The following is a 72,089-nucleotide window of genomic DNA, read 5'->3' on the forward strand; positions in this document are numbered from 1 at the left end:
CCCATCTTGCACCCCTGAGATAGCAGTCGAATCATCTGTTGTTGAGAGGAGATAGGATGTGAGGGGGCCTATATATCCTGTGGTCTGGATGTAGCCAGGAGCAGTTTGGCAAAGGTAAGCAAGCAAGTGTTCCTGCCATGCTGTAAGATCATGTATCCATTCTTTAAATTTAGGGGCCCTGCCCCTACCCCACCTGCATGCCAACCTACGTTTAGCTAGCAGAAGGCCTAGGGCGAAGAACTTCTTATAAACAGTGTCAACATTATGCGTGTAGCCTAGTGGAGCAATGTCTGGTGAGGCTTGCAGAGGAGTATCTATCATTTTTGACATACCCGCAAACTAGGCATGGGCGGAAAATCCGTTCCGCTCGCGGATTTTGCGGATTTTCGGGAAATCCGCAATCCGCGAGATTTGCGAATCTCCCGCAAAATCCGCAAATCCGCGAGCAGCGGATTTTGCTCGCACTGCTCGCACTGTTCGCGTGAGTTCGCGTGAGTTCGCGCCCCGCGAATAAGTGCAAAATTGCAGAAATACGATCTTAGCAAAACTGAAAGTAACTACTTACCAGGTTCAAAAGTTCAGGCTCATCATTAGTAGCCATTTCCTGTAGTGCTTCCTGAGGGGCCCCTCCAGAGTTCAGTTGCCAGTTGCAACTATTATGTGACCCTGCTCTGAACCTCAGAATAGTTACACATATGCCACAAAGGTCCTGAATTACAGCTAAGGGAGACAAGCAGGAGCCAGGCTGGAAGTTAAAATCCATTAATCAGCCCCTAATTCATTATTGTCAGTTGGGGCAGGGCAGGTGTTGTAACTAATTTTGCAACAATGAAAGCACTTAGCAAGTGCAAAAGATCACTAATCAGGGCGCACTAAGGAAGCAGGTGCCAGCTAAAAAAATATTCTGTGACACATTAATCAGCCCCAAATTAATTCAGGTCACTTGAGGCAGGGAAGGTGTGCTTTGCTTTGCCGAAAATAATGTACACTGGACAACCAGAGGGTGTGGTGATGAAACAGAGGGTGGCATGGGTGGGCCAGAGGGTGGCATGAGTAGTCAGAGAGTGGCAGTGGTGACAGAGAGTGGCAGTGATGAAGAAGAGTGTCCCAAACAGGCTGGACACGTAGAAACAACAAGTTCGCGAAACTTGCGACCCGACAGGTAAGTTCGCAATTTGCGAAAGTGTACAAAACCCTCGCGAACTGGCAGAAACACGGGCGAACACAAAAAAAAAAAAACGCAAATTCGCGGATTTTGCGGATTGCGAATCCGCAAATCCGCAAAATTCGCGAACGCGAGATCCGCAAAATTCGCTCATGCTTACCGCAAACACTTGTAGCCAGTACTGTTGGATGGTCGTGCATTGCCAGGCTAGATAGAGAAAGTCAGCTCCCTCGCCCCTACACCTGGCACATCTATCATCCTCCCTGAGCTTGTATTTGTTGAGCTTGGCCAAGGTATAGTGTAGCCTGTGTAGGAATTAATAATGAATAAGTCTCAACCGGCTGTTGGCCGTTATAGCCTCTGTCTGCTTGCAGCAGAATTCCCACTGTTCGTCTGTTGGTTGGTTCTCTAGGCCGTCGTCCCACTCATGACGGCCTTCAGAGCCTAGAATATAGGTGCATTTTGTGCAGGACGGTAAATGAGCAAGGTGACATATCGAGGAGGTGCTGTCTGTAGCAGGGCATAAAGTGGGGGCAGTGTGGGCGGCTCCAGGGGGAATGCAGGCATGGTGGCTTTAACACTCTGTCTAAGTCTTACGTACATGAATATATCCATTGTTGTGGGTGTGTTTGCGCCAAAGAACTGTTCTCTAGACCGGAATGTTCCACCTGTATACATGTCCCCCCACGTAGTAAAGTGTAATTTCTCTAACATGGAACAACACTGTCTTTGGTACTTGACTTGAAGAGAAGGGTGGTACACCAGGGGCATGTTAGGAGAGTGTAGCATGGGCACTTCAAGTATGGTGGTGATTTTCTTCCAGGCTGTGATGGTGTAAGCCACTGTGGTGGGGTCGTGCTCCCGTTGTGAACAGGAAACCCGAAAGAGGAGTGGGGGCCATATATCCTTCTTCCACCGCTAAGTGAGGCATAAAGGGGGTGGGTGTGACCAGTATGTGGCCAGGTGGGCCTGGGCACAGTAATAATAAAGTTCAAAGTTAGAGACTTCATATCCCCCCATGAGAAGGGCAAAACCAGGGTATCGAAGCTAAGTCGGGCGTGTTTGCCTCCCCAAACTAGACGTATCATTTGCGTTTTGAGCGCACTAAAGAAATGCTTTCCAGGATGGTATGGTATGTTAGTGAAGAGATAAAGGAACTTTGGCAGTAGTACCATTTTCACTAAGGAGATCCTCCAAGCCAAGGAGACGGGCAACGATAACCATCTTGTGATCGACTAAGTAGCTTTGTCTAGTATGACTCCATAATTGGCCCGAATTCTTTTCTTCTCTATTTCTGGTAACTTTGATACCCAAATATTTAATTTCCTCAGTCTGGCTCGTAAGGAGGTAGTCTAGGGGTACGTAGCTGTGGAGGCAGTGAGTGTGAAAACTGCAGACTTGGCCCAGTTGACGCTGATACCTGAAATGGCTCCAAATTTTGTGACCTCACGTAAAACGGGATTTAGGTTTTCCTGTGGGTTCTTGATATAGAGAGTTACATCATCCGCATAAAGCGAGATTATGAGTTGCCTGGATGGGAAGATCAGCATCTTTGTTTGTGGTGCTGCCTGATTTTTGCTGCAAGAGGCTCTATAGCCAATGCAAAAAGGATGGGGGATAGCGGGCAGCCTTGGCGCATACCCCTGGTGATGCCAAAACTGGGGGAGCGTGCTCCGTTGAGGAGGGCCGTGGCTGTGGGCTGCTGATACAGCAGTTCTACCCACCCTGGAAACACTGGAGGCATTGCAATGGTGCGTAAGGTACCTAGGAGGTAGTCTCACTCGACTGAATCGAACGCCTTAGTGGCATCGAGGAAAACGGCTACTGCGGAACTGTCGGGGTCAATGTCTTGTAGTACTGTAAGGAGGGTCCGGAGGTTATGGGACGTCGCTCTGTTGGGGACTAATCCGGACTGATCCAGTAGGACCAGCCTTTCCATTAACAGATTCAATCTGTTGGAGAGGACTTTCGCTAAAATGTTGGTGTAGCAATTAATAAGGGAAAGGGGGTGATAGGATTTACATTGGGTAGGAGGTTTGAGGAGGGATGTGATCAGGGCCTCTCTCATGGTAGGAGGGAGACGTCCTTCCTTCCGGGCTTCATAGAAGACTGCCTTAAGTATGGGGGCCAGTTGTACCTGAACTGTCTTGTAAAATTCAATGGGGAGTTCGTCCGAACTCGGCGCACGTCCTGATTTCATTTGCATAATTGCTGTGGTGATTTTGTCTAGCTCTAGTTCGGGGCTGAGGAACTCTCGCTGGGTATCGCCTAGCCATGTGAAGGCTGTGTCCTCGAAGTATATGGGGAGGTGAAGCGGCATTCCCCTATGTGTTGTGTAAAGAGATTTATAATATGTCATGAAGGTACGGAGCTGTCCGGAGGTATGTCGGTGGACTTCACCCTCAGAGTCGTGGATTTCCATGACACAATTGGAAAATCTAGGCTGTCTGACCAGATTCGCCAGGACTTTCCCTGGGCGATCACCCTCACCGTATACGTGGGAAGAATTGTATTTGCCACGGAATTTACATTCACGTTCAGCAGTGGTGGCATAGTCCGTGAGCTTTGTCCCATAATTGAGTACTGGTCGTGTCCCACTCCCCCCCCCAAAGGCCCTGTCGCTTATTTGGCTTTCCAGTGTTTTTATGTCTTTTTCCAACCGGTTCAGCTCATTACGAATATCTTTTAAAATGCCCCCGCAATTTGCAATACAGGAGCCTCGGACTGTCACTTTGAAGGCCTCCCAGACTGTGGTAAGGCTAGGATCAGCATTGCTCTCAAAGTAGTCTTGAATTTCCAATTCGAGTTCAGTCCGGAAAACTGTGTCTAAGAGGTGTAGTGGGTTGAGCCGCCATCTGATGTAGGGGGATGGATTTACAGGGAATTTCAGCACCATTGCCACTGGGGAGGGATTGGAGAATGTCTTAGCCATGTGAGGGACTTTATCTATCCAGCGGGTCATACCAATGGACACAAACCAATAGTCTAGGCGAGACCAGGAGGAGTGGACTGCTGAGTAATGTGTACCTTCCTTGACTGTTGGGTGCATGTGTCACCACGCATCAATGAGACAGTTTCAATGAGACAGTTCTCTGCTACAATGTCTGCATGACTGAATAATGTAGTGTAGTAGCGTTGGATTTTTCCATTGTTGGGAATATGGCTGTATTGAAGTCTCTACCCCAGAGGAGATAGGTAAAGCCTACGGAAAGTATTTTGCCCCAGAGGGAGTTGAGAAATATAGGGCCGTCCACATTGGGCCCATAGCAGTAGACAATGGTGATATTGTGAGAGGCCAGGCATCCCCACATCAAACAGTGACTGCCCTGAGGGTCTGTGGAAGTACCACTTAATGTAACGGGAGTAGTACGCTTAATAAGGATTGCAACTCCCCGTGAGTGGGTGGAATAGGATGAAAAACAGCGGTGGGAGGCCCATCTAGTGGCAAAATTGGGAGCTGTGGACGGGTCGAGATGGGTCTCCTAAAGGAGGGCGATCTAGACATGGTGCCTCTACAGGTGTCTTAAAATGTGTTGCTTTTTAAGCGGGTTATGTAAGCCCCAGATATTCCAGGTCATACAATGTATGTTAGACTGCATATTGATGGTGTCAGATATGGAATCTAATAATGGGGCCTAAGTTACAGTACGGTTCTGAGCACTGTGAATTACGGTCTAGTATACCTGTGGCATAAAGAACAGCAAGGCAAACAACCCTCCCCCCACCCACTCCGACTTCCCCAACTTGTCGGGCATTTGTTCTCACTCAATCACAACTGTGAAAACTAAAAAAAAAGAAAAGAAAAAAGTGAAGTGTTTTGGTAGTAAAGGGGTACTACCGTGTGGGTGCAGCTAGGGGCCTGGGACGTGCCTGTGCCCTCCCATGATCTCACCCGTCTGCCGCCGCGCCCTAGCTGGGCCGACTACGGTAACGGGGGGAGGGCAGGCGGCCGGGCAATACAGTTCAGTTAGTCATTGTCTGTTTTATTTGAAAAGGATATATTGGTGGCTGGAGTCAGTAAAGAGCGCAGCTTCCGGCGTCTGAGGCTGAGTGCAGAATGCTGCCCTCTGGGAAAACTGGATCAGTCTTATGTCGACAATGGGGACATGGATCTGGAGCGGTGTCTGTTGGAGGTCACGGCAGGAGAAGACGCCCGGCAGATTTTAAGATAATCTTCTGCCGGTTGTGGGTTCAGGAACACATGTTGCTTCCCCAGATGTGTGATATGGAGTCGTGCTGGGTAAAGCATTGCGTTGGGTATGCTCAGGGTTAACAATTTCTTCTTGACGTTAGTGAATTTGTGTCTTGCATCTTCTACATTTTGCGTAAAGTCCGGGTAGAATGACAGGGTTGTATTTTCATACTCTACTTCTCCCTTGCGAGGCGAAGTACTGTACCCCTGTCCCGGTAGTTGAGGAATCGGACTATTACCGGTCGTGGAGGGGCCCCCAGAGGGGGGCGGATACCCATAACCTGAGAGCTCTTTCCACCACCAGGTGTCTGGAGAAGGCGTCAGTCTCAATACAGGAGCCTCGGACTATCACTTTGAAGGCCTTCCAGACTGTGGTAAGGCTAGGATCAGCATTGCTCTCAAAGTAGTCTTGAATTTCCAATTCGAGTTCAGTCCGGAAAACTGTGTCTAAGAGGTGTAGTGGGTTGAGCCGCCATTTGATGTAGGGGGATGGATTTACAGGGAATTTCAGCACCATTGCCACTGGGGAGGGATTGGAGAATGTCTAAGCCATGTGAGTGACTTTATCTATCCAGCCGGTCATACCAATGGACACAAACCAATAGTCTAGGCGAGACCAGGAGGAGTGGACTGCTGAGTAATGTGTACCTTCCTTGACTGTTGGGTGCATGTGTCACCACGCATCAATGAGACAGTTTCAATGAGACAGTTCTCTGCTACAATGTCTGCATGACTGAATAATGTAGTGTAGTAGCGTTGGATTTTTCCATTGCTGGGAATATGGCTGTATTGAAGTCTCTACCCCAGAGGAGATAGGTAAAGCCTACGGAAAGTATTTTGCCCCAGAGGGAGTTGAGAAAAATAGGGTCGTCCACATTGGGCCCATAGCAGTAGACAATGGTGATATTGTGAGAGGCCAGGCATCCCCACATCAAACAGTGACTGCCCTGAGGGTCTGTGGAAGTACCACTTAATGTAACGGGAGTAGTACGCTTAATAAGGATTGCAACTCCCCGTGAGTAGGTGGAATAGGATGAAAAACAGCGGTGGGAGGCCCATCTAGTGGCAAAATTGGGAGCTGTGGACGGGTCGAGATGGGTCTCCTAAAGGAGGGCGATCTAGACATGGTGCCTCTCCAGGTGTCTTAAAATGTGTTGCTTTTTAAGCGGGTTATGTAAGCCCCAGATATTCCAGGTCATACAATGTATGCTAGACTGCATATTGATGGTGTCAGATATGGAATCTAATAACGGGGCCTAAGTTACAGTACGGTTCTGAGCACTGTGAAGTACGGTCTAGTATACCTGTAGCATAAAGAACAGCAAGGCAAACAACCCTCCCCCCACCCACTCCGACTTCCCCAACTTGTCAGGCATTTGTTCTCACTCAATCACAACTGTGAAAACTAAAAAAAAGAAAAGAAAAAAGTGAAGTGTTATGGTAGTAAAGGGGTACTACCGTGTGGGTGCAGCTAGGGGCCTGGGACGTGCCTGTGCCCTCCCATGATCTCACCCGTCTGCCGCCGCGCCCTAGCTGGGCCGACTACGGTAACGGGGGGAGGGCAGGCGGCCGGGCAATACAGTTCAGTTAGTCATTGTCTGTTTTATTTGAAAAGGATATATTGGTGGCTGGAGTCAGTAAAGAGCGCAGCTTCCGGCGTCTGAGGCTGAGTGCAGAATGCTGCCCTCTGGGAAAACTGGATCAGTCTTATGTCGACAATGGGGACATGGATCTGGAGCGGTGTCTGTTGGAGGTCACGGCAGGAGAAGACGCCCGGCAGATTTTAAGATAATCTTCTGCCGGTTGTGGGTTCAGGAACACATGTTGCTTCCCCAGATGTGTGATATGGAGTTGTGCTGGGTAAAGCATTGCTTTGGGTATGTTCAGGGTTAACAATTTCTTCTTGACGTTGGTGAATTTGTGTCTTGCATCTTCTACATTTTGCGTAAAGTCCGGGTAGAATGACAGGGTTGTATTTTCATACTCTACTTCTCCCTTGCGAGGCGAAGTACTGTACCCCTGTCCCGGTAGTTGAGGAATCGGACTATTACCGGTCGTGGAGGGGCCCCCGGAGGGGGGCGGATACCCATAACCTGAGAGCTCTTTCCACCACCAGGTGTCTGGAGAAGGCATCAGTCCCAAATTAGTCGGTGAGCAAGGTCTCAATTAAGTCCTCCATACATCTTCGTTCTTCTCCGCTATGACTTTGACCAACATGTCTATCTGCGAAATGTGTTTCTTTCCACTCGTGGCACCATCTTCTAGTTCGGAGATTCTGTTTTCTACTTCCTCACGATGGTCATGCTGCTCGAGCTTATGTACTACAGAGTCCATTCGCGTGTTCATGGCATAAATTTTTGCGTCAATAGAAGTGAGGTAGTTTTTTTATCTTCATCAGCAGTGCGTTCATGTCTTCCTCTTGGCATTCGGTTGGTTCGGTTGTTAGGTGCTCGTCGGTTTGTGACTGAGGCGTTTTGCGTGCTTTAAAGGGAATTTTTGTTTGCTTCCCTTCCGTTCTACCCATCATGTAGGCAGAGGTGAGGGGCAGTGTCCCAAGCTGGAGTCTCTGGAGGTGTGAAATCCAGCAGGTGGGGAACAACCAGGTATCGCTGCGGCAATTGTAAACAGGAGATCAGCCACAGTGCAGCGTGTAGCAGCGTGGATGGGTGGTCGTGATGAGAACTGGGGGGGGGGGGGCGCACATATAGCAGTGCTATTTTGGGGGAGCCACTGGGTCCACAACAGTCCGTGTCTCCCGGGTGGTAGCTGGTGGAGTGGCTCTCCCGTATCCAGGGCGCAGCTCGGGCAAAGCCTGTGCAGGGTCGGCACGAATGGTGGCGTGGAGGGGTTCCTCTGCCCCAGTGGTATTGCGTAGCGGTTTGAAACTGGATCCCCGGTCCAATATCTAGGCCGTTATGACTGTGAAGAGTGCCCACGGCCCAGCGGGTCTTTACAATTCAATTTGTTAGGTTCTCCGGTTGTAGAATCCCAACTGTGGGGGAGTCGGGGTGTTGCGAGCTGGCTTTGAAGTTCGTCCTGATGGGTAAGAGGTGGCAGCAAGTGCAGGGGGGAACGTTACATGCGTGGTTCACCTTCTTGAGGCAGGCTGTCGTCTCAGGTCTGGCTGGCCAGATCAGTCAGGCAATTCGGGCATTTCCACCCGCAAACCTCCTCCGACTCCTCACCTCATGTGTTGCAGGTCGGACCTTCGTGTGAGGGTCTCTTCCACTGATAACGAGGCGGCGGCAAGCTCTGGATTACTGCTGGGCATAGGCACACCAGCCACGTGGTTAGGCCGCTCCGTGGAAAGGGGCTGGTCAATCGCAAACAAGCCGCTCAGACCGGGTGAATTAGTCACCAGCTGAGGTATATTTGCCAGCTCCTCACAGCTCAGCAGGAGTCCCTGAGCGCAGTGCACCCGGTCTGGGCTCGGTGTGCGCGCCAAGGAGACATAAGATGGCGGCACCGCTTCCTTTGCGCTGTTACGGAGCTGCGAGCTCAAGTGAGGGAGAATACCGGGCTAACGCTCCAGACGTTGCAGCAGGCAGAGCCGGCCGGAATCTACACCCGCAGTTCACAGCCCCCTGGTGGCGCCGAGTGTCCAGAAGGGGCTGCAACGGAACCTCAGGCAACAAGGTTTTCAATTCAGCCGGTATGGTCAGGGGATGGATGACTCAGGATGGTATTATTGTGTTTTGAAGTGCCCATCCGGCAAGAGCCTCACTGGTGTGTGGCCATCTTGGTTGCGCGCCACCTAGCACCTCCCCGTATCAGTATACTTAAGACCAAAATGAAGGATCTTTGGTCTGAGTTGAACTTAAGACCAAAACATAGGTTTAACTGAGGCAAAAGTCTTACATTACTACTCGTAAATGCCCTTTGTGAATACTGAAAGTCCTAAAGTTAGACGTTTGTCTCAGTTTACATTTGTGAATCGGGCCCATAGAGTAAGAATTTGAGGAAGGAATCAAATTGAAGTAATGGTGATTATTAGTAAGTGTTCCCAGCATTTTCTTGATTGTATTTTAAATAATGCACACATTTTGGAAAGAAAACAGTCTTTCCAGTCATCAACTATCACAGGAAAGAACTGAAAACACAAAAGTCAAGAAGTCTCTGGAATTTGTGGCAGCAGTTTTTTTTTCTGGCAAATAATAGCTCTCATGTGGGCTAATAGAAATCTGTGACATCCTGAGGTCTAAATATCTGCTTTGTACATGCACCCAGGTAGACGACGGCGACAATATCAGCAAGCGCTGGTAAAGCCAATAGGTCTAGCTTGAAAATGAAAATAAAAGCCATTAGCTTTGATGAGCCTCGTTATCAGAGATACCACTACTGAGACACACATCCTTGGTGTAGCAGGCTGCAGTACCTTAGAGGGTTCTTAGAGGTTCCTGGAACAAGACACATTTTTTTTCCGTTAAAGGCTTCAACTTATTTTGTCAGAAACAAATATTTTCTGAGCAAGCTCCCTGGAGTCAAAGACAGACCATTTTCAGAAGCAGGGTACGGTAAATGTGGCAATAATTCACAATAACTTTACTAGGTAATACCAGACACTTGTTTGTAGAAACAAGAAAGTAAGGAATGGAAAGAAAGTTAGATAACATAACACATGGAATGAGGACGTGTGGTAGAACAACTTGTCCACTGCCATCTGCTTGAAGAAAATTGGCACAACATTGTACAAAAAGAAAATATATCTCAGATGCCGGTAATCAAAAGATACAACTCAGATAATCAAAACACTATAAGTAATAAACCAATCCTTTCCAAAACAGGTTGTGTTATCTTACTATGTTATTAGAGGTCGCAGAAGTCAGAACAAGTTTCCTCAGTGGGTTTGCAGTACCTTAGGTCATTAAATGAGGCACTTGGAGTCAGAATTGAATATTTCTCTTAGAAGGCTGCAGCAGGTGAGGTCATTACTAGAGGTCCCCAGTGTCAGAAACAAATTGTTTCTCTAGTCGGATACAGTACCTTAGGTCAGAGGTTCTTAACCACCTACTCATTACTCATAACGACAATGGGGTCAGTAAACAATGTTAGCAGATTAATAAACCCCATATAAATAAAAAGAATATATAAATAAAATTGAAAAATTTCAATTGATCTGTAAATGTGAAGAAAATTGAAACTGGAGTAAAAAAAACGAATTTGGTATGCTTGGTTTGATTCATGTGAGCATTACAAACAGAATCTGCTGTGGATGAAGGTTGGCCTTATTTGACACACTGATATGCGCTGACAAAAAGAAAGTAAACATTTAGAAGCAAAAAAGACAAAATGCCATATATACGAATCTAGCACATTACTGCATCTTTCAGAAAAGAAAAGCTTCAACTAATCCATTAAAATGTTGTTTTTGCATATTTTTCAGCTTGTGATTTAAAATATTACATAATTGGCAAATGTGTTTGATCTATATTTGTTTTTGTGTTTTGACAAATTGTTTTCAGGTTCAAATAGTACAAACTACTTAGGTCGTGGTCCTCAATTTCCAGTAGTGATTCAGTGCAGGTTCACCGAATTCTAAAAGTTAAGAACTTCTGTCCTTTGCTGTTACAAGAGGTCCCTGGAATCATTCATATGTCTTTCCAGTAATCAGGTTGCAGTACCTTTCTTTGGTTACTCCAGGTATGAAACGTGTTTCTAATGAGCCACTAGAAACATCCCCGTGGGCACACCTTTCACCCCTCAGTATGAAATGAGGGTTCTTGATAACGTTTATGAGGTTGTTTTTACCATTGTTTTATTCACGTTATTAGTTCATATTTTCATTTGATTTTTGATTACAAACTGCCCTTCATCAGGGAACAATATTGTCTCTCGTTGTTCCAGAAGCGCTATCTCCCCGCCGTACGTGTCTGTTGTAAGCGCTTACAACGGACACGTACAGCGGGGAGATAGCGCTTCTGGAACAACGAGAGACAATGTTGTTCCCTGATGAAGGGCAGTTTGTAATGCCCGAAATGCATTGGATATAGAATAATGTCATATTTCACAAGTGAATACTATGGATTATAAATGAGTGGAAGAAAGAAACATTGATTTAAAATCAAATGAAAATATGAACTAATAACATGTGAATAAAACATGGTAAAAACAACCTCATAAACGTTATCAAGAACCCTCATTTCATACTGAGGGGTGAAAGGTGTGCCCACGGGGATGTTTCTAGTGGCTCATTAGAAACACGTTTCATTTTCAGTATAAAGCGCCTCAGGACATCAGACGCCACCTGTGGAGCACCCAAAACTTCGACAAAGTTCGTACAAGTGGAACTATCTCACACAAGTAGTGCGCTTGCCTCAACTAGTTTACGTTACTCCAGGTATCACATGTGTCCACCACTGCCCCATTAATATCAGGATGCTATGAATAGAGAAGAGTGATCTGGAAGATATTATTTTTATTTTGTGGCTTTGGTGTGCAAGCACCTTTGTTTCTATGCCAGCAAAAAGATAGAACAAGCACAGGCAAAGCCAATATGTTTTGCCTAGTCAAGAGCTATTGGCTTTGCCAATGTATGTTAGCCATGTTGTACAACAGCGTGGCGTGGAGTAGAGCAGAGTGGTGTGGCATGGTGTAGAGTGGAGAGGCATAGAATGAAGAGGCTCAGAGTGGTGGGCCATAAAATGGAGTGGTGTAGAATGGAGTGAAGTACAGTGGAGTGGCATAGAGTAGAGTTATGTAAGGGGCAGTGGTGTAGCGTGGAGTGGCGCAGAGTTGAGTAAAGTGGACGAGCATGGTGTAGAGTGCTGTGGAGTGGCGTAGAGTGGAGTTGAATGGTGTTGAGTAAAGTGGCACAGAGTGAAGTGGGGCAGAGTGAAGTGTATGTAGAGTGAAATGGCCTACAGTATAGTGTAATGGAGTACAGTAGCATTGTGTAGAGTGGCATAGATTGTCACTGTGTGGTGTGCCGTGGAGTGGGATACAGTAGAGTGCTGTGGCATGGAGTGGAGAGGCATAGAATGGAATGCCACAGATTAGAGTGGCGTACAGTGGAGTGACATAGAGTAGAGCGGTGTGGAGTAGGGTTGACTGGCATGCAGTGTAGTAGCATACAGTTGTGCTGAGTAGAGTGGCATGGAGTACAGTGGCATAGAATAGAGCGGTGCAGAGTAGAAAAGAGCGGGGTAACAGTCAGTGGCATAGAGTAGAGTGGTACAGAGTAGAATGCACACTTGTAGAGTGCAGTGGTGTAGAGTGCAGTGGAGTAGAGTACAGTACAGTGGTGCAGCGTCAAGTGCAGTGGCATAGAGTACAGTGGCTGAGTTATGGCGCAAAGACTTATTTGAACTGATTGTCTCTGAAATATGTTGGCTTGCAAAGAAGTTCACAGAGTCCAAAACAGTGTGGTAAGCATTGTCCCAAGGTTGAAGTGGAGAGGTGGTAAGTCAGTCAAGGCTCTCAATGCATCATTAAAACTGTTGAACAGGAAGGTGGATACATTGTTGAACACAGCTAGTCTATCATGTATGCCTCATGGGTGCATCAAAAGTGATTGTTTTTTCGTTGTGGATGTGGTACATTTGTCAAAGGAAGTCAATGTAATATTTTTGGATAATTTGCTGACCTGGCTAGGCCAACTAACACAGTGCAGAGGTGACAGGCAGCAGGGGAACTATGCTGGCCTGGGGTGGGTGAAGTTGCAGTGGTAAGGGGGTGGAGGCGGTCCTCACCTGTCAACCACCCACGCAGGAGCAGTTGATGCAAGCTAGCAAAGGCCATTGGGGGACATGGAATGTGAGTGTGGGGGATGCCTGAGGTAAGTATACTAAGAGCAGCTGGGTCTCCAGCACAAGAGCTCCCAAGGCAGGAGAGCTCCTAGTATGGCGGAGGCAAGGTGGGGTCCTCTCATAAAGATGGACCCATGCTTTTGAGTGGGGGTTTTAAGGCGAATGATCACAGCACCAGTTATGATCTCACTCTGAACAGTTATGCTTTATTGGTTGCACAGGAACACACTAGTTATGGTTAGGTGACTCCCTTGTACTAGAGTCTCTGTTAACCTCTTAAGCGCTGCTGACGGCCAACGGTCGTCACAAGCGCTACCTCCCCAGTGCTGCGCACGACCATTGGACGTCCATTCAGCACTAGTTCCAATGGACAGCGCAGCACTGGGGAGGGATATTTGTGAAGCAGCTACGGTGTTAAGGCTGGGTCTCGCCTGTAAACAAGTTATAAATAATGTGGTTACTGTGCAAATTTTGATGTCAGAAAATGTGTTTGTGTATATGTGCAATAAATATGGCCGGAGGGGGGGTCTTACAACCCATAACCCAAGGAGCTGGACTCAGGCCATTTCACTGATATTGGTATGTGGGGTGGAAGGGGGGGGGTAATCCTTCACATTCTGTGGCTTCCTGGCTATATTTAGTGAGTTTCTGGAACTGTGAGGCGTTTCTTTAGTGTGCAGTACCTCCTGTTGGTTGTGAGGCCTTTTAGAAGCAATCACCATAGGCATTTTAACCTACCAAATCTATATTTGTAAATTAGTATGTGGCATTTAGTGTGTCATAAATTGCTAGACCTTTATAGAAGAAAATGCACTGACTGGGTCAGGAAGTGTGATTTGTTGCATTTCTGAGTCTCAACACACCTCCCATGAGTAAGCGTTTGAATGCTCATTAGATTAAAAGTGGTATACTTGTCTCCCAGTTAAGGGGTATGAAGAGAAGAACTGCTTCCCAGGACATCAGAGGTGAAAGACCACAGTTGTGACAACTGTGGACCAGAGCTTTCTGTCTGCCTTGAGACGTGTGACCTCAATTCCTGACAAAATAGAGTGAGAAGTAGAGGTGGACGTTAAACTCCGCTTCCCCGGTAGAGTTCAGAGAGTTTTGCCACTCTGTACTCCATTTGGAGCACGGAGTTCAGAAAAAAATTAAGTTAACCAGCGGTGGAGCGGAGCTTACCGGCACCCACACCTCCATGTCTGTTTGAAACTCCTTAGCAAACGTTTAGTAAATTATATTCAATCATATACATGTGTTTCCACCGTATAGTTCACATAAAAAAATTAAATTCTCAATCCTTTTGTTCAGGGTTGGTTTGTAGCTTTATTTCAGGAGACGTCACAGCCAACACGTGTTTCGTCGATTTGGGGAATGTAACCCCCGACTTTTTCAAGGCTATTCTCCACTGTTTCTGTGGTTGTATTTTGAGGTGATACTTCCAACCCTCAGTGGGGTTCTTGTGGGGACGAAGTAAATATAACGGAATCTTCTTCCCAGTGTTGACCAAGATATTGGTGCAATCACGGTGAGCTTATTGCCGTGTTCTCGCTCGGGAGGTAATACGTCCCTTCTGCTCCGTATGTGTTGCAGGAGACTGCAACACATACGGAGCAGAAGGGACGTATTACCTCCCGAGCGAGAACACGGCAATAAGCTCACCGTGATTGCACCAATATCTTGGTCAACACTGGGAAGAAGATTCCGTTATATTTACTTCGTCCCCACAAGAACCCCACTGAGGGTTGGAAGTATCACCTCAAAATACAACCACAGAAACAGTGGAGAATAGCCTTGAAAAAGTCGGGGGTTACATTCCCCAAATCGACGAAACACGTGTTGGCTGTGACGTCTCCTGAAATAAAGCTACAAACCAACCCTGAACAAAAGGATTGAGAATTTAATTTTTTTATGTGAACTATATGGTGGAAACACATGTATATGATTGAATATAATTTACTAAACGTGTGCTAAGGAGTTTCAAACAATTTTGTGGCTTTTGCCTAACCAGAAGAGGGAAGTGGTTCTCTTCTCCTTGTAGCACCGTGTAATTATTATAATTGAGTACCCAAATTTTGGACAGGTGCACATCCTTGAGTGGCGCCAATACCTAGTAAAACTACCACTATTCCAGTAACTAAACCTTCATGTCTGCATGACCGAGGCTCTGGGATGATGTCCCCATGATTAAGGCTCCAGTGTATACAGCTGATGCTTTGAGCTCATATGTGCACGGCCAAGCCCCCAGGATGTATGGCCGAGCTTCTGTGCGCCTGGCCAAGGCTCTGAGTTCCTGGTGCATTGTAGGGACCCTTTGTTCTTGTGTGCACATCCCAGGGTTTAAGCATCAAAAGTGCAGTGGGCACACGCATCCCTAAGTGGAGTTCGACAAGTCACAACAACGTTGGTCGGGAGGTACCGGACCGATAGTAAGTGTGCACAGGGAGATGTACCCTTGAGCGCATCACATCCTGCCTTCCTGGCATACTTTGTGTGCAAAGCAGCCTGGTGCACTGTGGTCGGATGGCATAGAAAGCATGTGCCCACCTGCACAACTGCACACATTTTCATCCAGACCTTCCATGTTACCGTGTCACGTGTAGAGTGCTCAAACTGTCTGCTTCTAGAAGTGGTATCTGTTTGAGGTACAGCAGCGATGAGACCCGTTTTGTACTAAATCTCTAGCGATCTGTTGCTTGGGGGTACAGGACACCCTCTGCCTTACTAATCTCTGCTGTGTTGTATGCTCCAGGGTCTCTGGCAACACCTGCTTCTGCACATACTGCTGGTATGTGGGAGTGTAAGCTTAGGGCAGGGCCTCCACTTCCACAGTACCGTCTACTGTGACCTCTGATTTGAGGGCATAGACCAGGGTGCTGCACTCTCACATACAAGAGCGTGTGCAAGGGCAAGGCAGGTAGGGCCATTCTCTGCCATTGTACAATCTACTGCCTTGTATGATGTGATGCCATCTGACACCATCTGTCTTTCTCATATTGCTGTGATTTTGATTAAAAGGGCTGGGCGGGTGCGCCAGCTCTTCCTTCAAGTCAGAACTTGCCTCTGCAGCTCTTGCCCTCTCCTTCTAAAAGTGGTGCATTTCTTATTTACACGGATGTAATTGTGCAGCCCACTCAGAGGCAAAAAGCTCCCCTTTGTTGGTTTCGTATTGTACAATACAGCAACACTTCGAGTCTTACACACACAATGGAGACCAACATTGTATTTGTTTTTCTTTTTACAATAAGTTTCATTATATTTTGTAATTGCCATGTACGCAGGTGACCCACGGAACCCCTCTGCAGATTTAATAACGGCGCGCATTCCTGTCAGAATAAAACAGGAAATTACAATGCTTCTCATAATTGACGTCTTGATTCCCAGACCCTTCTTTTGGGTATCTTTTAATGTGGCCTTCTTTGGATGGTTTATCTGTCCGTAAATTGGTTTGTATTTCAGCACTTTTGTTAGGCCAACTTGGGTCTTGTTTCAATTTGGAAGATGTCCTTCTTTCATGTTGAGATGCTTAAGGACTGCTTTCCACATTTCAAAGACATTTATAGTGCATAGACATCCAGCTCAGATCTTCTGTTGTGTCTGGAAAGATCACCATTATAAAACTTATATTGCTTCACGAACGTGACAGGCTTTATTTTCGTCCTTATATCCTCGTGCAAATATTTCTCATGTTATGAGTAAAGAGGGGTCGCTATCATCTTTTGCATGTTATTGTTGCCAAACCTACTAACTTTTAACTAGGACATTCACAACTTAAAAACACACAAGGTGATGGACGGATTGTTGCACATTGGCAAAACATTTACCCCCAGTCACAGATCTGGGTTTAATAATCAATATTTTGCTCACCACGCCACCCCAGTTCAGACATGGCCATATGCAAATCAGTCTTGACACTGTGCCTCATGGGAACAGTCCAGCCCGAACTGCCAAGCCATGTCTTCGCTGGACCGGAATCAAGCATCCTAGGACCGGTTTCTGGCTATCAGCCATCATCATCCAGGATAGCTCGACACCAGTGGCGTAGTGAGCACGGGACCCACGTCTGGGCATACCCTTCCCACACAGGGTGAACAGCAAAACACACAAGGTGAGGGACGGAATGTGCACATTGGCAAAACATTAACCACCAGTCACAGATCTGGGTTTAATCCATTGTTATTTTGCTCACCACACCACCCCAGTTCAGACATGGCCATATGCAATTCAGTCTTGACCCTGTGCCTCATGGGAACAGTCCAGCCCGAACTGCCAAGCCATTTCTTCCCTGGACCAGTATCAAGCATCCCAGGACTGGTTTCTGGCTATCAGCCGTCATCAGCCAGGATAGCTTGACTACAGTGGCGTAGTGAGCACGGGACCCACGTCTGGGCACACCCTTCCCACATAGGGCGAACAGCAAAACACACAAGGTGAGGGACGGAATGTTGCACATTGGCAAAACATTCACCCCCAGTCACAGATCTGGGTTTCAATGTGTGTAAGAAAGGAGGGGTATCCCCGACTAGAGTTCCTAATTCGGGATAGGTATAGTATTTGGGAGAAAGGTAATTAGGAACTGGTTTTGAGTAGAGGACAGAGACAGACAATTGACAGCAAGGACTCTAGGAGCACAGGGTGTGTGATACAAAATTATAACTTTTATTTTATTCAAATATTATTCTGATAAAAAAACATCATTATTTTATTGCAAGTAGTTCTCATGTGCATATCTCCACTATACATGTGACTTTCAATCTACATATATATACACATATTGTTGCATCCTATACATATATTGAAGTATTTCATTTAAACTCGAAAGTTATGTGGAAGAATATTTCAGCACACTGTACATAAAAACATGGCTAGATATGACATCTACGCGCGTTTCGGCTGAGGGCCTTCATCAGGGAGCCATGTGAGTATCCAAATGGACCTGAGTAAGTAGATGGCGCCGATTCTCACAGGAGGGAAAGGGTAGTGATGATTAAACCTACGAGATGCTTTGTCTGTATAGCTGGGGCGCTGGATAATTATTTTCCTTTTCCGTGGGGGTTTTGTTAGATATGGGGGCGCTTCAAGTTCTTAAGCTGTAGAAATAGGTTTGTATAATGGCAGAGTTACGTGTTCCGGGCGCAGGAACGATGGTATGCAGGTAACCTGTAATGTAGGTTCATAGATTCTCTGGGAGGGGTCTCTGGACGTTTCTTTAGATGCTGACAATCTTTAGCATGCGTCCACTGTGTATGCACTGGGGGTCTGTGGACTTCTAACAACGCTGACAATCTTTAGGTTAAGTCCACTGAGTTTACGTTGGGAGTCTGTAAACTTCTGGGTTTTAGCTGGCCGGTGCCGTCATGTTGGAGGCGGTGCGAGGACAGTCTTGTGGTTGTCTCCAGTTCGCTTTCCGATGATGGGGTCTGCCGGCGTCTAATCAGGTGGAGGCACCTGATTAGACGCCGGCAGACCCCATCATCGGAAAGCGAGAAGTTTACAGACTCCCAACGTAAACTCAGTGGACTTAACCTAAAGATTGTCAGCGTTGTTAGAAGTCCACAGACCCCCAGTGCATACACAGTGGACGCATGCTAAAGATTGTCAGCATCTAAAGAAACGCCCAGAGACCCCTCCCAGAGAATCTATGAACCTACATTACAGGTTACCTGCATACCATCGTTCCTGCGCCCGGAACACGTAACTCTGCCATTATACAAACCTATTTCTACAGCTTAAGAACTTAAAGCGCCCCCATATCTAACAAAACCCCCACGGAAAAGGAAAATAATTATCCAGCGCCCCAGCTATACAGACAAAGCATCTCGTAGGTTTAATCATCACTACCCTTTCCCTCCTGTGAGAATCGGCGCCATCTACTTACTCAGGTCCATTTGGATACTCACATGGCTCCCTGATGAAGGCCCTCAGCCGAAACGCGCGTAGATGTCATATCTAGCCATGTTTTTATGTACAGTGTGCTGAAATATTCTTCCACATAACTTTCGAGTTTAAATGAAATACTTCAATATATGTATAGGATGCAACAATATGTGTATATATATGTAGATTGAAAGTCACATGTATAGTGGAGATATGCACATGAGAACTACTTGCAATAAAATAATGATGTTTTTTTATCAGAATAATATTTGAATAAAATAAAAGTTATAATTTTGTATCACACACCCTGTGCTCCTAGAGTCCTTGCTGTCAATTGTCTGTCTCTGTCCTCTACTCAAAACCAGTTCCTAATTACCTTTCTCCCAAATACAGATCTGGGTTTCATCCATTGTTATTTTGCTCACCATGCCACCCCGGTTCAGACATGGCAATATGCAAATCAGTCTTGACCCTGTGCCTCATGGGAACAGTCCAGCCTGAATTGCCAAGCCATGCCTTCCGTTGACCGGAATCAAGCATCCCAGGACCGGTTTCTGTCTCTCAGTCGTCATCAGCCAGGATAGCTTGACTCCAGTGGCGTAGAGAGCACGGGACCCACGTCTGGGCATTCCCTTCCCACATATGGTGAACAGTAAAACACACAAGGTGATGGACAGAATGTTGCACATTGGCAAAACATTCACCCCCAGTCGCAGATCTCGTTTTAATCCATTGTTATTTTGCTCACCACACCACCCCAGTTCAGACATGGAAATATGCAAATCAGTCTTGACCCTGTGCCTCATGGGAACATCCCAGCCCGAACTGCCAAGTCATGTGAGCTTACCTGACCCTAGCATTGCCGACGGGTTGCGGAAGTAGTAGGTAGTCTAAATAGCAAACACCATATTCTGCGCATGTGCACACCCAATTAGTACATTCAGATTGTTTTATATGAATATTAGGTACTCTGGTGTTTATCTTGGATGTGGGCTCTCGTTAAAGCTCAGTGAGTGCTGGGGAACATGGACCAGGATTTATTGGCACTGTACGTACAGGCGGAGGAGGAGAGATGGCTATTTGTGCGAAATGTTCGCTCTCTCCACCGATACAGAAACATTAACGCCATTACCCCCAGAAAAGTGCTGTTTGTGGTGGATTGATCTTGGGAGCTGTTGGATCCCAGTTAAGACATCTGTGGCCTATTCTAGTAGTTCAACCAGCTCTTCTTCCGGGGGAAACTTGCGTGTGTCAATGTGAAATTGAATTACCGCATGACACTGTAAGTACTGGCACCCATTTTACTCTTGCATAGAGGTTGGCAGAAGTCCGCGGAATTCCTGGGAAATGTTATGTTACTCCGTGGAATTCTGCAGAGTACAACTCTGAGAGTTCCACCCATCCCTAGTGAGAAGAAGCGATTACATTGCATTAGGGAGAGGTGTGGCGCCGCGGCCAGGGTGACTGACCACGGAATCTGGGGATCACGGTTCGATCCCCAGGGCCGGCGGCAGATTAGCCCAGCACCATGTGACTCTGGGCAATAGCTTGCTTAATCTTCCCGACGGCCCCCAGCGCCTAGAGACCCTTATGGGTGATTGTGAGCTTTACAAATGTGGATATTAGTGATTTTTTATATAATACATTATGCCAAAAAAAAGTTAATTATCTTATGCTATCAGTGGAAGGATGGACATTATCCAATCACAATATAGCGGCTGGAATGTATTTATTTATTTATTTTTCACATTTCTAGAGCGCAGTGTTACCCGGAGGTTTCCTGGCGCTAACGTGATTGAACCAATGTATGTGGGTGGAGAGCGTTCGTGAGTAAAGAGCCAAGTCTTAAGCGCTCTTCTGAAAGATAGCAGGTCCGACGACTGTCTGATGTTGAGTGGTAATCTATTCCAGGCTAATGCCGCGCCTAGGGAAAAACTCCTGCCCCCCATCTTGCTTTCTTGACTCTAGGGACTGATACCAACGCCTGCTCACCTGATCTTAGGGTTCTTGTCGGCTTATACCAGTGGAACAGCAGCTTCATACATCGAGGGCCAAGGTCGTGCAGCGCCTTAAAGACCATACAAAGTGCCTTGAAGATTATTCTTTTCCGAACTGGCAACCAGTGGAGTTTCACCAGATCCTGAGCAACCGATACATACTTGGGGGTGTCAGTGATCAGGCGGGCGGCTGCATTCTGCAGGATCTGGAGCTTGTTTAGTAGGCCCTGTTGGGCATTCAGCATGAGGCTATTACAATAGTCTAAGCGTGAGAGCACCAGTCCCGTAACCACCGTTTTTCTATCCTCTAACCCCAGAAATGGCAGCACTTTCCTGATTGTTTTAAGGATAACATGTGTGGATGAGGATAGTGCATTTATCTGTGATTTGAAGGATAATGAATCATCCACCAGTATACCTACATTTTTCACCGTTGCCACTGGGGAGGGGGGGGGGGGGGGTTCCCATTTCATCTGGCCACCATCTCGGGGACCAGAAGTTATCCTTGGAACCAAAGAGTAGCACTTCTGTCTTTGACGAGTTGAGCTTTAGACAGTTTTGAGCCACCCAATTACCCACTTCTTGCATGCAGCCTCTAAACCTATCCGCTGTGCTGTCCTATTCGCCCGGCAGCAGTGACACCACTATCTGCGTGTCATCTGCGTATGCTGTGAGGTTAAAACCAAAGGATCGAATAACCGGTGCTAGGGTAGAGACGAACACGTTAAAAAGGGTCGGGCTCAGTGAGGACCCCTGGGAATCAGAGACAAAATCTTCTCCATAGAATGCTTACCTTATCGTTGGTATTTACTAGACATCCCTGGATTCAGAAACAAACCTTTTCCTAGAATATTGTAATACCATAGCTTGTTACTAGGGGTTTCTGGGTTGAGACTTATTTATTGCTGTAAGCAGGCTGCAGAATCTTTAGCTGTTTGTAGAGGCCCTTGAAGTCAAAAACATACCTTTTCTCTGCAAGCTGCAGTAGTTTCGGTTTTGATTATATCAAATGGCGGCACTGCCACTGAAGACTTCTGTGTGTCCCAGGATGGAGCAAGTCCTGCTGCTTGGATGGGTTGGACTGGAGTTTTCCTGTAACCGAAACAGCTACACCACACAAAGTTAGAATCAATGTATTAATCTTAGCTTAAGCATCAACCATAAGTTTAAAGGACAAGCTAGTAAGAACCACTTCCTTTTTCTCATTTAGTATTTTCTTGATGTGAAGCACTGATGGGGTTTCCGACCATGTGAGTATCTCTCTCTCTCTCTCTCTCAACACATATATATCTGTTTTTTTATTTGTACCAATTAACATTCCTTTTTGCCAAAGTATAAAGTGCCTTAACGTGAAAATTGTCATGTTCTAATCTATATTAAATCTCAATAAACTAAACTGCTCTGCTTTAAGGCACTCAAGCACAAGAGATGAGAAAAAACATGAATTACCAGTCTGGTGTAAGAGTACAGAACTTCCACTAAGTGCTTTTTCATCTCATATGTCGGAATTCTAAGGGTTTAGCACTGACCATAGGGATTTTACTAGGCATGGAGAAATTTGCTTTACGTCGGCCTAATTATAGTCATTTCGGTAATTTCCCTGTAATTCGTAAAATAATACTATTATGATACACGTTGTAATTCAACAACCTTTGTGGTAAAAGTTTACAATGAATGAGCCGTTTGCAGCAAAACTGTATTGCAAAAGTACGGGAAATATGGCAATGACAGAGCACGAATGGCTGTTGTTCGGGATGCCTTTTGGATATTTGCACTATTTTTTTTTGTTAAAATGCATATTTGCCTTAAAAGTAGACACAAGGATATATTTGGCGCTAAAATAGTTCTTTGAATACCAGTTTTGAAAATCACACAGAAGTTGAGGGGTGAGAGGATTAACGTCCCTCTTCGACCTCCCACTCAATATCTTAATCACACCAGAGAAGAGGGAAAATAAAACTTTGTGGTAGTGGGAAAGTGTAGGGGAAAATGCACCTGGTTTATACAACTGCCCTTATAAAGTTTTATTTTCCCTCTTCTCTGGTGTTATTAACACCGTCGCTGCTACAGCTAATTCTCCTGGATGCTGACTTTGCTGGATTCCCATTGTTCATGACGAGCTCAGCTCGTCATGAGTGTATGGAGGTGTACATCATGACGAGCTGAGCTCGTCATGAGCGTCCAAGGGGTTAAAATACCTGTTTTGTCCATCTCCTAAATAATTATACATAATTTTGCAGAAATGTCATGTAATTATGAATAATCAAAGTACACTGGTTTTGCACACTCCTAGATTTTGCTTCAGTCTCAGGCCACAAAGAACTGATGCAGTGGAGTCACCCACACTTTCATTGTGCAATCATTTTATTAGGGGCCATTCAGAAGAACTGATGCATGGCTCCACCTACCGCCCCACCACGTTCTGCTAATTCCCTTTCCCTGGCTCTTGAGGCTGTTGACAGTGATAAGTAGTCTATTATAAAACTCTTGAGTTATTAAATGAATACTTACCTTCCAAACGTCCAGAAAATGATAGAATGATTTGTTTTTTTAAGGAGATTTACATAGCGCAAACTTGCCCCGAAGGTATTGGGTATCAGAGCGCTTTACACAAGCACTAGCTGCATTACATGAGGACACATTCATTTTTGTTAGGCACGGGGAGATTAAGTGATTTGCCCAGAATCCGCATCATTGCCGAGACTCAAACATGGTCCCCAGATTCGAGGTCAACCGCCCTAGCCGTTAGGCCAACACCTCTCCCCACCGATTATCTAGATTTATAAAACTATCTGGATTGTTTTATAAATTCCAAATCAAGCAACATGTTAAATAGTGAAGGAATGCAGGATGGAGTGGTTAGTTTGTAGTTAGTTCGAATTGTTTAATTGTATAGTTGATTAAAACCAGAAAAAAATAAGCATGAAATCATTGAAACAGTCAACAATATACACTAAATCTTCAGAAACGTATTAGCAATAGAATTAAAGATAGTCCATTATTCAAGTAACCTATGCGATGTGCCTTATTAAAATGCCAAGTGACTCGATCTAACACAATCCGAGTGAGTGATTTCCATCACAAAAGTAGTACATCATCTCATAGTCACTAAAATTCATATTCAATGTAAAATGTTCACAATACAAAGTCTGGAGTATATATACACAGATCTGGTTTATAATAATGGTGAGCCAAATTAAAATAGTGCCTAAATCTTTACTTGTGGACCGGTGGATCGGTTCAATCTAGGAGGACGAAATGCTTGTTGCACTCTAGTCTTGTAAGACTTAGAGCATCCAATATACCTGTGGGAGCTTAATGCCTACTGGTCTTATCTCACCTATTACCTCTGCCCTACCCTCCTGGTGCCTCCCTCACCAGCAGGGAATGCCCAAATACAAGGGTACCCACCCAGATGCTCTACCTAGTCTTCTTTTAGAAGCCTTAAAATGCCAAATGTTCCTTCTAAAAAGGATTAAACCTCGCTATCGGGCACCATCCATCCTAGATGTCCACTCTGCTCCAAATCCGCTCTTACCTACACTCCGACTTTTGAGCAGGAAGCCCCGTACTAATTGTAACAGATGTAATTGATAGCTGACGTTGTTTCGCAGATAAAGCTCTTGCCTGTGTATTTGACAGTAATTTATTTAAAATGTTCACGAATTTAGCACATTTCCCCACCCCCCTGGGTGAACAACTGCTGAAGCAGAAGGCTGATGCCTGTACACATGAACGTACTCCCTCTGCCAAAAAGTAGGTTTCAGCAGTAGTCTCCTTTGTTGATCTAGGGTAGGGCAACAGCATAACAGATGAAACCATGATTCCTGATAATTGTAGCATAGCCTACACTTGATGTCACCCCCTACACCAGTCCAGCGCGCGTTAAAATCTCATATTGGTCACGCAAACACTCATGTAAAGGATTTGGTCCAGAGTTTTTGCATTAATAAGATCCGAAAAATATTTTTGTGGTATCCCAACATGATAGGAATCAGTTAGGGGCTGAGCCCATCCTCAACACTTGGCGGTTCGTAAATCCTGTTCCCAGGAAAACTCTTTTATTTGCTTGTTAATAGCTGTCTTGCATGCCCGATATGGGATGACACCGTCCGCCAAGGCGGACTCCTCAATCTTAAGTAACAGAATCGCCTCATTAAGTTGATTAGACCATGGGTTGACCGTTTTTTCGTAAATCAATTTCAAGAGATTTTTTTAACGAATTCTTGTATGCCGTCCTACACTTGATAAAATATTGCAACATGGATGCCTTACACTCAATTGAATTATTAACAGTAGCTCAAGTCTTAACCTGGAGTGTCGGACGTGTCGCGGTTGATGGAATAGCTTTTTGTATACTCTAGTGTGACATAACCCCAACGCATCATCCAGCGCACCAGGATAGGCAAGATGCCCATACTGCAGGGCTGGGGTTAAGGTTGCCTTTATTACTCTTACAATAGGTGAATCAGAAGCACTACTTAATAAGTGATTCAGTTGCCCAATTCCATAAGTAATGGCTGTTTCTTTCTTGTTAAGAGCTTTAACTTGGGCGGCTGCAGCACCAGATTCGCCAAACCACACGCCCAGTTATTTATAATTCCTTGCTGTAGTGATGGTCTGACCTACCAATTTCCAAGTTGCCAGCTTCTTCCTTCGGTAACACCTGAATAGCAGGACTTTAGTTTTGGGCTGATTTACCAATAAATGGTTTGCTTTGTTAAATCTACCCAAAGCGTTTAAAGCCCTTTGTAAACCTGACTTGGTATGATCCATGACCACAATATCATCGGCGGATTGTAAAAAAATAAGTGCTGGGGCTCTGGTCAGGAGGCAGCTTGCACAGCCCATTTCTGAAGTTACAGAACCAACTACTAACCATGAAAGTGGGGAGACGAATGTCGCTTAATGGCTAGAGCTGCAGACTTTGGAGCTGGGGAAACAGGTTTTGAGTCTCGGCGTTGGCACAAAATCCTGTGATTCTGGGCAAATCAGTTAATGTCCCTGTGCCCAACATACAGGCGCGCAACACCCATTGGCCTCAAAGGGCTTCAGCCCCCCCCGGTTGTGTGTGGCAGCCCGGGATGAGACACTTCCCGGGCCCGATCACAGCCGCACCCGGGCACTTCACAGGTCTTTGAAAGACCTTCTGCATGTTAATGGGGCTTTGTTGTTGTTTCATCCCTTCTAAGAGCCCCTGCAGCTCGACTGCCGATTGCCTAAAGATTCAGCCACCCCCCTCGAAATGTTTCCTTAGCCCCCCATCCACCACCCCACCCCACCCCCCCCCCCCCCGCACCCCTGAATTTTGACTCTAGTTGCGCCTCTGCTACCATAAATAAATGTGTCTTACCTGGTGCTCATGAAAAGCGCTGGTGATGATGATTAAGTTCTGGTGCTGAGCACCGGAAAACACCGGCTCAAATTAGGCACTAGCAAAAGGACCCCCAAAATGGATAGGAAGCGGAAACTCACGTCTTAGCCAAGCTAAATCGCAGAATAGCCTTCGATCTGGCTGGAGGACGGCGTGGGCTCTAAGGACTTATGTCAAGAACGCGGAGAATAAGTAATGCTCTGCAGCATCTTAGGTACTTTCGACCTCTGCACATACCAAATACATAATGCTAAACAAAGGTACGTCAAGTGTATCATGAGCCCTAGTGCAAGCAATGAAAATGGGCTCCGTATTACCGGCTGAGTAGTGAAATACAGAAATATTAATGGCCCTTTCAGGCTTCTGTACCCGATACCACTGCACCTGCAGGACGATTAATAGCTCGCCCATTATACTAAATTGCATGTTTGGGACCTGGTTACCAGCATCAAGGGTGATGCAATGCTTCTACCGGATTAGCTCAGACTGCATCAAAGAACTGGGAAAAAGAAGAATTTCTCACAAAAATCTGGGTGGTTTAAAAATGTTCACGAAGGCCCCCACGTTTGTCAGAAAGTCCGACTCTCCAAACAAAAAGCCCAACCTGTGTCACAAACACGCTGTAGCGACAGAAACTCCCCGGATTTGCACCAGACTCACTTGATGCTTCTGTGCAAAGGTGAAACCCGAGCCCGCGCTTGGCAGGCAGGGCCCTCCCTCTGCCCTCCCCCCTGGACCTGCAGAGGGCGGCTGTATGTAAAGCAGGGGAGGGGAAGGGGCTGCAAGCTAACTCGGTGATATAAAAAGAGAGAAGCTCCCACAGGCTGAAAAGCAAACATTTTCGCTTCGTTTAGCACGAGTTTCTGGAGCCGAGCAGCTCTGTCTCTCACTCCTCATAGATCAAAAGCTTCGAGCAGAGCCCTCACTTGCACAGACCCGCACTCAGCTTAACTCCCTGACATATTTGGAGGACCCCCTTCCAGCGGTGCCACCATGCCGTCTGTCCCTCTGGCTGCCCTGGCGCTCTGCGCCGCCCTGCTGGCGGGCGAGGCCGGGGGCTTCGTGTCCGAGCGCAAGCCTCCCCCCGGCAAGGAGCGCAAGGTGCCGATGGCCTCGTGGGACGAGGTGAACGTGATCGCGCACGGGCTGCTGCAGCTGGGTCACGGGCTGAAGGAGCACGTGGACCGCACCAAGGGCCAGCTGCGCGAGCTGGGCGGGCGGCTGAGTGCGCACAACCTCACCCTGACCGCGCTGGCTCGCGGGGCCCGGCGGGCGGAGCTCGAGACCGAGGCGCTGCGAGGGCGCGTGCAGGGGCTCGAGGCCCGCCAGGAAGAGGCGGGCAACGGCTCGCGCAGCCTGCAGGGCGCGCTGGCGGAGGTGAGCCGTGGCGCCGCGCGCCTGGACCGCAAGGTGGAGAGCATCGAAGAGCGCGTGCAGCACCTGGAGCGGCCGCGAGGCGCGGAGGGAGACGCCGAGGTGCGCGTGGTGCAGGTGAGTTTCAAATGGTGGGTACTAGAACACCTGTGTGATGGAGGGGTTGGGACGGGGGTGTGAAGGACCTGTGGTCATGGAATACCTACTGGGCATGGTAAGGTGCGCAAAATACCTGGCATTGGCACTTGCTTAGGGGTGTGAGTTACCCGTATGTCACTTTGTACTTGCGGGGCAGGGTGAGGGGCGCACAACACTTGCCTGTTTTCTGGAATTGGGGAGGGGGGTTGTCGAACCTTATGTCATAGAACACTAATAGTGGATGACACATGACAGGTGGCATAGAAGTCCCGTGAGGGTCATGGTAAGAAGGCTACAACACCCGTGCTACATAGCACAGTGAGGTGAAGCTGTCTTCTATATTATACTTACACCGGTGGCCCAAGTTCAAGGGTGCAATGCATGCTAAGGGGCTTAGAACACCTGTGGACATTGAACCCCAGTCTGAGTTATGGCAGGGTGAGGGTAGGTATAATATGTTTATGATATAAATCATGCGATTTAGAGAACCTTGCGATGCGTGGTAAGGGTTCCAGGACCACCGTGGACTTGAATCCCTTGTGTGGTGTATCGTTAGGGCACAAGTGGTGGAGTATTGTTAGAAGCACTGGGCACATTTGAAGTTGATGTGAAGGGCATTAGAGTTAAAACACCAGCCCAGTGAAAAAACTGAAGACTTTACTATTCACCCAAGCCTCCGAGCTCTAATGTGTCACGCCACCTGTCCTTTTGATTCTTACCCCCAGAGCTTGGACGCCCCCGGGCAGCAATCGCGCTCAATAAATCTATTTCCATTCCATCCATTCCATTCCATTCCATTCCAGTGAACAGAGAACAGCGGTGTGGTGTATGTATGGTGAGTGACTTGGAATACCTGTGATGTATGGTTATGAGCTGTAAAGCAGCTGTGCGGTATATCATAAGCATGTTAGAACATCTGTGTGTGTGTGTATATGTTGCAAAGGAAGTATAACGTGCTTAATTTGTGCTGGTGCTTTCCGGTGCTCAGCACCGTCACTTAATTGCCAGCACCGGGGCTTATGACTGTCAGCCACATGGTAATGCTGCCTGCCCATTTAGGTACGATCACAACAACTTCTGGTTATTATTTCTATTTACATTTCCAAGTATTAGTATTTGCCTCCTAAGCCATTCTTATTGCTTTGGGGGTCTGTAATAGTATGAGTTGTCACACTTTTAAGAGTGTGATGACTATTAGTGAGTTGGTGCTGTCATTGGCAGTGCAGCCAGGGGCATCGGATGGTGCAAGATTTAGTGTCCTCCTGTCGAGGGCCCCGGCACTACGTTTTTTTTTTTACAAATTAAGCACTCTCAGGAGTGGCGTGTTTAGTGGGTTAGAACACTTGTGGCCATAGAATGTGTTAGGTATTGATGAGGTGCTTAGAGCACTTGTGTTTTGCATGGTGAGGATTTTAAAGACACTGAGTTGAAGGGGTGGTGCAGGTGAAATTCATATGTGTTAATAAATGTGTATGGAATGGGCACAGATAACCAGCAGTGTATGGTATGGGTCACATTTAGATGTTATGCTCACAGGAGGCACAGAAGAGTCTGGGAGCTATAGGCGTTTGCCGCGACGAGGCATGTGTATATTTATGAGGACCACAGAACACCCCTATAGTGTGAGGCGATGGACACTTTCTGCTTGGCTTGTTGGTTCTGCGTGTAAAGGTATACCATGTACACCCCAAGGGGTGTTTAGGGAGGTAGGAGTCATGGGAGGCATGTTCAGTGCTTTATTGGACCATATTGTGCCACCATATATGGAATATCTCGGGGGCATGCTCGTGTATAGTTCATGCTGCCAATGTATAGAGGGTGGCGGATCAGCATTGTTGGTACTCAGATTTTTAGAAATTGTCAGAACTGTGCATCATACAGTGAGCTACAGAGGGCTACTACCGGTAATCTCCCGCAGTAAAGTGATGCTGGGGACTGGAGCCTCCCAGATTGAGCAGGAGTCTCCCACTGTGAGGTGGCTTGAGTGCCCGCACGGAGCGGGGTGAGCTGAGTAGTCCCCCACTGGGGTGAGTGCAGCATGGGCTAGCCGACAGCGAGCTGTGGGAGCGGATGTGCGTGCGCCGCCGAGGCCCCGCCGCTGGCCTCACTGTAAGTACAGTAAGAGGGAGCTGGCCGCTCTCCAGCCGGCTCGAGGCCTGGCACGGGCCGGCGCAGTGACGCCTGCGGCGCGCCGTACGTGCTCCGACGCTCGGAGCTCGTCAGTCCCGGCGCGCGGCCGCTGTTTGAAGGTTCAGGCCCCGGGACAGGGCACGTGTTAAGCTTTCTCCAGGCAGACACCGACGGTCCGATTGTGACCTGTGTGACATGTCTGCCCTAAGCCACGTGTGAAGAGTGCAGTTTTGTCGGACACTGAATACGTTTCAAATATATCATTTTGTTAAATGGGAGTGGTTCCTAATTGTCTGCCATACTCCTCATTCTAAATTATAAATTATACCGCAGTATAAGCCAACAAAAGACCTCGGTCTCCGAAGAACTTTTTCCGTCATGTATATTTTATGATGTTCTCTGTCTCACCGAGCTCTGGTACTGTCTCAGGCCATCTGTGTTATTATTCTGAAGGCTCTAGTCTGAAAAAGCCATTATGTGACCCTGGGTAATTTGGCCTACAAGAGAGTGGCAAAGTGTGCCACCCGGGCCATTCATATAATCTCTCTTACAGTTCAGAGGATAAACCATGAACTTTCTCTTAATCTCTCAATATTATTTTTATTCCCCGCTGCAGACACTAATGGATGCTCAGAACAAGCGCATCGACGAGCTGATGGAGAAGATTAAACTGCAGCAGTACAAGCTGGACAAGCAGAACCTACAGATCAAGAGCCTGCAAAGTAAGGTGAGTGCTTGCGAATAGCTGCAGCAGCGGTCTGGGAGCTGGGCCGCCAGCTTGTGGATAGCGATAGATGCAGGTAGTGCCTGGATTTGAGTGTGGGACAGAGTCGGAGTACCAGCCTGGCTCTGGGTGCAAAATGATGCCAGTGGCAGAGTGCAACCTGTGACCAGGGGCTGGGTGCAAGCACAGGCCTTGGCACAAGCGCAATGAGTGTTGGGTGGGAGCGCTGACCGTGGCTGTGTGCGAGACCTGGCTATGGCTGAGTACGAGCTCTGACCAGACCCAGGGTGTGAGTGCTGGTCATGGCTGGGTGCAGATGCTAACCATGGCCTTGTACAAGCGCTGACCAGGGCCCAGTGTGAGTGTAGGCTGTAATAGGGCCAAGGTGCCACAAGCGGCAAGGGCTTGTTATGAGCACAAACAAGGAGTTTGATCCCAGCTAACAGGAAGAGATGACTGCAAACATAAGATCTGGAGCTGTATAAATCATGGCTCTAAGCCGCCATTGACCTCAAACCTTCGAGGTAAATGCCCACATTTCATCTCCTTCGAAATGTGGAAGGAGCATAAATTACCTAATGATCTTCTCATAATTGTAGAACAAATGTAGTTAAAGTAGGCCTTGATCTTCTTATAGCTTAACTTGGTGTTCTCAAACAGCTGCTGAAACACCTCTAGGTGTTCTAATGAATCAAGCATTTTTGCCCCATGACGCGTGAAAAACTGTTGATCAATTGTTGTTTGGTAGTGTTGTTTCAGGCTTATAATTCCATTGTCCAACATCTTACTTTCATTCCAGATTCAAGACAACAAGACCGTGAGCCCGAAATGGAGGTCCGCCCTGAGGAAGAAGTCCCAAGATGTTTCTGAAAGGGAGAACGCCAGCAATGTAGCAGCCAAAACTTCAAGTGAGTACAGCCTGAAGACAGCTAAGCTTCATGCAAGCACAGAATGTCTGTTATAGAATAATGCTTCAAATCTACCCATAAAATGCAAACATATACATGTACAATGTCTGATCAGAAGATCTAGTTCATTGGCACCTTCCAGGTACATTCAAACACTTTGGCTCCAACACTGAAGGAATCTCCCAAGTGTTACTGGTTTCTCATGGAGTGTACAGACATTTTATTTGAAAGTTCTTGCTACTTTTGGAGCCATGCTTCAACTTTCAGTGCTTTGAAATGTGAAAATGAAACCTCCAGCTTGATCAGTAACCAGGTAGCAGACTCCACCTCAAACATTTTAGCCTCAAATGTAGCCTTAAAGCCCACCGTAGCGGGCTCTACCGGCCATTAAAGGCCCACTCCTGCGTTTAAGGCACGAGCCGAAGGCGAGGTCCTTTAACAAGGGAGCAGGACTTTAATGGCCGGTTTAGCCCGTTATGGAAGGCTCTATGGCTATTAGAACATTCCGCCCTTAGAGGGCGAATGTTCTAATTTGTAAAACAAAGGGCTCACGAGCTCGAGGAAGTTGAAATCCCCTCAGGCTCCGTGAGGCCTTTGTTCACAGCAACAGCGGTGAAGAAACATTAGAATGTTGGAGCTCCGGTCTTCTACAGGCCATTAGAAGCCCGTAGCACTCCATTGTTTTCAACGGCGCACCCACATTTTTAATGTTCTAATAATCTGTAGAGTGGGAGTTAGGTGTTCTAGGTGCTCCATCAAAAAACTGGTAACACCCCTCCTGGGCTGATGAGGGATGCTGCTGGTCACCAGGACTCTCATGCGGGATTCATGTCACATATGTCACATGTTAAAAATACAGGAAGTCTTAATAAAAAAATAGATCATTAACCCCACCCCCCACCCCCCTCCCCCCTACCCCTATCCACCCACCCTTGCTCGAGAGATGCCTGATCCCACATGCCATCTACTCTGGTTTGTGAACCGTGCCATATCTCTGCTCATTTTTGCCAAATTTCAATATAAGACAAGAGCAGCCATAACACCAATCGGAACCTCGGAATATTTACAGAATAGGGGTTCACCTGATCTTATTCTCGTAAATTGTTTGGCAGAGAATCAAAACTGTGCATACACTTGATCTAGGACTAACGACTGCACCAACTCTCACTGATCCGTACACACAATTTTCTAATTTAAAGAAGCTCTTTTGAGATTGGATGGAGGGATCCAGAACTCTCTGAAATGCATTAAGCAGGGGGGATTGTATGGGATGTGGGAATGCATTAAACAGTATAGTCATTTCTGGGTATCATTTAGGACGGACCCTCACACAGTGGTGAAGATGGGAACCAAGTACATGCGCAGGACGGCTGTGAACTCACAATAGCAGCTTTGTGCGCGGCCTTCAGTGGGCCCGGAGCCAAGTGGGTGAAAGTTGAAGAAGAGCTTGTGGGCCTGCTCCATGGAGCGGCTAAATCACTTCCAGTGCAAGCCCTGAGTGTCCCTGCGCACTGTACACTCTGGCTCGACGCCAGCTAGGGGAGAGGTGAAGTCTTACTCATTGCTGTAGGCGGCCAGGACGCACAGCCTTGTGTGCTGACTGAACCTCATTCAAGGAAATAACTTCCATGCAAGTCCTTCAAGCATGCCATCAATGCAGCGAGGGGGAACTTTGCTACATCTGTTATTCAGACTTTGTCTATTATCATTTGATATAGCACCCATTAATCCTACTCTTTTTACTATGAGCCCTTCACCTTAACCATCTGGTATAAACTACAGCCTAATGAGGTTTAGGCAACTTTAAATCACTTTCAGGTATCTACAGCCCCGTCTTCATTCTGTTTTCCCTACCACTAGTGACAACTGACTGTTCATGTACCATTAACTGTACCACTCTAGTGTATCCTTTCCTGACTGTGGAAAACATTTGTGGCCCTTGACATCAAGATAACTGGAAAACATCTGTTTGAGTCTCTAATGACCCTCGTATTGCTGTCACTGCCACTGGTTCCTGCCTTGGGTACACATTGGGTGCCTCTGCCCAAGTGCTGGCATTCCCACAAGCTACCAGCGTGTGCCTCTGTGGGTGACAGCCATGGGGTGTCAGTGCTCCTTATGCCCACAGGGTGTCACTGATGTTCCTTCCCATTGTGTGTTGCTATTACTGTCCTCTAGGTGTCACCGCTCCTCACCTTCAGGGGGTGTCAATGCGCTTGCTGATTATGGGATAGCCCTGGTCTTGCTGTATAAAGTTGCTACTTCTCTTGCTATCTGGATGTTGGGGCCCTCCCTCCCACAAGGTGCAACATCACCTCCCAACCATGTAGTGTCTGTGTCAGTCCTGCCTATGTCGAACCCGCTCCTGCGGACATGAGGTGCCAGAAGAAGTAGTGTGAATCGGGGTGATGTATGGTCAGTTTCGAGATCAGGCAATGTGATGGCAGCGGAAGATGAGGGGATGTGATGAGAGATGGAAATGGAAGCTGGGTTGGTGGGAGTAGCAAGAGGAGACCAGATCTTCAGAGGGTGGGTGTGAGGTGGTGCTCGGTAGGGGCTGGTGGAGCCGAGGATCTGTAGATGGTTGCATTAGGGAGTGAGATGATCAGAGCAGAATAGAGGAAACTGCTATTCATTGCGATAAGCAGATGGGTGTGTATAGAAGAATAAACGATCAACAGTGTGGACAAGGACAGAGAATGCTACCTTCCTTCGAAGATGTTGGATCAGACATTGTATAGTAATATTTTAGAAGAGGACTTCTTAAGGCACTTGAAACAATTTGAGCTGCCTTGGATAATTTTTACAATCAGATTCAGAAGACTGACATTAAGGATTCTAATGAAAAAGAAATAGGTTTATGTAATTTACAAAGATAATTCAGTCGCACACATATCTTTCATGGGTTTGGGCCACAAATAGGGGGACATTTTGTCAGGTATAAATAACCTTCGTGTAGGCTGGAAAGTCTTTTGCACTTTGCAGTCTGGTTTGGTGAAATCCTCTTTTCCAATCTGGATACATTTCGAGATTAGTGTCAGACAAAATTCACCAGTGTACTTTTCCTTTTAAATTCAATAACAATTGAGTCATCTTTAATTATAAGGAAACAGTGGAAGGTGTGAAGTAGTCAGATTCCAATTATAAAGAAGTTGTGATCAGATTCCAGTGAAAAAGGAGTGGTGATAACTATGTGATAATTATTCCATCACGCCCAGGAATAAAACAAAGCGCGCGTGGGAAGTGAGGTGCATCGACGTAGTTATTTTTCCTTGAAACGTGTCTCATTGGAAAAACAAAGTTCTTGTATGTTTCATTTTTTTAGAATCTTTGAACACTTCGGAAGTGTGTCTTTCATTGTTGAATCTCAAACTTCATTAGGGCTCGGTAATACAGGGGCTGGCGAGCCACAGTATCCAACGCCCAGGTCCAGACAAAATATAACGACAGAAACCAGGTAATTTACAGGCGTGTGAAACTTATTGATGCTGTGGTGAACCACAACATATGTTGTTAGCGGTAACAAAGCTATCACAAGCATCAAACAGAGCGAACACTCCTTTCAGTAGAACTCGCGCCGTAGAAAAGCACACATTTTACCCTTGTGTGTATGTACACAACATGTTTCCCTGTACACTGCCAGCGCACACCAGCCACGATCCATCATTTAATTTACCCTGCAGGCAGCCATGTAAACATCCTCTGTGTCCTAGTGAGCACTTCTATCCAACGTGTGCGCACAATAAACAAGCGCCCATGTCACCAGACGTGAAACATGACTGCCCCTAGGGTGCGTGACCAGCCCCACGTACTACCATCCATCATCAGATGAACAGCACCCAGTGGTCCATGTCACTACACATGTATGACCAGAACCATGACCACCATTAGGCATGCTAGTGCTCTGATCACTTCCCCTCGTGCCACAGAACCAAAGTGAAGGACACTGGGACGCATGAGGCACCCAGTAACATGTCACCATTCAAGGTGTCCTGTTCAGAGGGCTCTCGCTTCTCCATCATACGTGTGCTGACTTTTGGAGATCCAGTTGGCCCGTCAGTGTATATTCGTCATGTAACTCGCCCCAAGGACTCCGCTGCGTGCGTCATAGGTAGCAGGTGCCCAGGTAAGCGCCTCGCCCAGGTCACTGCAACCTCGGCGCTACCAAGCCCAGAGCGTGGAGTGCCGATCGGGCGCATTGAATGTTTCCAATTATTCCCTGGGACTGGTGCAGCCTCAGCGCGGGCCCTGCCAACTGGGTGAAAGTTGAAGACTGACTCGCACTGAAATACGTAAAAAAAAAAGGCCCTTTGTTTTTCCTCCACCCTGGAGGGGATTGTTTTTCAGAGAATGTGGGTGAAAGGTGATTTTTTTTCAGACAGGCAGAGCCCTGTTTGGATTAATGAGCTCAGTATGGTGTCAAGAGCCAGCCCTCCCTCCGCCCGCCCCAGACTTCCCACACACTCGTAACCTTTCCCCTACTTCCATCGAGAGACTTAGCGTGAACTGCGGCGACGGCTGATGTAAGAGCAAGGCTGATGTAAGACTGCGCACGGGCTGATGAAGAGCCTGAGCTGAGCTAGATGTGGTCTGGGCTTCAGACAGCAGCGAAGGCACTAGATACAAAGAGGAGGGATGCGCCCAGGCTCGGGCAGCTGCTGCTGGTTCAGCTTTAAGGACAGGAGTTCTAGATTCAGCACTGAAGACCGGCTCTTTAATACCTGGCACAGGGCAGGTTCAAGATTCTGCAGAATCCGCACTAAGGCAGGGTGGCTCCAGGCAGGAGTGGGTGCTGCTCTTGACTCCGCACCGAGGAGACGTTTCTCTAAACTTGGGAACTGAGGTTAGACTGTCCTACATTGGCACTGCCATGGCCAGCTCTAGAATCAGCTGAAGGAGGCGCAGATCCATCAGTGAGGACATATATCTTTAGACTTGGCACCAAACTAAGGCGGCTCTAGAAACCTCTGAGGGGAAACTGCCTCGACACCGAGAAGAGTCGAGGCCAGACTTGGCACTTTGAGTCAGCTTTGATAACAGGTAACGGGAGACTCTGCTCTAGACTTGGCACCGACGCAGCTCTAGACTCGGGGCCAAAGACATGCCGTTCTAGACTCCGCACTAAGATGAGGTCGCTTTAGCCAGATTTGGCCTCAAGACGTGTCAACCCAAGGCGTAGAACTTTAAAGCAGCAGCTCTAGTCCCATCAGTGCGTCTACTTCCCTAGACCTGACCCAGCGGCCATGCAACGCTGGACTCTTAGCTAGGGAGGCTGGGATCTTAGCTCAGAACTAAAAAAAAAAGGAAGATCCTGGCTGTAAAAGCGGGCCTCTCCATGTTCAGAACCGGGGGGGGGGGGGTGGGGGAGGGGGCATCACTCCTCGCCGAAGAGGGGCAGCCACAGACCCACACCGGAGGGGTAGCTCTAGACTCGAGATGGAGAAAACTTGTCTCTAGACTCAGCACTGAGAAGATGGGCCAGGCTCTCAGCCGGGAGGACCCCATCTCCAATGTCATTACCAAGGGAGGCAGCTCTAGACGCAGAACTGAGTGGGGGCGGCTTTAAATTCTGCACTTGGGAGGGGTGGCTCTGGATTCTCCTAAGCAGAGGTGTCTGAGACTGAGTACTTAGGAAAGGCAGATTGAAACTGGGGTTTGTGGGGGCGCAGCTCTAGACTCTGCATAGAAGGAATGCATTCGTAGATTCAGCAAGTAAGAGGCATCTCTGGAGATAGGCAGCTGTAGATTCCGCACACAAGGAATGCGGTTATAGGTTTAACAAGAGGCGGCTCTAGAGTCTATGCTCTGCTCGGGAGATAGACTCAGCACTGCAAAGAGGCAGGAGCGGCTCTAGGCGCGGTGGCTAGGCTGGGCGTATCTAGGCGGCTCTGGAGGGCATCGCTGGGCTCGGTACTTAAGAGACCGATTTAGGTTCCGCTGTGCTCTAGACTCAGCCTAGACTGTATTGATCTGTAGACTCGATAGATGAGAGTGGAGGTTCTAGAATAAGCTCTGAAGGGGGGACCCTCTAGAATAACCTCTGAAGGGAGCTCTAGGACAAGCTCTGAAGGGGGCTCTAGAACACGCTCTGAAGGGGGGCCTTTAGAACAAACTGAAGGGGGCTCTAGAACAAGCTCTGAAGGGGGCTCTAGAACACGCCCTGAAGGGGGGCCTTTAGAACAAACTGAAGGGGGCTCTAGAACAAGCTCTCAAGGGGGCTCTAGAACACGCTCTGAAGGGGGGCCTTTAGAACAAACTGAAGGGGGCTCTAGAACAAGCTCTGAAGGGGGGCCCTCTAGAACAAGCTCCGATGAGAAGGCCAGTGGGCACTCAGTCGAGCTGCTATTCACACTGATAGGGCTAGTGCACTAGGACAGTGTCTTGGAGGAGCCGCCGATCTAGGTGAAAGTTCATGTTTTCCTCCTGGGTTTTTTTTTCTACTTTGTTTCTTTTTGCGGCGGAATCCGTTCCCCTCTGGGGCACAGCAGGGCCTTGGGCGGACCACGGGAAGCAAGGTTACCCTCCGAAGCGAAAAGCTCAATTTAATCTGTTTTTGTTTTTCCATCTCCCTCTGAAGTCTCGCCAAGCGCCGTGCCTGGCAGATAAAGCCTCTCTAGGGCGCCATATTGTCAAGACCCTCTCTGGGTCCAGATGAAGGCAGATGTGTTCTGTCCCTGTTGTAATTCAGACAACATAAACCAAAGTAGAATTAATCAGGAAGGGTTTATTATCATAATTAAGTTCATAAGTAAATAACCCACAGAAATCAAGAGGATCCAGATGCAATGCTGTCAGGTCAAGGAACAAAGACCAACTGCAACGCATCTGGAAAAGAACCTGGAATGTGGAAGACATGACAGAATGCAATACACGAGCTACTTAAAGAATCATAAGCACAGATACAACAGTCCCACACCTAGAAGTTCTATTTATTCTGCATAGTTTTTTTTAAATACTTTTTTTACGTGCGATTCATGTCCATAACTGTATGAGACCAAGCCTCAAACACGTGAATTATCCGTGCCATAAAGCAGAATTGCACCGAAACGCACATTCGAACCGTAAATAATACTGTCTGAATGCCAAGCGCGAGCTGAGCATCGGCAAGCGCGCCCTTAGGGCCCGGCCCCCCGGCCCCCGCCCCCTACCTGATTTAGATAGGGGCGGCCGGTCTGCCCCAATGGGCGACCGGCCGCTTATCTCTTCCGGGGCAGGAGGACGCACTTCCGGTGCAACAGAGGGCGGAGCCTGGTGACCTATTTAGGCGCCAGGGGCAGGGACCCCGGCCTCTCCTTCCTCTGTGGCACTGGATCGTGGCGGCCTCCCAGAAGCGTCCCCCTCCTACATCCCCTTTGTTTAATTTTAAACTCCCACCCACCCGTCCCTTTAGCTCAGTGGATTGTAGTGGCGTATTGCGGTAGAAAGACCTTGGGACAGTACAATTGACCGACGGAATGGACGGGAGTCCGCCTTGCGTACTCCCTAGGCTAGCACTGAGGGGGGAGACGGTAAGCTCTCCGCTGTGAAATAGGGCCCCGGCTTGGGAGGCTAGGGCGACAGGTTACGAGCCTCCTGGGTTCCTGGTTAGCCTGGTGGTCGGAGGGTGGGCCCCTGGTGAAGGCGGACAAGGATCAGAGGTTGGGGGCTCACTCCTCTTGGGTTCGCAGGTGGGTTTCGCCTCGCGTGGATGCACGGCATGGAAGGGGGGAGCCGGAAGCCCCCTTAGTGCTGGTGGATTAGAATCTTAATCTGGCGGAAGAAGATCAGGAAGTCAAGAATAAAATTGTGTTGATAACTGTATGTAATGAATTTTGAAATGCCTTGTCATGTTTATGAAATGTCAAAATATTAAACATGGCCGTTTTTACACCCACACAAATCTCTGTTGTTGATTCTCGTGTGGGTCGTCAGGTTACAAGGAGGGAGCGGGGAGCATGCTGGGGGATCCGGGTCCTATGATGCCCGGCTTTCGAAACGTTAAGCAGTTTCTAGCGATATTACCTTAAACCTATTAAAAATGGTGGGTTATCTTGAAAAGCAGAAGTGGTGGAACCGGGCCAGTGGCTTCAAAAAGACTGGTAAGGTAGAGGTTTAATTGGCCGCCTCGCCAACTTGCCACTGAAAGGCTGGTGGGTATGGGGTAGAGTCACATGTGATGTTGAGGCCTGAGAAAGACAGGGTAGTGGTGAAGACAGCCGGACACTTGTGAAGTGCGTCTGTAAGGAGCACCTGTGACGGTCCTTGAGTCAGTCACGCGCTAGTCCTACATTTTAAGTTCAGTGCGACTGTGGCAGGGTCTGTTGTATGTTCGGTTTACCTCTGGAAGCCTGGCCTGTCCAAGTCGATCCCAAATCTCATGAACTTTTCTGAAAGGTAAGGAGTGCATTGAGAGAGTCACTCCTTTTACTGATTTGTTCTTAAAAAGTAGGTTGAGTTGGGGACCAGTTGGCCATCTGTCGGCCTGCCTCTTGAAAGCAGGTAGAGCGTGAGCATAGTCAGTAGCTCGACAGACTCGCCTCAAAAAGATGGTGGTGCTGTAAAAGATGGTAATAAATGTCGAACATGGGCCACTGGCCTGCTTGGGAGCCGGTGCCCCTGCACATGCTGCACTAATGATCACTGCTTTCCAGTTGCACGCTACTTTGTGCAATTAAAGTGTGATATTGGCATAAAGGCTGGGGCCCCTGTGCCGTCAACAATGGGGCTCAATTTCTGACATGCTGTCATTGTGACACAAAGCCATCTTGAGGACAGTGATTGTAATGTGAGTTCCCCGGGAGCAGAGCGGCCATCTAGGGGTACCAGCCGATCTCGAACATCAGACACACAGTTTCCAGTCCTGGACCTTCCGGCGACTACCAACTGCCCTTGTTTTGCTTCTATTGAACCAATTGAAGCTAACGCACCAGAAAGCAGTTCATTTTAGATGAAAAGTTTATGGCTAGAGACAGTTTCCATAAGGACCTGGGATGAGGTGGTCTTCCTGCGGCCAAACATTCCTCAGCCTCGATGGAGATACATTCTTGTTTTTTTAATCTTACCCAATGTCTTATGCATCAGTTAAGTTAAGGCGAAGAAGAATAATAATACCATGAGATTTTTATTTTGCCATTTTTTAATGCTTTTGACTATGCCTCACCATTCTTCACCATCCTATGCATGCTTCTTACCACCACATCCCTTTTGCATCCAGTTCCCTTTTGCAGAGGAGCTTGAGAGAACACATACGTCGTTCTTTTGGGTTGGGTCGAAGACATTATTTAATAGGATTCATGTCATAAACAGCCACCACCATATATTAAAGATGTGCTTCCCACTACTACCCATTCTTTACCTGGTGAGTTGGTGATTCCTGCATGCTGTCGTGCACTAAACCAGGCTACTGACGAGGCTGTAATGTAAGGTGCACTGCAGGTAAAGAGACATATAGATGGGAACGTGGCCTACCTGGGTACTAGAAAACAGAAAACATGTTTTCCATTTATCTGACCCGAGCCTTGACTATGTTGACTTGTTTGGGCGCCCACAGTGGCTCAGTTATGCCAACATGGATGTTGGCTCCCAGTATTTGCCTGGCTGGCAGCCCTTTCCCCGGAGGGTCACCTGAAACTTCTGCTCCAGATAAAACTGCTACAGTATACACAAAAAACAACTCGAAATGTGCACTGCTGCCAAGAACCTGAAACAAAGCGAAAATCGGTAAACAAATGAAAGACAAATAAAAGGAAATGTGCTGGTCAGGTTCTAGCAAAATCCGCTCTCCTGCACCTTCAGAAGATATGGATTGGTAATACATTTTTTCACACGAATTTCGAAACCTGTTTGAGCATTTGTGCTCTTGGTGTAGTTATGCAATTTTGACGCAAACAACTATTGTAATGTTACTGAATATCTTAAAAGTCAAGACATTGTGGCCACCGTTTTACCCTATTTGCTGGAAATTCATATATGTACTCAGCACCAAACTCTAAACTTGCGAATTACACAAAATTTGTTTTATTTGCGGATTTTATGTGGTGGTATATTTAGCTTGGGGATGTCAATGTCCACAGATCTCCAAGTGAAAAAACGTTCCGTGATCCAGTAACTATAGACGCTGAAGTGTTTCTGTTAAAAAGGCAGGTCGAAGTGGTCTTCTTGCAATAGACCTCACAATGTACAACAGTCAGGGATGTCTCCTATATAAATACCACAAGCTAAAAAACTGCAATTTTTTGTAATTGAAACAGACCCGACCTAACATCTAGTGGATAACCGGTAGACACAGTACCATTACCAGATGGGCACACATTGGGCTTTCAATTTTTAACCCAGGCTTTTAACTAATAGTAACCCCTGGTGAAACATGTAAAAAGCAGGATATTAACGCACACAAAACGGACTAAAAAACTATAACTATTTTTTTAACACCCACATTATAATGGAACTCGAACACCCGATACCAGATGCAAAATGTAGGGAAACACGGATACTCTGGACAAAATGTGAAAAAAAAACACTTGGCACTCGGTACAAAAGCACATTTTACTCAGGCACTAAGTGGCTTTGTGGTTCTTTGCTATAGAACAGTTGGTACTCAGAATCTCTCCCAAATGTGCATGCTTCGAAGAAACTGAATTTACCTTCTAAACACAGATTTCTTCGAATACACTGTAAGTTAGGCAATAGTGATTCAACACTATAGAACAGATTACAATCTCTAGTTTGCAAGCACAGCGTGGTAGTATTAAATGTGCAATTACTGAGTGACATGTTGACATTCTCTTGGCTTGGTGATTGTGGCACTGCCCAGAGATGTGCACAGAGTACCTGCAGAGTAGGGGATCTGTTTATCTTCACAAATATTTACAGCTATGGTTAAGTATGAAGTAGGGTAAAGTTCACTGGTGCCTCCTGGCACATTCCTGCGCTTGTGATTCGAGTTTCGTAACACTGCGCTCTTGTAGGAATGTTTGTTTGAGGCCCAGAGCTGCGCTTTAGCTGTACAACTCGCCCTGTCGTGTTGGCACATACAGGTGGACCGAAGTCCAAGGTTTTGCAAAACAGTCATTGATTTTCTGTCCATGGCCACGTTTAGCTGTCTGTACACTGACAAAGAGCTCAGATTGGACTACATGCATGCACTGCGCAAGGACTGCACTAACCACAGGGTGCACTAACTACAGGGTTTACATGACCCCGGTCTCACCCCCAGTTCAGTAGAACAAGACCCCATGGTTTGCAGCACTGTGGTTATATTGCATACATTGTTATGTGCGGTAGGTCAACTGCGCTGCATAACCCACCATCTCACATGGGACCGCAATATAGCATAATTCACAAAGTGCCACAAGTTAGCTATACGGCAAACCCACACTATGCTTAAGACTGCTATTTCACTTATCGAGCAGTATGTGATAAATAGGCTATTGTTGCATGGCCCATGATATGTTTTAAGAACATTCTTGTAGTTTCTTGGATTTGTCTGAAGCAGAATTTACTCCAAACCCCGCATGTTTGGCGACACTGGTGCAAAGCAAGCCCAAGCATCCTCCCCATGATTTTGATATTTTTTAATCTGCTAAATTACCGCGCTATTGGTGCTCAAAGATGTTTAAAAAATTTTTAGGTTTCAGTAAGCTTGTGGCAACAGAAGTGCTAAATAGAAACCACTGCTATCTAACTGAGCTCGAGCATGCCCATAACACAATGTAAAGTTGTTCAGCCTTGTGCCCCAACAACGCCCACATTTTAAAGTGATTCCTCACAACATGGTTTTCTTGTCTGTCTGTAGCATACACAAAATAACCTTCAGATCTAGGACTTTGAATATATCATAGTGCCAGAGACCTCTGCAGATACCAGTACTTGCAGGTGCGCGCTGTGAGTAGGAGGGTTGCACCCAAATCTGGTGATTTTCAGGATATTTCCTGACTGTGTTCACAAGCTTTTTTCGTTCCTGTGGTATCCAAATATGTATCCTGTGGGTGTGAGATCTGGCCTGGCTCTTGCCCTCTGGAGCTTATGTTGAGAACCTCGCTATACTGTCCAGCATTAACTTTCATGTGGTTGTGTCTTGTCAGCACACTTCTAAGGAAAAGTCACTACTCATAATTGTGCAGTGGAATAAATGCCAATTATTCTTTCCCCAGACTTTCCGACTGACTGCAACCAAGTCTTCCTAGAAGGAAAGGAGTCAAGCGGCACATTCCAAATTCTGCCTCTGGGATCTTCAGAGCCCATTCAAGTTTTCTGCGAAATAACAGCAGGTCAGTGCCTCAAGAAGTGCTCAAACATCTTCAAATGTAGGATCATGAAGGCTGCATAATGTTGAGAAAATCGACTGACAATACCTTTCTGTCTACCCAGATGCAGGATGGACCGTGGTCCAGAGGCGCATTGATGGCTCTGAAGACTTTGACCGCGTCTGGGAAGCTTATAACCATGGATTTGGGAATCTCACTGGTACGTACCCTCACACATCTACTTCTTCCTAAAAAACAAAAAACTGGTTGAGACCCAGAGGGAGAAGTAAATTGTCCAAGAGCAAACAGTCTTGTTGGTGAGTTTGGGAGTTAGGACAACAATGCTGATTTCTTTTCCTTTTCTTCTTAGTACAATCTATAGGAATGATTGGATGGGAAAAGGGCATGCATCAGCAAGGCCCAAAAGTGTTTGCACACATATTAATGTTTATTTCGTACATTATATCAGCTAGTTTAGTGGAAATCATCCAAATATATAATCTATTTCGCAATGAAATTCCATCCCAGAAGTTTATTATTTGTTTTTCCTTGAAAAAACTCATTTTTTTGTTCATTCAGTTATCCTACAGTAGTTCATCTCCCCACAGACTTAGAGTGCCTAATCAAGTAGCATTCCTGCCTGCAAAGAACAGAGAAACCCCTGACACTTATGTCGCTTTTGTAGAAACATGTCACAAGTATAGTTAGTCTACACACGAGGCAAATGCATAGTTCCGATAGACTACTTCTTAAAAAGCCTGTGGTTTATATCAATTATGCAAATCAAGGAAAGGAATTCTGGGATATTCCCAAACTAGGCATTGATGATATTTTCAAGCATATACTGAAAATAGTTTTCCTGCAATATTGTTTGCTTGAGGCAGCTTCTGACTTGCAATGGTGTATTGTTCCTTATTCCTCAAGCTCATTCTGAAAACAGACATTTGAGAAGACAGTTTAGAATGCCTGTTTGGGTGATTGATGTGCATTGCTTTTTGCAAGCTGACCACCTGTGTTGGGAGTTTCACAGTGTTCGCTCTCTTTGCATTTCTAATGAATGTATACTATCTGAACAATTTCTCACATGCCTAAATGCGTAGTGTTAAAACTGTCAGTCACAGTTCTGGCCCTCCTGATATTGAAGTTGCTACATAGTAAAGGTTTTTGGCTATACAGCTTAATACATAAAAAAATTGATTCAGACAGACTATGTGCTAAGTGACCTGTGCTTCAAGACTGTGTTTCGAAACTAGTCGTATGGAGCCTTTAAGAAATGTCCAAAAAGTTCATCTCACACTACAAACCGTAGAAACTCTAGGTACTCAACTTGTGTTGCATTCTGTTTTTCAGGTGAATTCTGGCTTGGTTTGCAGAAGGTGTACGACATCGCCCGGCACGGGCGGTACATCATGCTTGTTGAACTTCATGACTGGGAGGAGACCACAAAGTCCATCGAGCTACTCTTCAGTCTAGGAGGCCCAGACTCCGGGTATGAGCTGCAGGTCCAGGGCGTGGTATCGGGAGACCTGGAAAACGCCATCGGAGATGTCCGACCACTGCCCTTCTCGACCCGGGACCGTGATCAGGACCTGAAAGCAGATCTTAATTGTGCTAAGCATCTCTCAGGTGAGCACCGAGGGGACTGGTTTCTGTAGTAGCTGAATGAAAGCCCGCATTGTATGAAGTTGCATATCGTTTGAATAAAGGGGATGAACAGGATTCAAAGGCATATGATTATTACATGGGTTATTGCTAAAGCCTGGTGCTCAGTAGACCGGGTATGCTTGGGAAAAGTCAGTTTCCCTATGCTAGTATATGTCTTCGCATTCAAAATCCATAGATAAACTGAATCCAATGCAGATTGTGATGTCCTGATACCTAAAGGCAGGTAAATCCTCATTCTACACTTAACATTTTCATATTTTACAAATTCAGAATTCCTCATTCTCCAGCCTTGTAACATAATGTGTCGTTTCAAGAAGTACTAATGAACTAAAAATGCTTGTCCTTTTATGTTGCTGTCCAGTACCAGAACTGTATTTGGTGTGTTTTTCATTATCCATAGGCCCTCTATATTAGTACCGATACCACAGCATCAGTACCCCCCGCACTCCTTGAGTTTGAGCCTCTTTGGTCACCCCATTGTTTACTGAATCTTTGAGCAATGTCAGCATCTCTTCAAAGCGGGAAGGCTCTCTGTGCATATTTTTGGATGTAAAACCCAATGTTTTTACTTCTTTGCCTCATTGGAATACACCAACGGACAACACTCACAATAACATTTTTTGAGACGAACAAGATACCATGTTAGCAAAATTTCCATCCATAATAATCCAGTTGCAAAACCATTGCTAAAATAAGCTACATTGCTGGGCCCTAGTAACAGAAACATTGTAAAAACAAATGCAAATGTGATTTGCGTGTAGGCATAATGCTAATTCAGTATTCCCAAATCCCACTTACTATAGATTGATATCACACTTGTGTCATATTCATAGTGAGCTTGGTGCTCTTGAAAACTGATGTCTAGTGCCTCTTTTCCTGCTGTTGTGTGTACTCTTCGCTATTCCCTCGTGCACTTTGAAAAATATCTGAGCTCATAGTTGCAGCACTAGCTGGGATGTCCTACTCAATATGTGCCTCTTGATGGTACAGCCCGCACGCGCCCCCATCCGCACAAGGACAGACCGCTCCAGCTTCTTCCTTGGGTCACATTCTGTCTAAAGGGATGGGTATAGTTTCAGGTTTTTAAAAACTGATTTAGCCCTCTAGAGATATCAACAGTACCAAAAAAATATACACTGATCAATATAAAAATGTACAAGGAGATCTGGACAAGTATAATAGTATACTACCAACCGCAAGAGGTACAATTTGATGGATAAGGTGCTGCTTTCTGGGTTTCTGGGTTAGGAAATGTTTAAATCCCAGCTTACTCTCTTTTCTATTCTATTTTTCTTTTTTTGTAATTGTTTGGTGGTTTACCAGGTTTGTTGTGGTGTACACATATAGTGGCAAATGTACTGTAACTTCCAGAATTTGGCCATCACTTGGTGAGAACTCTTAATCTCAAACCATCTTGTGGTTTGTCTTGCAGGTGGCTGGTGGTTCAGTTCATGTGGCCCGGCTAATCTCAACGGCAGGTACTTTCGCTCCATCCCCCGCCAGCGGCACGAGCGGAAGCAGGGAATCTTCTGGAAGACTTGGAAAGGAAGATATTACCCGCTGAAATCCACCAGCATAAAAATACGGCCCGCAGATATAGTGGTATAACCCTAAATGAACGATTTTGCGATGCCAGCTTTTGCGTCGCAATCACAGGTGGGATCTCACATTATCCGAAAGGACACCATGGGACTCAACAATGTGGTGTTTACAACCTGGAAAGAAATGTTGTAGGCCCTCACAGGAGGAGAGGTCTAGATAGTAGCAAGCAAACTTTCCGGTCAAATGAGTGAGGACTCCTGAATTCTGAACTTTCTTATCTCTACGCAACAGAGCAATGCAAGGCCGAGCTCTTCTGGTTCTGAGGACCACAACATAGCTTTGGGAGCTGAAGTCCATGGAGGTCGGACTCTTTTGTACAGTCGCAACATTAGGCACACAAGTGATTACCACTGTTACACGTCACATGTGTAGGTTTTTTGGAAGACTGTTGCTACCGAATTTTCGGTGGAATTCAATCTATTGCTACTGGCACGTGTTAAATGAAGAGCTTGTGCCACTTATTCTGTTTTACATGTTTCTTTTCAAATTGGCACAGCTTCTTTATTTTGTAAACCACTGGTTACATTTCTGTACTGCAAAGAATTATTGGTTCTGAGGCTATCCGATTTCTTAGTTTCCACAGATACTTGTTTGTTGTATCCATATTATCGGTACCAAAATATTGAGAGGGAAGTATACATTTCCTAATCTTAACTAAATATGTATTTATTATATATATACCAGAAGGATGACGAACGCAAACCCAATATTGGTGCAATTTTCGGTTTATTTAGTGGGCGCCCCGAACCATCGCCTTATATATCCGAAGGGTGCGCTTGCGACATGCATCCAGAACGCCCCAGGTGCTGGTATCTTGCCCAGACGAAAGTATAATAACAATCTCCGCACTGACTTGTCAAACAGAGACAGGACTCCTCGTAGTGCAGATAAAAGAATTTTGTTTCTAGGCAGACATAAAATTCTTTTATCTGCACTACGAGGAGTGCCGTCTCTGTTTGGCAAGTCAGCGTGTTTTTTTTATATATATATATATATATATATATGTATGTATGTATGTATATATAAGTGGAGTTAAGCATGGTAAATTTATACTTGCTTATATATACTTCTGTCCACAATATTTTGGTCTTTGATATTTTGTAACAATGATCTGGTATCTCGATATTCTGTACTCCATATCCCATACAACAACTTAATCCCAAAGATGCTCACGGAGTGGACGGTGAGTGAGACCAGGCAAGGGCTCGCTCCACTCACGAGGGAGATGAGCCAGAATCATCTTCTGCTGCAAAACAGCAGCGCACCATATTTAGGTCATATTGACTGTAGCGTGTGATGGCTTTTGTCAGCTACACACGAATTGTAAATAGTAATTTGTAGAGTACAATGTCTCTGTAATTAACTATTACTGTTAAATTTGTTCCAATATTTAAATCCTGTAATAAATGTTTTTGTAATTTATAAATGTTTGTTTACCTGTTGAATGGAGTCTCCGTTATTCAGTGCTCTTTTCTGTTTTGTACAAGTCCACTGTTCTTTTAACATTGTTTTAATAAATAACATCTTGATAAGTAGTCTGTCTTCCATGTTATCTAGACCTCTCTCAGATTTAGGATGTAACTGCCTAGTAAAGTGGTTTGAAGAATTTTAATAAACGCAACCAAGTCGTAGGCGGTAGAAGAATTTTGGATCTCATGAGACTGAAGTTACCGAATTTATATAAATTCTTATAATTAATTGTTTTAACACAGCCACAGGAAAGTAACCTATGATGGAAGAGCAGATCTGTTCTTCAGATAACAAAACATGTTCTGGTAATTGTTGATTCTATTATCTTGGACGGTTGTATGTGTAAATATCCAGGACATACATATCTGTTACAAAAAAGATCATAGCCAAACATTTGACTACCAAGATATTGTAACGGTAGGTATAGGTTTGCTATTCCTAACTCTGTATGTTGAAGATATATAGCATCAAGGTGCATATAGGGGGAGAACTCAGCCGCGGCCCGTGCCGGTAAGAGTGGTGGGGCGGTGGGGGAGGATTTCGACAGACGACTGGGGAAAAGTAATGATTTATTTAATTTTCCCTTGTGGTAGTCTGTCGAATCCTCTCTGCCGCACCGCTCTTACATGCACGGGCCACGGCTGGGGAAGGTATGCACTTTAAATCTCTGCTTACATACTTGTGCTTATATTGACGCTATTTTGGCAGTCAACATTTTTACTATAAATGTTTGTAGCACAATATGTTTCCCATGATATTCTGGTTCTACAGCTGCTGGGCTGTCCTGGCCGTCTAATACGCAGACGAGTCTCCTGACATGGGGACCTGTTGCTAAATCTGGCACTGTCATGAGCCACGAAGCTTTATAGGTCTGGACCCTAGGTTATTGGGACTTGCGCTTCATTTTCCCTCGCCTTTTCGAAGTGACACTAGGAAGCTGCAGCCCACTCTCTGAAAGCTTGATCTCAGGACAAGAAGGATCTGTACGGAATCCTGGACTTCAAGATCATTTGTAACATTTCAGGTCCATCCTATAGAATGCTCAATATCGGTCCAAAGTTCATAATCATAGCTGCACCGCATGTGAAGGCTTCAGTGCGCCTTTTACATGTGTAAAATGGAATCGCTTGCTAAACAGAAATCTGCCCATGGATATGACATGAGCTCAAATGTGGATTTTTTTTACCATTGTTGGTTTCATGCCCGTGGGCCAGCTGTGGTGCAGTTAATGTGTTGAAAAGTGTTCAGTGGATCCTTTGTGCCCCCCCTTCAATCTGTAGGTCACCAGCTGCACACTTCTTGAGCAGTTGCAGCAGTCATCTCATTGAGATGCTGTGAGTGCCAAGCTCTCCTGTGTGGACATTCTGTCAGTGCAGCCTTCTAGCTTAGAGCAGCCCCTAGTCACACCACCCTAAGAGTACAGAAATAAAAGTTGATCATGCTGATCCGTAAAATAAAAAGCTACAGGATAGGATCATCTTTTTCGGTCATACTCCGGGGGAGGAGTGGTGTGAATGGTGGCCACATAATGTCTCCCCCTGTAAATTTAGCCACAACTGTCAAGAATCTCGCGGTGAAAATGGATACGGACTTGTCCATGAAGTCCCAGGTCCAGGCAGTGTCAGGCTCATGTTTTGGCCTATTGAAAATGTTGAGAATTTTTCTCCCATTACTCCCAGTTTTGCACAGGAAAACAGTGCTTCAGGCTCCGATTCTATCACGACTTGATTATGTGAATGTTCTTTGTGTGTCTTCCTGGTTATTTTCTTAACCGTTTACAAGTAGTGCAAAATGCTGCGGCTAGAGCCATACTCATGGTGGACCTCAGGACTCACATGACCCCCCTCCTGAGGTCCTTGCACTGGCTTTCGGTACGGAAGAGGACACATTTCAAAGCCCTGGTGCTGGCTTATAAGGCCTTCCACAATATGGGGGCCTTATATTTGAGAAACAGATGTCCACACTATGTTCCACCCAAAAACCTGAGATCTTCGAACCAGTTGCTTTCGCGGATTCCCAGGTTCACACGCTCTTGCCAGGGCGGGCGCTCCTTTCGGCTCTGGAACAACTTGCCGCCAGCCCATCGTCAAGCCCAGGACCTTATCAGCTTTAGACGGGGACTAAAAACTTGGCTTTTCTCACAATAAGTCAACTGCCCTGGGTAGGACTGCTCTGCTGTGCTCTGCTACTGGTTTCTTTTTTTTTAACAGCGCCGTGACCCTCCAGGGAGTAGCTGTGCACTTTATAAGTACCCAGTAACATAGTAACATAACATAGATAGAACTGTGAATGGAGAGGGGAAAAGTATGTTCTCTGGTAAATGCAAAGTATAGTTTAGCCAACAAGTTCTACCCTACTGCGCTTCCTACTACCTGATATAATATATATGTAAAATACCCACTCTGCTGTACATTATAAGGATATTTCATGTCAGCGAGGAGTTCCTAAACCATATAGTGGAATGAAGCAGAAGGCAGAATTTCTTTATAGGTCATGGAACCCTGAGATGACTTGCAATATCCTTATAATGTACAGCAGTGGGTATTTTATTCCTTATAATATAAGGTCACTCCGTACCCCTACCAACAAACCACTTATTACCCTGTGGTTCTCATATGAAACAGAAGGGATGTTTGTAAACTTGAAGAATAAAATTAGTTTCAATAAACACCAAAAAGCAGTAAGAAAATTGTTGCAAAAAGGTATCATTGCTCCAACCTTTAAGTTTGTTTATGTGCCAGGACAAAACAGAAAAGGTTTAGTAGTAGAGGGCACCTTCAACCCTCCCAACAGGATCTCTTGAGTGATATTTTTCTATGAGAGGATATGTTCTGGCTGGGCCTATTCTATATCGCCAAGATTTTCCCTCCTCTGAGAGCGCTGCCAGTTCAGACACGGCTCCAACTCTCCCAGTATAAGTGTATGGATCATTTAGTCTGAGTCTGAAATAGTTGGGATAAATATTTTAGGTGGTTGCTGGACTGTCTCTTAAGTAGGTCGATTGAAATGTTGGGTATATGTTTTGAGGAATACAAAAAGTATTGAACTGGATGCTGTGACTGCTTACGCTCAAGACTGATCAGCCCACTACCGCCTACCACCACCGGTTGCGCCCCACTTTAGGGCAGATTCACAAAGATAAAAATACACGTACATATTTGAATTCTTTTTGATTGAGTTTTATATAGCACAAACTTGACCCGAATCAGGTATCAGAGCGCTTTACATAGCACCAGTTGCGTTACATGAGGACACATTCAATTTTTGTTACGCACGGGGAGATTAAGTGATTTGCCCAGAATCGCAGGATGTTCAGCATCGTTGCCAAGACTCGAACCCAGTTTCCCAGATTTGAGGACGACCGCCCTAGCTGTTAGGCTAACTCCTCTCCTATAGTGACTCCTGATTACATTTACTACTTCAACTAACTGTAATTCTACACTTGTTTTTGCTAGTCCTTATTTCTCAGTGTGGTTTGGATAGAGCCCTCAAAAGGGTTTTACAAGTGTAAAGTTACTAATAGCAATTTAGTGCACATAGATGGACATCTTCCACCACAGTGGCAGAGATCTCCCTGTGAGAAAGTATAAGGAAAATTAATTATCAATATTTATTTTTGACATAGAACTAATACAGTTTTACAGAACATCAGCTCTTCAAATTAAATGTGAATCAATTAATTAAAATATATTTATTCTACTTTTAAATCATTTTCAAACAATTTTAAAAATCCCCACTTTTGAATTTTTTGTTACAGATAATGTTAATTTAATGTACATCATTTAAAAATGTTTTAAAACCTAATTTAGTTCTCTAAATTACATTCATAACTTTAATAACATTATTTATAATTATATCAACATGTTTTGTGTATATCTATAAATATAACTATATATATTACCTACTGACAGTCGCCTGTATGTAGTTATAGTTCGGACCTAGTTTCCTGTTCAGTCGTTTTTGAGAAATGTAAGCCAAAAAATACAGTGATATCTCTGGCCGCGAACAAAGATGAGCTCGTGCAGGGAAATACACTGCTTTTATTGTCTGCTAACACTTCAACCAGGAAGAGTTGGCAGCCATCTTGGGACTTGGCTTCACTGAGTCCCCCAAAAAATAAGTGAAAGAAAAGGGGGCAAGTTAGGAATACCCTGACCCCCAAGCCATGAACCCCGCCACGGCATAAAAGCCATAAAAAAATTAATTGGCATGATATCGCGATATTCATGAATTTGCGGCAAAAAGAAAGAGCAAGCGAGGGCTCTCATGCTTGCTTTTAAATAACCCCCTGGTGGCCCAGGTCCCCAGGGCATGTAATAAAGATAGGAGGGGGGCACACGGACTGCCACCTCCCCAGGGCTTCTTGCAATTATGTTGGGGGCCTCGCAGACCCCTGTCTGCCCCTGGGTGCTGCCTCCCCAGGACTCAGAAACAATATGGGGGGGCCGCGCAAATCCCCCACTCCCCCAGCGACTGCCACCTCCCCGGGGTTAGTTACAATAATATGGGGGGAGGGAACTTGTGGAAACCCCCATGCCCCAGGGACCACCACCTCCCTGGGATTAAAATAAATACCAAAGTGTGGGGGGCTTCTGCCCAATCACGCAGCCCCGGGGGCCACCACCTCCCCAGGGCAAATTTGAATAAAGGAAGGGGGCCGAGTGGTCCCCCTCCAGTAGCCCCAGATGGCCCTGGAGACTGCCACCCCCCCCAGGGTCGGCTCTACTAATGCCCCGGGATGCCCACCTCCATGACTTTGCAGTTTGCTATTGCATGGCGGGAGCACCGATCCCGCCGTGCCATAGCAAACTGTGTGCTCCACTTCGAGCAAGCGAGAGCATTTTGCTCTCGCTTGCTCAAAGCGGAGCACACTTTGCTTTTTACACCCAGGGAGCTGCACGTCAGCAGTTTCCTGGGTGGAAAAGAAATGCTGGCTCCCACAGGAGGCGGGAGCCGGCAGAGAGCGTGATGGTCTTAAGGCTCCCCCTGTGGTCCACAATGGGGTGGCCCTGCCCTGTGGGATGGGGTTCCCGGGGCCAAAAAAGGCCCGGGAGAGGGCCACTCGCCCCACCTCCCTTTTACAAAACAAGAAATGGCTGGGCCCTGGGGAATGGTGTCCCCAGGGCCGAAATTGGCCTGGGGGGGCAGGGCACATGGCCCCCGTCCCTTTATTTATAAGAAATAAAAGGCCTGGCCCGGAGGATGGAGTCCCTGAGGCTGAAATCGGTCCTCCCCTTAAAAAAAAAAAAAGTGTATAAATGTATATATATATATATATATATATATGCATGGCCCTGGAGGATGGGGTCCCGCAGCTGAAATTGGCCTCAGGTGGGGGGCAGTGCGGCCCCCTTCCTTAATTTATAACAAATAAAAGGCCGGGCCCTGGAAGATGGGGTTCCCCTGGCCGAAATCGGCCCGGGATTGTGCCGCGTGGCCCCCCTCCTGTCTTTTTTATTGAAAAAAGGTCAGGCCCGGGGGATGGGGTCTCCAGGGCGCAAAATGATCCAGGGAAGGGGGGCCATGCAGCCCCTATTCCTAAAAAATAAAGCAAAAGCTGGCAACTCATAGGAGGCACCACCACTTTTCTCCACTGTTAGAAATGGGATTTCGGGTTGGCTAAGGTTTGCACCGAACCTAGGCCGGAACCACCATCCTAGTCGGGATAAGGGAGTTACACTCCTAAAATAACCCCTGCTCACCCCCTTGGTAGCTTGGGATGAGCAGTCAGGCTTATCTCAGAGGCAGTGTGTAAAGCATTTGCACATAACCAACAGTAATACAGTGTAAGCACTACAAAAGGACACCACACGAGTTTAGAAAAATATCCAATGTTTTTATATACTTAAACAAAATCAATTACGATAAGAATTCCACGGTACAGTACTTTTAAATAGATGCGTTGCAAGATGTCTTGAAAACACAGTTCTTTGATGTCTATAGCTCCGTCCGGGCTATCACGGTGTTGTGAACAAACAAATCCAAACCGTTCTGGTTGGCTGCCGCGTCGCAGGTCAGCTGCGGTGTCGGGAAGTGATGGAGCCAGGTGGAAACAAAAAATGTTATATACCCCCTTATGAAATTAACTTTCCATAACAGTAATAAGAACTAAATGTGTGGTTTTGAAATTAACCAACATAGAATATAATGCACATACACAAATACACGTGGGATACTAATTTGCTTGAAATTGCTAAGCATAATTTACTAATTTGTCATATATTGTGTCATAAAAAGTACGCAATTATTGTAATCTAATTGAGAAATGCATGAATGTGCTTTTTGTCTGTTTATTTGTGGCATAAATCATGAAGATTGGTAAGCCAAATCACGCATATATGTTGCTTTAAGCTAGGTAAATACTAACCGGGATATCATTAGAAAGGGTGAGGTAAACAGAAAGGGCTTTATTTGGTAAACTTACGTTTATTTGTGTTTGTTTCTGTAATAGTTCCTAAATTGAGGCCTATGTGAGTCAACAAAGATGGATGCTGACTGAAATTCCGAGATGGCGGTAGAAGTGCGCATACGCCAGATCGGAGATGCGAGCTGCCTGTGACTGAGCAGTATGGGTCAAGGACAACGTGGCTTACTTCATGGGGCCCAAGCCAAGTTTGTTAAAGTCAGCAAGTTGACTTGTGGGAAAAGTACATTGAATAATAATTTAAAGGACACTTCGAAGGAATTAAAGGTTTGGACAATGGCACTACTATTTTTCATGTCATGAGGATGCCTCCTCACAAATTGAACAGTAAAATGATGAGGTGATGCTCATCCAACTCTAAATTGACCAATCATGGACATTCTAGGACTTAAGAGTTGTGAATTTAGATAGATAAGTTAGTGAAAAAGAGTATAAAAGAGGACATTTAGGACATTGAGAGAGCTCGCCTTTTGACCTGACCTTTGCACCCCGAGATGCTGTCGGTCTGTGCAATTTTTCATATGGACAGGGACTTTGACATTTTTCTGAACTTTAACTTTTGAATGGCTGTGAAGTCCTTTGAGAGTGACAGAGAGGTTTTCGTTGGGAACTATTTCGTTCTATGCTGATGTCTGCGTCTATATCTGGCTAATATGTCTGATTTATTTTCCTAAGCTGTCATGCTAATAAATGAATGTTATTGAAATGTAATCTTTCTTTCAGGATTTTAATGCATAACTGAATTATTTTCATTTTAGTAAAACGTAGAGATCATGCTAGGAGATTAAATCTCTAAATAAAAATTAAATAAATGGAGAATTAAGCAGGTCTTGTTGTCCTTTAGGTCACTTTTACTAGCAGATCCATTAAAGAGATGAGTAGTGGGGTGTTTTAAATTCTTCTTTAGAAAACCATGGTATTAGAAATAAAACTGCAGTTGTAAATAATGAATAAAGTTTTAGTTTAGGCACTCCGCTATAGCACTGCGACTCCTCTTGTGGATCCTCACTAAATCCTCGGAGCAGAATAAATGTGTGAATGAATGTAAGGTAAGAATAATGGGCCCAGTTGTGAGAAAATAGTAAAAAGCTACGCGGGTTAAGATGATGGGTTTATGAAGAATTTTTGGAGACGCGCTGTACCAGTAATTCCTGGTAGCGGAGCATAGGTTGCTATAGGTTACCTAGGATATATGATGTGTAGAATAGAATATTAGAATTGTGATGTACAGAATTTTGGACTAACATCTGTTGAGTTCGTATTGCGTTATATGTAGTCTTGAAATGGCTTCCGGAAAGTGTGGGAAGCTGGTCACTCTGTTTGCAGGCAGAGGAAGTGTGACAAGTGAAGTCGCACATCGCATAGTCTGTTTCAAAGTGGTGACATCGTCGTATGTTACAAGTTTAGGGACTTTTACATGTAAAAGTGGTGAATGTATAGCGAAGGCAACCTGTGAAATCTTGGGTCTGAGTACAGGGATCATTGCGTATTCTGCCTTAAAACTCTACCCGGAGAGAGTAATAACGTTTAACCTAAGCTTGAGAGAAGGGTAAGGTAGGGGGAAGTGCTACTTTATCGGCGAAAGCAAAATTCTGTGGTAGAGAAGAGGTAAGCTCTGTCTACTGGAAATACAGAATTCTTCTGTGATTGAGGAAACTATCCTTTTGGTTTTAGCGAAACAGACCAATGGAGTTGTTGTATGTAGTTACTAACTGATTTTGCTGTATAAAAGTGTAAATACAGTGTGCCGATAAATTTTTGTAAAGGATGGGTCAGTCGAAGCTGCAGAAGCCGGCGCAGGGCTGACGTCAAAAGTGTCGCGCTGGGATTAGTCCACATGACCAAGACAGAGTAGGGCTGATTGGTGCATCAGCGGAAGCAGCGAAATAATTGGTTGAGCACTAGTGAAACGTATCTTGTTCTAATTGGTGCGATAGTGTGAACCGTGCTGCAATAGGCTGGTGTTACGAAGAAGTTTACGGAAGTGTGTGCGATCTTTTGAAAAGACAGGAGATTAATAACAAAATGGAATTTTATTATGGAATGGAGAAAGAGAAATCTTCATGGTTTCAAAAATGGAAAAATGTATTCAAAAAGGATAAAGTAATTGAAACTAGAGAGGGAAAAATAATCCCTCCGCCAAAAACGCCTGCATCATACATGATGACAAAATATGGCTACCATACATGTATATGGTTAGAGAATTGGGCAAGGTATGCCAGAAATGATGGTGTGTTAGCTTTCCCAGAAGAAGGATCTTTTAGTCTTGCGGTGTTAAGAAACTTGAGAGACAAGATGATGAAGCTCGAACCAAGACCTAGACCAACTCAATTTGAAGCTTTGGCTGAGTGGGAAGATGAAATGCATGATTTAGAGCAAGAAAGGTTTGGAGACTACATTGGACCAAGAAATAGAGGTTGTAGATTTTGGAGAGAAACGCATGAGACTAGAATGCAAAGGTGGAGAAATGCTGACATGTGTGATGGAATGTATTCGGTTAGATTGGTAGGAGAGGAAAAGGGGTGAAAATGTACAGAAAAAAGGAATAATATAGAAACAGGAAAAAGGAGTTATGAGGATTGTGGGTCCGAAGATGCAGTGTTGGAAATGATCCTAAATAGGAGACCACCGCCATACCAAGCAAATTCTATGGGTACAACTCCAAGTGCTCCACAGTTAGAGGATAGACTAGCAGAAACTCCAAAACGATCCTCAAACTTCAGAGATCTCCCAGAGAGAGTAGAAATGAGATACGATCCAGATGTTCCATTAATCGGAACTAGATATACGGGGACACCTAAACAAGGGAATGGAATGGAGAGTATTGGAAATAGAGTAGAACAACAAGTTGAAGCACTACAGAGTACTTCTGAATATATACGTTCAACAAATGAATTAACTGAAAAGATACAGGAGCTTACTAAAAATATAGAAGCTGTAACTGTTCCGGTAACAATAGGTCCTGTAATCACAGTGTTTGAAAACCAGAAAATGAAAGAGCTATCTTTAACTATTCCTTTAAAGCAGAGTTTACAAAAAGTAAAAGAAAAGGTTTATCCATATTTGTCAAAAATTAAACGTACCAACCAAATGACACCACCAGATTTGACTTTTAATCAGAGTCTTCCGTATAAATTTCCAACAGGAGCAGAATCAGATTCTGTAACTCCAGAGAAAAGTGTATAGAAAATCGATTTAACACAAACTCCAGTAGGGCCAACAGAGCAGGAATTAAGTGATTGGATCAAAAACTTAAAACTGAAAGAAACAGAACCAAAATTGTTAGATGTAGCCAGGTTAAAAGTTGATATGGAAGAACTAATAATTGGAACAATTGGTACAGATAGATTGAAAAATGATCAGGATGGTGAGATTACATTTATGTGCAAAAGTATTACGTGGAAAACAAAAAGCCTGCATGATAGGTTTGAAAGCCTAGCAAGTGAAATGGATGTGGATTTGACAAAATACAAAATATTGCTGAAGCCTTATGTGGTTGATTTTTCAGACAAAGACATAGAAAACATGAATACAGCAGGGAGAATTACTTAAATAAAGGAATTAATTGTGTTATTGAGAAAATGGGGAGATATGGATAAGTGGAAAATGATTTGGACAAAGAAAAGAGAGGAAAACAGCGACAAATCCACATTAGCATTCCCAGTAAGCGAAAAAGAAGTGGTAAAAGAATTCCCTACGAAAGAAATGCCTGGAGGAGGATATGTACATGTACCTTGGAGCAGACAAGATATTTTATCATTCACAAATGATTTTCCTCGATTGAGAGAGAAACCAGTAGAGTGGTATAGGCAAGTAGATTGATTTGTGAAAGGTTCAAAAGTTTTGTGGGAAGATTTTGGTGGGTTGTTTGACATAGTAGTACCAGCAGATCTATGGTCAGAGTGTAAGATTACGGTGAACTGGCCAAAAGAGGAATATCCACGAGATAAGGTGCTCCTGGACCTGAAGTGATGCGAAATATGAGCAAGTGGTACTGTTTTTGAAAAATAAAATTCCACCAAAAGAGACAGATTGCGTAAAAATAGACAGAGCAATACAAGAAGCCAAAGAGTCAGTTCATGCCTTCTATGAAAGACTGTTATTGGTATTTAAACAGTATAGTGGATATGAGGAACTAAATGAAAAAGACATGAGTCACTTTGTATATCGCTTTGTGTTTGGATTGAGACCAGAAATAGGGGATATGATTAAATATAATTTGATGGGATGGCAGTCATGTTCTGTGGACAAAGTTCTGAGACATGCAAAATACTGTAGGGATGAAATTGAAGTAAAACAAAGGAAACTCAAAGAGAAAGCAATGTGGGCACAAGTAAAGGTTGCAGAACATCAAGTAGCTCAGTTAGAAAATAAAATTGCAGAAGGAAACCAAAATAGAATAAAAGGAAATTCTAGTAAGCCAAAATTAACTGGAAATATAGAAGAATTAAAGAATATCCATGTCATAATTGCGGTAGGATGGGACATTGGAGGAAAGAGGGTAAGTATCCACCGAAAGTTAATCTGGAAAATACATCATTGAATCCACAGGTGCAGAATGAGATAATTTAGCAACCATCGCCACAGCAACAGGTAGTTAATCCAGTGTCAGGTGCCACAACCTTCACTTCCTCACAATATAAACCTACAGAGATACTGTACAGAGACAGGATTCTGCACAGGAGACCAGGTAACAAGAAATAATAGAGTGCATGTGAGTCCGCAATATTGGCTGAAAGAAGACGGAAGCGAGTCGGATGACAGTTTCTGACGGTGCCTGAGAGAAGGAGAAGAGTGCGTGCTTGGCGCTACTCTAGAGATCGATCAGTCTGGTCCATATGTGAATGGAAAGGTGAATAATGTAGATGTGACTTTCCTAGTGGACACAGGTGCTACCCGTTCTACTGTCAGATCAGTGGAAATTCAAAATCTTCCTCTCTCGGGTGAGCATATTCAAGTTGTAGGTATAGCTAATCAGCAGATTAAAACATCCTTAACAAAACCAATTGTGATAGAGATTGGAAATTTCAAAGATATGCATCGATTTGTAGTGTGTAACAGTAGTCCTGTAAACCTCCTTGGAAGGGACATACTGTGTAAAATGAACTGTGCCATTTATTGCTCACCAGATGGCATAGAGCTCCAAACTCCAGATGAGGATAGCCTGTATAAAATGACTATGACACTAATTGAAGCAGAAAAGAATAGCATGTTTCCTGTGTTTGATTGAGAGAAAATACCTGATGAATTGAAAAATGTAGTCAAAGAGCAAGTGTGGAATTTTACAGGAGAAGATATTGGTTTGATGAAAAACGTTGATCCTGTAAAAGCTTCTGTGAAAGAAGGAATAAGTTATCCGAATATTTCTCAATATAAGATGACAGCTGAAACAATTGAAGGAATAACGCCAGTGATAGAAAAAATTATTGAGCAAGGAATTTTGAGAGAAATAGCAAGCAGTCCTTGTAATTCACCGATAATGGGATTGAAAAAGCCTAATGGAACGTTTAGAATAGTACAGAACCTGAGAAAGGTAACTAGGATAGTTGTTCCATGTTGTCCAATTGTGCCAAACCCAGCAGTAATTTTATACCAAATTCCACACGATGCAGAATGGTATACAGTCATTGATCTATGTAATGCGTTCTTCACAGTCCCATTACACCCTGAAAGCCAACCAATATTTGCGTTCCAATTCAGAGATCGTATTTTAGCATGGTGTCGAATTCCTCAGGGGTATACTGAAGTCCATCAATCTTTAATCAATTGTTAAAGAAATCATTAGAAAATCTGAGTCTACATGGAGAATCAGTTTTAGTGCAGTACATTGATGACCTGCTATTGGCGTCGAAAACAAAAGAAGCATGTGTTTTAGACACTGTTACATTGTTAAATCATCTGGCAGATGAAGGACATAAAGTGTCACCATCAAAATTACAATTTTGTCAAAAATAAGTACAATATTTGGGCCACAAGATTGCTAAGGGAATAAGACAGGTCACTTTAGAAAGGATCAAAATGATACAGGGAATGAAACCTCTAAAAACACAGAGACAGGTGAGAATGTTTCTTGGAATGGTCGGATACTGTCGACAATGGATTAGTGGGTTTTCACTAATAGCTAAACCTTTACAGAGATTGACAAAAGCAGATGTAAAATACCCAATAACTCTGAACAAGGCAGAGCTGGAAGCTTTTGAGCAGCTAAAAGCAAGTCTATGTGAAGCACCAGCTCTAGGAATGCCAGATTATGAAAAAGAGTTCGAGCTATATTGCAGTAAGAGGGAAGGATGTGCTTTGTCAGTTTTAATACAGAGATATGGAACTCGTTGTAAAGGCTTTGCCGGGATGCTTAAAGGCAGTAGCTGCTACAAGCAGGAGTATTAAACAAAGTGAAGGTATAGTGATGGGATTTCCATTGAGAGTGTATATACCTCATTTGGTGGAGATTTTCCTCACTAGAACTAAGACACAGTACCTTACCAATAACAGAAGGAGAAAATATGAGAAGACAATTATAGGTGCAGACGTTACAATTTCAAGATGTGTAAATGTGAATCCATCTACATTATTACCTGATGTCATGGATGTGGAAGTAAGAGATGAAGTGGATCACAAATGTCTGGATGTACTAGAATATTGCACCAAACCAAGGTCTGGCATCAAAGATGTACCTTTACCTGAATCTGACTATGTGATGTTTGTGGATGGATCATGTCTGAGAACAGATGAGGGGGTACTGAGCGCTGCATATGCTGTTTGTACAGTAGCAGATGTCTTGGAAGCATCTTGTCTGAAAGGAATCCGTTCAGCTCAAATTGCAGAATTGATTACTTTGATTCGAGCATGTGAGTTGGGAAAATAAATAAGGATCACCGAAGTGACTGACAGTCAATATCGATTTGGGGTTGTCCATGACTATGGTCAACTGTGGTCCCAAAGAGGTTATATGACTTCGGCAGGATCCCCCATTAGAAATGCTGAATTTGTGAAAATGTTGATTGATGCCATTCAAATGCCAGATAAGCTAGCTGTCGTTAAATGTGCAGCTCATAAAAAGGGAGATGACTACATTACACGTGGTAATAAATATGTGGATTAAATTGCAAAATACTGTGGCAAAAATCTTTCATCTATTAATCGGGATAGAGAAACTGACCATGTTTCAAGTCCTTTGATGCTAACAACAGTAGTGGAGACATGGCAGGAGCTAAAACAAATGCAGGAAGAAGCTAGTGAAGAAGAAAAGGATAACTGGTTAAAGGCATGATGTAGACAAAGAGAAGAGGATGAAATCTGGGGTTACAAAGATGAAAGACCAGTAATGCCAAAAAACATGATCTCAAATATAGCCCGAATGTATCATGGTCAAGCTCATATTGGAAGAGACGCTATGATTAGATTGTTTAAAAAAGACATGGTACAATCCTAAGTTTAGGATGATTGCTGAAAGCCTTTGTCAAAGATGCTGTGTGTGTCAACAACTGAATCCAAGAAGAAAAACAGTTGTGAGTCTGGGAACTATAGGACTGGAGGGAGGTCCATTCACCAGAATGCAGTTAGATTTTATTGAGCTTCCTCCATGTAACAGACTTAGGTATGTACTTATGATCATTCGTTTATTCTCACATTGGGTTGAAGCATTCCCCACTAGGAGGAATGATGGAGTGACTGTTGCCAAACTCCTGTTACGTGAGATAATACCACGTTACGGTTTCTCAGTAACTATTGAAACAGATCGTGGATCACATTTTCACAACGAGTTAATGCAAATGATTTGTGAAGCACTGGATATTCATCAAACGTTGCATTGTACTTACAGATCAGAAGCTTCAGGGGTGGTTGAACAAGTAGATGGAACAATAGAAAACAGAATTGCCAAAATGTTTTTGGCCACAGGACTAAAATGGCCTGATGCACTGCCACTTGTTCTAATGACTCTGAGGAGTACTCCTGACAGAAGAACAGGATTAAGCCTGCATGAGATTTTGATGGGAAGAGTAACGAGACAAGCATTTGTACCAGTTGATAAACTGTTGAGCATAAATGATGATATCATACTGGATTACTGAAAAAATCTGTCTGACGTAGTAACTTCTGTGTTCCATCAGGTGGGAACTAATTCACAAACAAAAGAGAAACATCCAGCTCATGATCTAGTCCCTGGAGATTGGGTACGGATAAAGGGTCACAGGAGAAGAAATTGTCTAGTGCCTCAATGGCAAAAACCACGACAAGTCATTCTGGTTAGTACCACTACAGTTAAGTTTGCTGGAATCAAAATATGGGTGCCCGCCAGTCACACTATTTGTGTACCAGAGCCTGAAAATCTGCAGGAGGAGAGTGAGAGCACCACTGATTCAGACACTGAAGGCGAACCAGAAAGAGATCCAGATTTTGAAGCTCGACCTGTTCGTCGACATCTGGAGATATCAGATACTAGCTCTGCATCAGAAAGAGAAAATGAAATTGTTGAAATACCAAATATTGAAGATCGACTTGTAGGTCGATATTTGGTTAAAACTGATACCAGCAAGGACACTGAGCAAAGTGAAAAGAAAACTGGTAATTCGGAAAATACTGAAGGACAGTCTGAAAGCTCTGAAAGCAGGAACCGAAATCTCGAAACTGGTGAAAAGGAAATAACTCATGATGAGGATGAGCTTCCAGGTACCAGCTATGGAGAAGTTACTAACAGAGTGAAAGAACTGACCAGAGACAATTTAAATTCCGAAAAAGAATCAGATCCTGTCAAATTCATTATAAATGAAACTATAGAAAGATCTGAAACAGAGACAGATGACAGTGATGACGAAGCTGAATTGAGGAGGAGTTCGAGAAAACAAACTTGGTTAGTGGAGCGAAACACTACTGAACCTGAAATAAAAAGAGTAAGAAAAGGAGATAATTGGCCTAAAGAAATTGATGGACGGAAAATTAAATTGGTTAATAAAGCAAAAGTGCAAGAGGATCAAGTACATGAAATAACCAGTCAAAAGGAGTTGTTGGGAAAGAAAATAGAAATTGTGCAAAAGCCAAAAAGAGTGAGAAGACATAAATCACCTGAGTGGACCTACATGGTGCTGCCTCAAATAAGAGAAGTAAACAGCAGCCAAGATAACTTGCATATCCAAGGTGTTGAAGAAGAAAGTGAGTAAACTGTAACATAGAGAAAGGAAAAGGATTTTCAAGTGTAACAGTGAAAAGAAAGGGATATATATCTATCCAAACGAAAGCTGTAATTGAATTTGAAGGAACATTGTAAGTGAAAACAAGGTTAAAAAGAGACAATTGAAAGTAAAAGGATTGAGATATTTGCTGTGTACAAAAAAAGGGAATGGCTGCTAATGAAGTGGCTAAATCCAAATGTTCTAATTTTAGAAAATGGTGTAGAATGTGGTTAATTTGTACTGTAATATTGATGTTGATATGGTTCATTCTTGCCATTATCATTCCTTTTACTCCTGATATTGAAAGACTGAAAACAAATGAGAGTTTGAAAGATAAAAATGATGATTCGAAAAATGAGAAATTACATGTCTATAGACCTGAAATTCATCAAGATAATTAGCTCAGCGATTTTTCTAAAAACACCTTTTCAAAATGATTGTCTGAATATGTAAGGACAATGGATGTCTGCGACTGTTATGTCTGTGTAAAGCTGCCTGCATCTGTGTCAGAAGGAATGACCTATCACCATATACCGTTAACATATGAGTGACCTGTAGTGTTATATCAAGTCTATTTTATAGATCTGGACAAATAGAATATTATTATTCTGACTCAGATGATGTATTTGAAAAATTGAAAATTGTTGCAGAACTAAATCAAATTAAGCCTGCTAAAGTTTTTGGAGAATATTTTTTAGAAACACAAGAATTGACACATGATTATGCTTTTAAACATAATTTGACTTGTAAAATGAGAAATGAAGAAAAAGTTTTTTTAAATATGGTAGAAGAAAGGAGACAACAATATTAGAGACGAGAAAAAGTAAAACAGACTAAATCTACAAAATGGTTATTTTCAGATAATAATATTGAAGGACATAATGTGAATGTGGCTATAAGTATAGATACACTAATTTTAGGGAAATTATATATTCAAAGAGATAACACTGTGTATGACAATTACTTTGTGGGTGCAAGTCAATGTGAAGATACATATATTATCAAAGGGGGATGAGGATTTAAAGGTGGAAATGACCCAGTTTTTCCGGGAATTTATTTTCTTTGCGGGAACAACGCTTATTATAGGTTACCTGACCACTGGTATGGATTGGTCTTTCCAAACATTTTCTATGCTGACAGAGGTACGAATGGGATTTATGAAATAGGTAAACCCCTAAGTCGTAGAAAAAGAGAAAGTGTAATCGAAATAATAGGTGATGTTTTTGGAGCACTGATACCAGCAGTAGGCATATCATTTAATGCAAACCGAATTAGAAAATTGTCAACAATAGTAGACAGATTGTCAACAGACACAGCTGGAGGATTTTTAATGATTAACACTGAAATGTTTGCTATGAGAAGTATGGTAATGCAAAATCGACTTGCTTTAGATATAATCTTTGCAAAAGAAGGAGGAGTTTGTGGAATTTTAAAGGTGCAACACTGTTGTACATACATTCCTGATGAGAGTCATAACATTGAGAAATACATTACAAATATTAAACAATTGCATAAAGAAATAGAACCACTAGAAGTAGAAGGTGCTCTTGAGAAACTTGGTAGAAGTTTATCAGCAGTTAGAAATTGGTTTTATGAAATAAGTAGATCTATTATAGGTAAAATACTAATACCAGTAACTATAATAATAATAGTGATCTTAGTTTTGAGATTAAGTTGTCAATGTAGGCAGAGAAGAAATGTCAAAAGTCCTTGAAGAAAAAGATTGAAGAAGAACAAGACAGGGAAAGAGAAAAAGGTGATATTGAAATAGAACAATTTAAAGAAAAGTTTTATCAAGATAGAAAGAAGTTAGAAGAGACAGAAATGTAACAAGTACTAATTAAAAGAATTTGAAACATGTTGAAATAAAAAACTTCTAAATTTTGGGGGGTATTTGGTGATAAAATAACCAAAGGGGGAAGTTGATGGAGCAAGGTGGAAACAAAACGTTTTGTATACCCCTTATGAAATTAACTTTCCATAACAGTAATAAGAACTAAATGTGTGGTTTTGAAATTAACCAACATAAAATAGAATGCACATACACATATACACGTGGGATACTAATTTGCAATAAATTGGCAAGCATAATTTACTAATTTGTCGTATATTGTGTCATAAAAAGTACGCAATTATTGTAATCTAATTGAGAAATGCATGACTGGGCTTTTTGTCTGTTTAATTGTGGCTTAAATCATGAAGATTGGTAAGTCAAATCACGCATATGTGTTGCTTTACGCTAGGTAAATACTAACCGGGATATCATTAGAAAGGGGGGAGGTAAACAGAAAGGGCTTTATTTCATAAAGTTCAAGTTCAAGTTCAGGCATTTATATAGCGCACTACTCACCCAGAGTGTCTCAAGGCGCTTGGGGAAGGGGTTCATTATTTGTCGAATAGCCCGGTTTTGAGTTCTTTTCTGAAGGAGATGTGGTTTTGAGTAAGGCGGAGGTGAGTGGGGAGTGAGTTCCAGGTCTTGGCAGCAAGGAAGGAGAAGGATCTGCCACCCATGGTGGATTTTCGGATGCGCGGGATTGCAGGGAGGGCTTGATTGGACGATCTTAGTTGGCGGGTGGGTTTGTAGAAGGACAGTCGAGTGTTGAGGCATTCGGTTTGTGTTTGTTTCTGTAATAGTTCCTAAATTGAGGCCTATGTGAGCCAACAAAGATGGATGCTGACTAAAATTCTGAGATGGCAGTAGAAGTGCACATGCGCCAGATTGGAGATGCGAGCTGCCTGTGACTGAGCAGTATGGGTCAAGGACAGCTTGGCCTACTTCATGGGGCCCAAGCCAAGTTTGTTGAAGTCAGCAAGTTGACTCGTGGGAAAAGTACATCGAATACCAATATAAAAGACACTTCGAAGGAAGTAAAAGTTTGGACAAAGGCACTACTATTTTTCATGTCATGAGGATGAATCCGCACAAATTGAACAGTAAAACGATGAGGTGATGCTCATCCAACTCTAAATTGACCAATCACGGACATTCTAGGACTCAAGAGTTACGAATTTAGATAGATAAGTTAGTGAAAAAGGGTATAAATGAGGACATTTGGGACATTGAGAGAGTTAGCCTTTTGACCTGATCTTTGCACCCCGAGATGCTGTCGGTCTGCACAATTTTTCATATGGCGCAGGGACTTTGAAATTTTTCTGAACTTTAACTTTTGAATGGGTGCGAAGTCCTTTGAGAGAGACAAAGAGGTTTTCGTTGGGAACTGTTTTGTTCTATGCTGATGTCTGCGTCTCTATATCTGGGTAATATGTCTCTGATTTATTTTCCTAAGCTGTCATGCTAATAAATACATGTTATTGAAATGTAATCTTTTTTTTCAGGATTTTAATGCATAACTGAATTATTTTCCTTTTAGTAAAAGGTAGAGATCATGCTAGGAGATTAGGGGGCCCATTAAGATGGCGGGCGGATTGCCGCCACCAGGCCGGCGGTAGCCACCGCCAGCCTGGCGGGGGCGATCCGCCCGCCATCTGTCCCGGAATGACCCCGCCATATTAGTATGGCTGGGGGGTCCGCGGAGGACGGAAAGACCGTCCACCGCTTTTCCACCCCGGTCGCCTTGCGACCAGGGCGGAAAAGGGTTTCTATGGTGGCGGTATCTATCAGACACCCCCAGCCATATTAGGATGGCACTTTTAAAATGCCTTTCCGTGGTGACAATGCCGCTACGGAAAGGCATGCAGAGTCTGCATTGGGGGCCCGATGCGGGCCCCCATGATCCCCAGGGGGGTGGGGGGTGCACATGGGGGTTACCTATGGTACCCCCCAGCAGTTCCAATCACAGCATGACAGGCACCGCGCGGTGCCTGCCATGCTGTGCATGGAAGTGCACTGCATGCCTTCCTGCGATTGTGGCGGGCGGGGCTGAGTGCACCGCCTGCCACAATGGTAGGAATGCAGGATGTGCCCGCCACTGCGGTGGGCGCATCCTAATGCCAGGCACGGGACCCCCGCCCTTATGGCGGGCGGTCCCTCGTACAGTGAGGATGGCAGACGGGCAAAGTCCGCCCACCATCCTAATGGGGGCCTAAATCTCTAAATAAAAATTAAATAAATGGAGAATTAAACCGGTCTTGTTGCCCTTTAGTTAACTTTTACTAGCAGATCCATCAAAGAGATGAATAGTGGGGTGTTTTAAATTCTTCTTTAGAAAACCATGATATTAGAAATAAAACTGCAGTTGTAAATAATGTATAAAGTTTTAGTTTAGGCACTCAGCTATAGCACTAGGACTCCTCTTGTGGATCCTCACTGAATCCTCGTAGCAGAATAAATGTGTGAACGAATGTAAGGTAAGAATAATGGGCCCAGTTGTGAGAAAATAGTAAAAAGCTCTGCGGGTTAAAATGCTGGGTTAATGATGAATTTTTGGAGCCGCGCTGTACCAGAAGACCCGATAAGAGTACCTTTCAGAGATGCAGGTCGTCAATGACCTTTTGTTGCCACGCCCGTTGCGGGTTGATCTCCTCTCTGATGGAATCAGAAGCGCTGGCGTTCGCAGACGTCGGGTTCTGCGATGCAAAGTGCAGCGATGTGGCGTGCCGTGCCCACAGGTCGTGTTGCTGTGGCGGCGGCAGATGGTGTCGTCAGTGAGACCAGGGTCGTGGTGTGAGTTGAAGGCGGTGCTCGTCACGGTGCTGGCAGATCACGGTGCTGAAGTGCTGTCGTCGGCTGACAACTAGAGTCGATGGCACCGGCGTCGGTAGGCCAAGGCTGCGATGCGGAATGAGGGTGGTGCGTTGTATAACTTTATGAGCGGTGCCCCTGAACCACGGTGCAAGCAGTGGCATCGAGTCCGGTGTGGAGCGTCGTCGTCAGGGATATCAAGGCATTGTCGTGAAGAGAGGCGGTGTGGAGTGCGGTGCTTACAGGTCACGGTGCGAGCAGCAGCTCTGTGGCGGCGTCAGCAGGCAGTGTCGGTGAAACCAGGGTCGCGGTGCGGCGTTGCAACGGTGCTCTCTGCGGTGCCTTCAGGACACGATGTCGACAGCGGCGTCGTAGATGGCGTCGGGCTTGAAGTCTTTGATGTTCCTGAGACTTCGTGAACAGGGGGCAAGCTCTACCTCAAGCCCTTGGAGATACTCAGCACAAGTAGAGAAAGAGAAAGTTCAGTCCAGTCCTTTCACTGCCCAAGGCAGAAGCAGCAACTGCAGGCCAACCCAACAAAGCAACAACACAGCAAAGGGGCAGTACTTCTCCTGGCAGCTCTTCCAGCTCTTTTTCTTGGCAGGTTCCTTGATTCAAGCAAGTTCTAAAGTCTTGGGGTCTGGGCCCCAATATTTATACAAGCAGTTCCTTTGTCCTCTGAAGGCAGAGGGGCCTGGACCTAGTTCGAACCAGTTTGGCGTGCATTCTGCCAGGGTGCACCTTCTTCCTTTGTCAGTGGGGGCCAGGGTCCTCAGACACACCACAGGGTGTGGAGCCAGCATTGTGGAAGGTGAGCTCAGTCCTATTCAGACCTAGGCACTACTCCTCCCGCCCACCTAGGTGTAGATGTGCCTATTCAGCCCGGATGACTCACCCTGTCTCCCCCCAGCTCCTGTCACTCACAAACCAGACAGACAATACACAAGCTAGCAGTGGCAGGCTGGTTGGTTAGGTCAGAAATTACCCACTTTCTAAAAGTGGTATTTTCAAACACAGAATGTTAAAACCAACTTCACTAAAATATGTGTTTTATCATTCTGAGTTCAGGCATACTAAACTCAAATTTCTACCATATTCTCTGAGCCAGTTAGGATCATAGGATGTAATGATCAAACTGCCCATTCTGGCCTACGAAGAATAGGTAGCCTTTCAATAGTGAAAAACGAAGTAGGCTGTAGTTCACTATCAGGACATGCCACACACACCAGTGTATGTCCTACCTTTTACATACAATGCACCCTGCCCATGGGGGTACCTTGGGCCTACCTTAGAGGAGACTCACATGTAGCAAAGGGAAGGTTTAAGGACTTGCTAGTCTGTGCAATTGCCAAGTCGACAGAGCATCCCCAGCCTGTGCACAGGCTCTGCGATGGCAGGCCAGAGTTACACTTTACAGGCTGTTTGCGTGGGTGGCACAATCTAGTGCTGCAGCCCACCAACAACATTTGATTTATAGGCCCTGGCACACACAGTGCACTTTACTAGGGACTGACACATAAATCAAATATACCAATCATGGAAACACCAATCCATAACACATTTTATACAGGAGCAGTGGCACTTTACCACTGGACCGCAGTGAGGAAAGGGCGCACAATCATTACACCAGCAAAAACAGAGTAAAAACCGGGAGGTCAGAAAGCAAAAAGTCAGGGTAAACAAGCCAAAAGATGCCAAGTCTAACATATACTAATCTGAAAACGTGCCATCTGGTGTGCTTTGGTTGGGGGATAAAGTTCCCTTGGCTGATGAGGGTCCTTAGGGGCCAAGTAGAACTTCTGTTACCTCCAGTAAGCCCCCCATAGTGGGATTGCTGAGAGGTGGTCAGAGGCCATGCCCACTTTCTCCACCACCCTGCAAACATGCATCTCAGCGCACTGCTCGTGGGAGGGATAACGTCCCCTTGCTTCCTGAGGGCCTCAGGACTAAAGTGTACTTCCCCCAGCACCAGTGCACCAGGAGCTGCGTTTGCAGAGTGTTGGAGAAAAAGGGCGTTGCATCTGATGACCTCAGCAATGCAGCTGTGTGGGCCTTATGAAAACTGTCTGCGTGTAGCGTGGCATTTGTCGATGTTCCTTTGCGGTGTAAAGTTGTTTGCATTTTAATATTAATGACCTAGATCTCAGTGTCCAGAAATACGACTCTCTATTGGCTGATAGTATAGGTGAATCTTATATTTGCTTCCATTGAGTTCAAGATTTCAAAGTTCTCATGGAACTTAGCGGCTGTTCCATCCCATACAATTAGAAGGTTGTCTATATATCGCAGCCACATTGCAGTTTTATTTACGTATTTGTCATTATTGGGGTGGCAGGCCAGTTGTTCCCACCATCCCATTACAAGACACGCATATCCAGGACTGAAGGAGAAACCCATTGCGCATCCTTTTATTTGTTTATAGATCTCTTCGCCGAACATGAACACATTTTGGGTCAGACACATCTCAATCATGTCTGCAAGCATTTGGTTGCGTTGGTTATACTGTATATTCCGTTCTTTGAGGAAGAAACTACATGCCAATAACCCTATGTTGTTTTTGATGTTAGTATATAAGGACATTACATCCATAGTGATGAGCATGTAAGAGTCTTGCCATGATATTTCTTGAAGATGCCTCAGAAGGTCGGTGGTGTCCTTTATGTAAGGATTTAGGTTTAACACAAATGGCATCAAGAAGGAGTCGATGTAATTGGCTATTGGCTCCAATAGTGATCCTTTTGCTACACTATGGGCTGCCCTGGTGGTTTTAGTGGGTTTTTGTGCAGCTTTGTTAAAAAATAAATTGTTGCAGTTATCAGATGTTCTGTTGGGTGATACTTTCTTTCATCCTCGTTAATGAGATTTTCTGAGAGCCATTGCATGATTTTCGTGTCTAAGGCCTCTTTGAACATCATAGTTGGATTATTGTCTTATTACCAATAGTACTCACGGTTTCTTAATTTGGAATGTGCTTCCAATTCATAGTCAAATGTGTTCCAAATGACGATATTGCCACCTTTGTCGGCCATTTTTATGGTGATATTTCTGTCCTCAGTTTGATTTTTAGGGCAATTCTTTCATCTTTTGTGAGGTTATCTCAGTATTTTGTTCTTTTTAATGTTTAGAGGTCTTGAACTACTGATTCCTGGGATAGATCAATTTTGTTACCTGGAACTAATTGAGGATAAAAATGAGATGTTGATTTTCTACCACTCAAATATGCTCCCATTTGGGGACAAGCTGTTTCAGCAGGGATAAGGTCTTGTTTTCC

The 72,089-nt window shown here is 44.9% G+C and overlaps 1 protein-coding gene across 1 annotated transcript; it reads left to right on the forward strand.

Annotated features, from left to right (window-relative positions):
- The first annotated feature begins 27,191 nt into the window (after positions 1-27,191).
- Positions 27,192-48,647, forward strand: ANGPTL4 (angiopoietin like 4). The gene is made up of 7 exons (XM_086947500.1): positions 27,192-27,838; positions 30,606-30,716; positions 31,513-31,621; positions 43,753-43,869; positions 43,970-44,065; positions 45,196-45,471; positions 46,943-48,647. The coding sequence occupies exons 1-7, from the start codon at positions 27,341-27,343 to the stop codon at positions 47,116-47,118; spliced, it is 1,383 nt and encodes a 460-aa protein (XP_086803626.1). The 5' UTR covers positions 27,192-27,340; the 3' UTR covers positions 47,119-48,647.
- The last annotated feature ends 23,442 nt before the right edge of the window (positions 48,648-72,089 follow it).

Source organism: Lissotriton vulgaris, chromosome 12 (assembly GCF_964263255.1).
Source record: "Lissotriton vulgaris chromosome 12, aLisVul1.2, whole genome shotgun sequence".
Lineage (NCBI taxonomy): Eukaryota > Metazoa > Chordata > Amphibia > Caudata > Salamandridae > Lissotriton > Lissotriton vulgaris.

What these genes read in the sequence shown, in the direction of transcription:
- ANGPTL4 (XM_086947500.1), top strand. Translation starts at nt 27,341, where the DNA reads ATGCCGTCTGTCCCTCTGGCTGCCCTGGCGCTCTGCGCCGCCCTGCTG. An exon ending in CCGAGGTGCGCGTGGTGCAG is followed by an intron (nt 27,839 to 30,605) that starts GTGAGTTTCAAA and finishes TCCCCGCTGCAG; the next exon opens with ACACTAATGGATGCTCAGAA. An exon ending in TCAAGAGCCTGCAAAGTAAG is followed by an intron (nt 30,717 to 31,512) that starts GTGAGTGCTTGC and finishes CTTTCATTCCAG; the next exon opens with ATTCAAGACAACAAGACCGT.